General features: G+C 30.2%; 8 protein-coding genes and 1 long non-coding RNA gene across 11 annotated transcripts; 3 read left to right on the top strand and 6 right to left on the bottom strand.

Moving 5' to 3' along the window:
* Positions 1-9,948: 9,948 nt before the first annotated feature.
* Positions 9,949-13,052, bottom strand: LOC103490519 (NADPH-dependent aldo-keto reductase, chloroplastic-like). Its single transcript, XM_008450064.3, has 6 exons — positions 12,788-13,052; positions 12,402-12,452; positions 11,980-12,056; positions 11,111-11,198; positions 10,732-11,007; positions 9,949-10,556 (listed from the first exon to the last, which is right to left on the bottom strand). The coding sequence occupies exons 1-6, from the start codon at positions 12,902-12,904 to the stop codon at positions 10,224-10,226; spliced, it is 942 nt and encodes a 313-aa protein (XP_008448286.1). The 5' UTR covers positions 12,905-13,052; the 3' UTR covers positions 9,949-10,223.
* A 383-nt stretch (positions 13,053-13,435) lies between these two features.
* On the bottom strand, positions 13,436-15,912 carry LOC103490511 (NADPH-dependent aldo-keto reductase, chloroplastic-like). The gene is made up of 7 exons (XM_008450055.3): positions 15,731-15,912; positions 15,440-15,490; positions 15,047-15,123; positions 14,736-14,823; positions 14,308-14,583; positions 13,969-14,220; positions 13,436-13,875 (listed from the first exon to the last, which is right to left on the bottom strand). The coding sequence occupies exons 1-7, from the start codon at positions 15,854-15,856 to the stop codon at positions 13,792-13,794; spliced, it is 954 nt and encodes a 317-aa protein (XP_008448277.1). The 5' UTR covers positions 15,857-15,912; the 3' UTR covers positions 13,436-13,791.
* A 4,602-nt stretch (positions 15,913-20,514) lies between these two features.
* LOC103490503 (NADPH-dependent aldo-keto reductase, chloroplastic-like) lies at positions 20,515-23,190 on the bottom strand. Its single transcript, XM_008450043.3, has 7 exons — positions 23,001-23,190; positions 22,702-22,752; positions 22,357-22,433; positions 21,887-21,974; positions 21,415-21,690; positions 21,079-21,330; positions 20,515-20,948 (listed from the first exon to the last, which is right to left on the bottom strand). The coding sequence occupies exons 1-7, from the start codon at positions 23,118-23,120 to the stop codon at positions 20,865-20,867; spliced, it is 948 nt and encodes a 315-aa protein (XP_008448265.1). The 5' UTR covers positions 23,121-23,190; the 3' UTR covers positions 20,515-20,864.
* Positions 23,191-26,470: 3,280 nt separating this feature from the next.
* On the top strand, positions 26,471-30,027 carry LOC127150739 (uncharacterized). The gene is made up of 3 exons (XR_007823287.1): positions 26,471-26,614; positions 27,584-27,669; positions 29,602-30,027. It is a non-coding gene; the product is annotated as an uncharacterized LOC127150739 (long non-coding RNA).
* A 1,745-nt stretch (positions 30,028-31,772) lies between these two features.
* LOC103490497 (NADPH-dependent aldo-keto reductase, chloroplastic-like) lies at positions 31,773-34,563 on the bottom strand. The gene is made up of 7 exons (XM_008450030.3): positions 34,359-34,563; positions 33,968-34,018; positions 33,574-33,650; positions 33,276-33,363; positions 32,827-33,102; positions 32,490-32,744; positions 31,773-32,378 (listed from the first exon to the last, which is right to left on the bottom strand). Exons 1-7 carry the CDS (start codon positions 34,476-34,478, stop codon positions 32,295-32,297), a joined length of 951 nt encoding a protein of 316 aa, XP_008448252.1. The 5' UTR covers positions 34,479-34,563; the 3' UTR covers positions 31,773-32,294.
* A 4,329-nt stretch (positions 34,564-38,892) lies between these two features.
* Positions 38,893-42,171, top strand: LOC103490490 (CASP-like protein 5B2). The gene is made up of 3 exons (XM_017044920.2): positions 38,893-39,366; positions 41,005-41,137; positions 41,779-42,171. The coding sequence occupies exons 1-3, from the start codon at positions 39,236-39,238 to the stop codon at positions 41,980-41,982; spliced, it is 468 nt and encodes a 155-aa protein (XP_016900409.1). The 5' UTR covers positions 38,893-39,235; the 3' UTR covers positions 41,983-42,171.
* Positions 39,816-45,072, bottom strand: LOC103490481 (wall-associated receptor kinase-like 20). Its single transcript, XM_008450007.3, has 4 exons — positions 44,065-45,072; positions 43,904-43,969; positions 42,755-43,806; positions 39,816-40,170 (listed from the first exon to the last, which is right to left on the bottom strand). Exons 1-4 carry the CDS (start codon positions 44,843-44,845, stop codon positions 40,117-40,119), a joined length of 1,953 nt encoding a protein of 650 aa, XP_008448229.3. The 5' UTR covers positions 44,846-45,072; the 3' UTR covers positions 39,816-40,116.
* A 7,474-nt stretch (positions 45,073-52,546) lies between these two features.
* LOC103490458 (ultraviolet-B receptor UVR8-like) lies at positions 52,547-56,133 on the bottom strand. Of its 3 annotated transcripts, none has more exons than XM_051089282.1 (12): positions 56,039-56,133; positions 55,730-55,938; positions 55,539-55,612; positions 55,353-55,437; positions 55,055-55,186; positions 54,577-54,798; positions 54,174-54,404; positions 53,967-54,082; positions 53,604-53,786; positions 53,169-53,259; positions 52,992-53,035; positions 52,547-52,903 (listed from the first exon to the last, which is right to left on the bottom strand). In XM_051089282.1, exons 1-12 carry the CDS (start codon positions 56,041-56,043, stop codon positions 52,775-52,777), a joined length of 1,521 nt encoding a protein of 506 aa, XP_050945239.1. In that variant the 5' UTR covers positions 56,044-56,133; the 3' UTR covers positions 52,547-52,774. The 3 variants fall into 3 exon arrangements, 2 of the variants coding, with proteins under 2 accessions (XP_050945239.1, XP_008448203.1); XM_008449981.3 differs by having other exon boundaries at positions 53,998-54,041; XR_007823286.1 differs by having other exon boundaries at positions 52,888-52,903; positions 53,609-53,786.
* A 12,154-nt stretch (positions 56,134-68,287) lies between these two features.
* Positions 68,288-69,268, top strand: LOC103490450 (probable transcriptional regulator RABBIT EARS). The gene has a single exon (XM_008449951.3). The coding sequence runs from the start codon at positions 68,314-68,316 to the stop codon at positions 69,037-69,039; it is 726 nt and encodes a 241-aa protein (XP_008448173.1). The 5' UTR covers positions 68,288-68,313; the 3' UTR covers positions 69,040-69,268.
* Positions 69,269-71,033: the final 1,765 nt, after the last annotated feature.

Here is a 71,033-nt window from a genome sequence, read left to right as displayed (position 1 = left end):
AAGCTTTTCTTTTATCTTTGTTGTTTTTAAAAATTTAGATGAATATATAAAATTAAATTTATCTTTATTCACAAAATTTAAATTTTTGAGTCAAATGATTTAAAATAGCATACAAGTGGATGATCTAGAAAGATGAGAATGATAAGTGAGGGGAGTGTTAGTAAGTTTTTTGGTCAATCATTTAAAAGTTTGTTGATAATATATTATAATTAATGTGAAAACATGAGTAAACTGGACATCACTTGAGGTTAAATAGAGAGTATATTATCATGAAGAATCATGAAGGAGCCTTGGTGTAGCCAAATTAAATACTCGTTTCTTCCATTATGCAAATGACTATGGTGTTTTCTCTGTGAGCCCAAGGCTCTTCGGAAGAAAGTCATAGTTTTTTATATATATTAATTATATAAAGACAATAAAGTTAAAGAGGGTTCGAGTCCCCTAGATTTATACTAAATGCGTCGATGTTTATCTCTAGCTCTTTTTGAACATCATCTTGTACTTCCCTATTTTTATTGAATATATATTTCGAAGTGGAGATAATGAGAGTGCTAAGTGTTACAATTGTGACTCTTCAAACTCGATTGTGCGACACTTGTTCTGCTCGATCAACAAGTCAGCCGTTCAAAATTTGAAGTCCGCAAACAAACTCGCGATATGATACAGCCTCCCTTCACGTTCTTGAAAAAATTGTTTTATAAAACGTGAGAGAGAAAGGAAATCATTGAAAACATCATAAATGAAAGCATTAAAAACTGTCAATAGTAAAGAAAAGCTTAGTTTGCAAAAAGTGCAATAAGGCTTAGTCGGGAATTCACAACTACTATACCTCCCCTATAGTACATTTTAGCATTTTCGGCATTGGCAGACTTGCATATGAAAATGACGAAATTTCACACTCTTGCTCGACAACACAAAAATGAAAGCAATAGTCTAAACTACTTACAAGACATAAAGACAAAGCGATTTGGAGGTATTCAAACATACGGCCATAGACAAACAACGCCTTGAACAAGTATGTCCGTGATACTAAGCGGATGTTCCACGTAATAGGGATGTTCTGATGCATCTACTGATCCAACCCGTATCTTTTTTTTAAAAATATATAGTATATTATTATTGCTCTTTCTTTTGTTTTTTTTAGTACTAACCCAAATCAAACCTTCCAACAGGTGCAAATTACTTACAATTGAGCTTAGCGTGCACTATTTTTGACTTATATTAATATTGTTCTTCTTATTTGACATGGCTAAAAAGTTCTCACATTGAGAAAGGCATTGAACAAGGAGGGTGTGGCCTTCAACGTAACATTAAGGGCATGTTTGGGGGAGGGTTTATGGGGAATTAGGATTATCATAATCTCCCACTCCTTGTTTCCAGGGAGGGTTAGCATAATCCCACTAACCCCCTTCATAACACCTCTTTTGTCTTTATTTTAATTTTTTCACAACTCTATTATTTTGGTATTGTTGAGATTTTGTAAAGATTAAAAAATATATATAAATTTATTTTTCCTTCTTAGAAAAGTATTAAGTTTTAGTTGTTTTAACTCGATATTGTATTTTAAAATATTAGTAGAGGGTGGACAATAAAATTTAAAACAAAGAAAAACTTACGAAAATTAATTTATAAAAACTTGCGAAAATTAATTTATAAGATTTTTTTTTTAATAGAAAGTAAAAGATTTAGACCATTTCATACAAATAATCATTTGGTTTTTATTTTTGTTTCTTTTATAAAAATTTGGGTAATTATAATGGATAGCAATTGTTAGAATAATTATTAACTATGTAACAACATTTTAAAAAAATTGCAAATATAGCAAAATCTATCGGTGATAGACTTCTATCGTTGATAGACTCCTATGGTTTATCAGTGATAGACCAACATTTGCTACATGGTTTATCGGTAATAGACTCCTATCATTGATAGATTTTGACAAATTTTGCAATATTTACAATTTTTTTAAAATGTTGCTATATACTTAATTATTTTGAATATAATTGCTACATTTGCAACTATCCCTAAAAATTTAGCTTATAAACATTTTTTTTTATTAACTAGTTACCTACTTTGCAAATATTTTGAAAAATAAATTAAAATTTGAAAAAAATAGAGTTTTTAGAAACTTGTATTACTTTTACTATTGTTTTGCTAAATCAAAATTTGATAAAAAAAAAAAAAAACAAAGTTTTTTTTTTCAGAAATATTATAGAAAAATAAGCATTAAATTTAATAAATAATATAAAAATTATAAAAAAAAATAATTTTAATAAAAAATAGAAAACAGAAAGTTACTAAATGAGACTTGTTTTTTAAGCGCAAAAAAAACTTAAATACTTAAAAGAATTTTTTTTAAATGATTTTTTATGGCCGAAGTTACTTCATAATATGATTTATTAAAATAAATATATAAAATTTGTTCATTGGATATAAATTTTTTTAAAAAAATCATAACACTACTATCATAATCTTCCCCAAACAAATATTATCATAACACTACCTATCATAATCATTTCCTCAAACTCAACCAATAATAAACCTTATTTCAAACACGTATTATCATAACAGTAGTTTTATCATAACTCTAAGATTATCATACCCTTATTATTCATAAATCTACCTCTCCTCCAAACGTCCCTTAAAATAATTTTTCACAGCATGGATTAATATATCTCCCTTTTAATTAAATCTCTAGAATCAGATTGTCAAGAGTAGTGCCCATATATGGTGCACTAAATCTAGTTTATCACTTTGTTTTATTTGAATGAATTTCTTTTGAGTATCTAGTGGGGTATGATATGATGAGGGGGTGTTCTAATAATATGTCAACGAGTTAAAGATAATTTCATCTGATTGACAAGTATTAATACAAAGTGATCGTGACAAAAAAAATCTCCAACCAAAAAATCATTTATAAGTTTGGAGTTAAATAAATAAATTCTTAATTAAATCATCTCTTAAAAACTTGTTATAGTATACTAAAACATGTTTTTCCTTAAATTAGGAAGTGTTATATAAGATGCTCTAAATTAATGTAAGAAAAAAATGTAAGTATGTTACATATTCAACCCAAAAATGTGTTCTTTTGTTACAATCAATGCAATGTAAAAGGGCCAGCCTTACTGAAGTTATTGTATTTCAACTTAAGCCGGGGCATTGTGTATTGAGCACATATTTCTCGTAATTTGATTTCCTTGTCAAAACTTGATACTTCAGGTTATTACTTTAAATTTGGGAATGAGTGTTTTAGTTTATTCAAACATAACATTTTTATTGGTTCTGGTATTCTTTGTGATGGCTTATATAAATTAAAGCTTGATAATGTTTTTGCTGAGAGTTTGTTAACCTTGCATCATAATGTTGGTACTAAACGTGGTCAAACTAATGAATTGTCAGCTTACCTGTGGCATAAACGTTTAGGTCACATATCCAAAGAAAGAATTAAAAGATTGATAAAGAATGAAATTCTTCCAGATTTGGATTTTACTGACTTTGGAATTTGTGTGGATTGTATTAAGGGAAAACAAACAAAACACACAGTTAATAAAGAAGCTACAAGAAGTTCACAGCTTCTTGAAATTATACACACGGATATTTGTGGGCCTTTTGATGTTCCATCTTTTGGTGGAGAAAAGTATTTTATCACCTTTATTGATGATTTCTCACGTTATAGTTATATCTATTTATTGCATGAGAAATCTCAAGCAATAGATGCCTTAAAAGTATTTATAAATGAAGTTGAAAGACAAGTAGATAGAAAGGTGAAAATCTTAAGATCTGATAGAGGTGGTGAGTATTATGGAAAATTTGACGAGAATGGACAATGCCCCGGTCCATTCGCTAAATTCCTAGAAAGCCATGACATATGTGCTCAATACACAATGCCAGGAACACCACAATAAAATGGTGTTGCAGAAAGGCGAAATCGTACATTAATGAATATGGTTAGAAGCATGTTAATTAATTCATCTTTACCTATGTCCTTGTGGATGTATGCATTAGGAACCGCTCAATATTAATTAAACAGGGTTCCTAGTAAGTCAGTTCCAAAGACACCTTTTGAACTTTGGACAGGAAGGAAACCTAATTTAAGACACCTACATGTTTGGGGTTGTCAAGCGGAAGTAAGAATTTATAATCCACATGAAAAGAAACTGAATTGAAGAACAACCAGTGGTTTCTTCATTGGTTATCCAGAAAAATCAAAAGGATATAGATTTTATTGTCTTAACCACAGTACGAGAATAGTTGAAACTGGAAATGTAAGGTTCATTGAGAATACATAATTAGTGGGAGTTTGAAACCGCGAAAATTGGAAATTCAAGAAGTTAGGGTGGCAGTTCCTTCATCTATAACTTCTTCTCAAGTTGTTGTTCCTGTAGTTGTTGACTCTGTTAACAATCCACAAGAACAACAAATTAATGGTCAAACACCACATAATGATATTGTAACAAATGAACCTGTAACTGAAGGACCACAAGAAATAGAATTAAGAAGATCTGTAAGATCAAGAAGATCTGTAAGATCAAGAAGATCAGCTATTTCTGATGACTATTTGGTTTATTTGCATGAGTCAAAATTTGACTTAAGCATTGATAACGATCCGGTTTCATTTTCACAAGCCATTAAAGGAGATAATTCTACCAAATGGTTAGCTTCCATGAAAGAAGAGTTAAAATCTATGAATGATAATGAAGTCTGGGATCTTGTAGAATTGCCTAAAGAAAGTAAAAGAGTTGGGTGTAAATGGGTCTTTAAGACCAAACGTGACTCAAATGGCAATATTGAACGATACAAGGCTAGACTTGTTGCCAAAGGTTATACTCAGAAAGATGGCATTGACTACAAAGAGACATTTTCTCCTGTCTCGAAAAAGGACTCATTAAGAATTATTATGGCTTGGGTAGCTCATTATGATTTAGAGCTTCATCAAATGGATGTGAAAACTGCCTTTCTAAATGGAAATTTAGATGAATAAGTGTTCATGGATCAACTAGAAGGTTTTATGGTTGAAGGAAATGAACATATGGTGTGTAAATTAAAGAGGTCAATATATGGACTTAAACAAGCTTCCAGACAGTGGTATCTTAAGTTTAATGATACTATCACATCTTTTGGTTTTAAAGAAAACATCGTTGATCGATGTATATACCTAAAGGTCAATGGGAGTAAGTTTATAATTCTTGTTCTATATGTTGATGACATCTTGCTTGCTACAAATGACTATGGTTTATTATGTCAAACCAAAGAATTTCTTTCTAAAAACTTTGAAATGAGAGATATGGGTGAGGCATCCTATGTGATTGGAATTGAAATATTTCGTGATCGAACACATGGATTGTTAGGATTGTCTCAAAAGGCCTATATTAATAAAGTTTTAGAGAAATTTAAGATGGACAAATGCTCTTCAAGTATAGTTCCAATTCAGAAGGGAGATAAATTTAGTCTCATGCAATGTCCAAAAAATGAATTGGAACGAAATCAGATGGAAACTATTCCTTATGCATCTATTGTTGGAAGCTTATTGTATGCACAAACTTGCACTAGACCAGACATCAGTTTTGCGGTGGGTATGCTAGGCAGGTATCAAAGTAATCCAGGAATGGATCATTGGAAAGCTGCAAAAAAAGTTTTAAGGTATCTGCAAGGAACAAAAGATTATATGCTTACTTACAAGAGATCTGATCATCTTGAGGTGATTGGATATTCAGATTTTGCCGGATGTGTGGATACAAGAAAATCCACTTTTGGCTATTTGTTCCTGTTAGCTGAAGGAGCAATTTCATGGAAAAATGCAAAGCAATCTATTATCGCTGCATCCACTACGGAAGCTGAATTTGTAGCATGCTTTAAGGCTACCGTTTATGGTTTATGGCTGCGGAACTTTATCTTAGGACTTGGAATTATCGACAGTATTGCCAAGCTGCTGAGAATTTATTGTGATAATTTTGCAGCAGTTTTCTTCTAAAAAACGACAAGTATTCTAAAGGGCTAAACATATGGAATTAAAATACTTTGTCGTTAAAGAAGAAGTTCAGAACCAGAGGGTGTCAATTGAACACATTAGCACTAAACTTATGATTGCGGATCCACTGACTAAAGGATTGCCACCAAAGACGTTTAATGATGACGTTGAACGTATGGGCATCGGTAGATATCATCATTGAGATCAAGATTATGTTATTTGACACTTTGAGCTCATTTATTTATTGTTTCTGATTTTATCTTATGATTCTGTTCTTATGATTAGTATATACATAAAAGAATTACGTAAACCAAACAGGACATCGTCTTTGATAAAGACACTTATTGTTGGACCATTATTGATTATCTTTATTATAGATCATGGAAGGGATATTTCAGTGATACATGGAAGGGAGTATGTTAATGCAATGATGTATGACCGCCATGATCCTTTAGTAGTTTCTTTGACTTTACACGATATGTTATGAAGTTTAATTTTGTGCATTATGTCTATGAACGTATATGGTAAATAATGTCAATGGGCCAAGTGGGAGAATGTTAGATTTATTCTTAAATATAATATTACCATTAATGTGGCCCAATTGCATTATCTATTATTTATCCCTTTTGAGCTTATTATTTTACTAGGCCCATTAGGTTAAAAGATAATGCCCTAATTTAACACCATGATGGGTGGGTGGTGCCTATTAATAGAACCTTAGGATTGGTTCTCTCATTGTCTCATTAACTAGTTTATTCTTTCCATCAAGAAACTTAAATTAAGTCTAAAAGGAAGGCAAGTGAGAGAAACACAATTCCTCAAGAAGATTATTCATGGATCAAGGTATGTTATTCTTTAACTAATTTTAATTTGTAAAGTTATCTAGTTCAAAGATTTTGGCATTTATTGTTATATACAATGTTAGGATTTATTGTATAATCATGAAACTAAGTTTACATTAATTTAGTCCTTGATCTATTGCATGATGACACTCTTAGTTAACGGCCTTAATATAATAAGGTTGTGTGACAACCTCTACATACATATATATATATATATATGTGTGTGTGTGTGTGTTAGATTCTACTTTGAGGATGGTGGTAATCAATTAGTTTTATCTTTTTCTTATCTAGTGGTGTACCTTACTATATATAACCCATACCACCCATGGACTAACTGTTGTATTTTTGTTTTTCAAGGGGCCAAGTTGTAGGAACAAATGTCCAATAAACTGATTGTCCAATTTGTATAATGGAAAATATATAGCATACGTATTTACCTAAAAAAACTAGAAGAAATTTGGTTATATATCTGACAGCCAAAATCATTAAGAAAAGCAGTTTATATATGACCAGGTCTTGAATTATATGTAATTTTTGTAATATATATATATATATATATATATATATATATATATGGACAAATTAGATTTAAATTTTATTTTAAAAGAATTTGGTGCAAGAGAAATATATACATATCAATCTCACAATAAATAATTTAGAGTGCATCATAATTTTCATCTATTCTAATAAAACATATTAATTCTTAATCAAATGCAAAAACAGAACAAATTTTTCTAGCTTCTAAAACTTAGACTAAGTCTTTGAAAATACTCATAGGTAACGAAATAAAGAAATTGATTAGTAGAAATAGTACTAGTAAATTTAATTTTTAAATTTTTTTTTAAAAAATTAAATGTTATCAAATATAGTCTTAAACTTTTATTTTTTTTCTACAAATGGAAAAACAAATCTCCAACCATTGCAAAACTATGTTTATATTTTTAACTAATCTAAATAAAATTTTACTCATATTATTAAATTTCCATCATGTGGTCAATCTTTTTATCATATCTTAACACTTTTATGGATTCAACCGTGAAACATAGAAAATAAGCAATGGAATGTATGAATATATATAAAAACAAAAAAGATTTTAATTTGTTTAAAAGGTAAAAGAAGTTATTTATCAATTTAAATATTATATATATATATATATATATATATATATATATATTCTGCTTTATAATTTTTTCAGGCAATATCTGTTGATATCAATATTTTCATTCTTCTTCCCATAAATTAAGAATTCAATATCATTTTTGTTCACATCAACATTTTATACCTTTATTATAAATATAGTAATCTCAATAATATTATCTTTCAACCATTTTTGTGCAATAAGAGCCAAGAAGACATTAATCATCTCTTCATCCATTGCCCCTATAGTCAGCAGTTATGGAGTAAGGCCAAAGCTCTCCTCAATTGGAACAGCACTCCAACTGATGTGCAGTCCCTGATTCAGAACATTTGCTCCCTTAACACAAGAAATCAAAAAGGGTTGATAACATTCAATACCAATGCTACCATCCTTTGGAAGATTTGGTTGGAAAGAAACAATAGAATCTTCAAGCAGCAGGAAAAAGCTCCTCAAGACCTTTGGGAAGACACTCTCGCTCAAATCGGTTTATGGAGTTGCAAGTCTAAATTATTTTCAAATTATGATTGTTGCTCCATAGCTCTAAACATCTCTGCTTTTGTAACATAGGGCTTTTCTCTAGCCCTTTATCCGCTTCCTGTACTAATCACTCTTTTTATTGAAGTGGAAATGAAGTATCCTTTATCAAAAAAATAATATTATCTTTCAACGCATGCACTTTGGTATGATAAAGATAGGCAGAAAGAAAAGACCCTTTTTACATATATCTATAAAAATAGAGAGTAATTAAGAACCTTCCTGAGTTAATTGAAGTCTTAGTCTTACTTTTATTATTTAAAATAAAGGAGAAGAAAAAAAAAACATATGAGAAAGTGCTCATCTAATTTTGACAACTCATATATAATTGAAGACTTGTTCCCACCACTAATATAAGAAAGTGATCATTGCATACAAAACCCTAACTAACCCTAAACCATTTCTTTGTTCGTCTCTGCTTATTCCCAAACATGAATAATCCATATGGTTGTTACAGCTATGGTTATCCTTATCCTCATCAAGGATATCCTAAGTACCAAGGTCAAGGTGTTCCTCCTAATTACAAATATGGTGCCGGGTACATTAATTATGAGCATGGACATGTTCATCCTTATCCTTGTTATGATTATTCTTATCCTTATCCTCCACCATCAACAACACTTATTCCTCCTCAGTATAATTATCAGCAAAACTATGGCACAAACATCACAGAGGGAATTTTGCCATCCATGCTTTCTTCTGTGTCTGGGAATGGGAGTATTGCTTCCTTCATCTCCTCCCTTTTCTTTAGCTAAATAATTCAAAAGGCCAACAGTTATTTCTGAAATATATGGTGTCTTTCCCCCCCCCCCCCCCCCCCCTTTTTTGGGTCTTCAAGTGTGAAATATGTGTATTTGAAAGCAAATTAAGTAAACATATGTCTTGTTGGATGTGTTATATTGAATTATAAGCTTTTCCTTGGGGTTTTATGTTTGGGTATTTAATTTGATATTGGTTGTATGGAGTATGGGGGTCAGATATTGCGAACTGTGAGCTAGTTTTGTTGGGTAAAATACGAGGAGAATCGAGGCCAGTACCAACGTGGTCGATAGTTTTGATCGATCGTTTAAATAAGTCGATCTACTGGTTTGACTTTTGATATAAAATTGGACATCTTATTAGTCAAAATATATAACAACAATATGAATGTTGTTATATGTTGATATTTCTATTTATATTTGACCAAAGAGATGACATTTTTATGTTTTACAAATGAGTGCAAATAAGAGAATTATAAAAGATAGATACTAGAGGTATTATTTATGATTTTTTTCCAGAAAAACAAACTAATTAAATAATACTTTACAAATTAATTAGGGAACTAAATTGGATCTTTTGAAATTTCAAGAACTAAGTAGAAATCAACTTCAAATTTTGAGTGAACAAAAGTGTACTTTATTCTAAAATTAATATATATAACACGGTTAATAGTAAAAGGCAAATGGTCAAGAATTTGTTTATATCAATTGACAAACAAATATAAGAGGAAAGGAGTAGCCATGCATCTTATAAAGATCACGAAGGTTTCGAGAATTTTCTTATGTGGTTTTCTTAACCAAGAAAACAACTATAAACTTAATCAAAAAGGGTGTAAAAAGAAAAGAAATTATGATTACAAAATTTAACAAACTTTGGGACGATATGAATATGAAATGGGATCCTAATAAAAAGATATGTAATACAAGTTAGAGAAAAGAGTACGCATTTGCTTCAATATTTTTCACATTGACTGATGTATATATCAAATTTCACCATCCCAAAGGTCATTGATGGATTTATAAGGGCTTAGAGTTTGATGGACAGCAAAATCGCCTCGAAGAAGACGTTGCTGATGAATCTGAGAGAATTTAGAGAAGAGCTCAGGTGGAATTGACCAATCAAATAAGGTAAGGTTTTGAATGATTCTTGACTCATTTACACTCTTCGGAAGAACACTGTGGCCACTTTGAATCCCCCATCGAAGGGCTACTTGTGCTGCTGATTTGTTAAGCTTCTCACCTATTTCTATCAGTATTGGTTCCTTCAATATTTCACCCTTCAGCCAGCTCCCTGGAGATCCCAATGGAGAATATGCCTGCATTTCACACCCCCATTAGCCATTACAACACTATGTGTGCACAACATGACATAATTATTAGGTCTCCAGCAACGACTAAACTATAGTCTATAAATTAAAAAGTAACCCATATCTACAATGATATTTTAATCCTTGATTCAAGTGAAAAAAAAATTTAGTAGTAATTTAGTACCGAGAGATGAACACCAGTGGATTTGCACAAGTTGTGAAGGGCAGGCTGCTGCCAAACTGGGTGGCATTCAACTTGGTTAACAGCAGGTGGAACTTTTGCAATTTTAAGCAAATCTTGAAGCTTCTTTGTTGAGAAATTGCTCACACCAATGGCTCTTGCTTGCCCAGATGCATACAACCCCTCCATCGCGTTCCATGTTTCCGCTATACACAACGGCTCCATCACTTCTGGAGCGAACCCTCTGGACCCATGTTTCGTTCTAAATGGCCAATGTATCTACATAATAAATATGGTTATATATATCAACATTTCATTCGTCGTTAAGGAGTCGTCGTAGAAAGAAAATGAGAGTAGGGTAAAAAAAGGTATATATATATACAAGGTAGAGGTCAATGTAATCAAGTTGAAGGTCTTCTAAGCTTTTGCTCAATGCTTTGCACACATCTTCCGGTGCTTGATCGCTGCACCTGTTTGAGTCCATGAATCATTACTTCAGTTCATTTAAAGCCCATTTAAATTAACTAGAGAAAAACTATACTTTTTAATTAGTTTTATTTAAACTTTGTCCATAAAATCTAGGTTAAGATATCATCTTTTTGTCTTATATTTTAAAACTTGTTCAATTTTAGTGTTTATATTTTAAAATGTGAACTTTTAATAAATCTTCAATTTAGTTCTTATTATTAATTTATTATAGTTTAGATTCAGTTTCTATTACTAGTTTATTATAGTTTTGTCATAATCTTTCTTTTAGCATTTTCACTATGAATTTTAAAAACATATTTACATATTGTATTTCTTTGTATGGACATTTGTGATTATTTAATCAATTTCAATAAAAATTAACTTTAAAAGACTAAATTTAACTAAAATTAAACAAATTTCAAAGTATAAAAACCAAAATACTATTTTAACCTAAAGTTTATTAGAACTAACTTTGAGAGTATTTTAAAAGGTTATTTTGAGTGTTGTCAAATCCTTCCATTTTTTAAAATGATTGATTTTTAAAATTAAATACTTGAAAAATTAAACCAAACACAATCTTAACTTAATTTTAATTTATTTTTCTTCTTCTAGACTTTTTTTTCTTCTTTTTTTATAAGGACAGATGAACTACGATTAACTTCTAAGATGATCAAAATTCACTAACAATGGTTGAGTTAAATTCATTTTAGACCATTTGTTGTTTAATTTCTTTTAACTAAAAGAACATTTAATTTCATTTAACTGATTAAGTAAGAAAAATACCAAAGTTTAGAAGTAATGAACATGTCACTTCGCAGGACTACACCAGTTGAAAATAGCTCCTTTAATGCTACTCCTACCTGCAAACACAAAGTTTGTATTCAAACAAAACCTTCTTGAACCACATTTATTACTCATTTCACAATCCAATTTTGTTCACCAAATTTAACTTTTAGTTTTGGTCTATGTTCTTAATGGCTAATAACTTTTTAATGTTTTTAATTCATACGTTTTTTGATCCCTAAATTTCAAAATGATCTACGGTCAGATCTTAGAATTGTTTTTTTCTAGATTTGAATTATTTTTATTCTCAAACCAAATCAAAAAGTATGAACAGAAAAGGTAACTTTTTTCCAAAAACAAAAATAGTAAGAATGAAGAAGTCATTTGAATGTGATGAATTAAAAGGGAAAGGGAGAAAAAACCTCTTTTTCGTTATCATAGACATGAGCGCAATCAATATGCCTATAACCAACCTGCATAGAGAGAAAGGGAGAGTTAGAACATTAATTACTATTTTCTACCCTAAATACACTTTTATAGCTTCATATTTTTCTCAAATTGAATATATTGGAACATACCTTTGTTTTGTTGAACTAAAATAACAAATAAATATATTAAATTGGGAGAGAGCATACCAAGTATTTACCCTTCTTAACTTGTTATACTAATGCAAAATTTAATTTTTGCACAAATTTAAGTTTGAGTAATGCACAGATAAACTATTGAAACTCATAAATTTAGGATGGAAAAATTGTTGATAAATTAGAAATTGATGTAATATAATGAAATATAATTAACGAAAGGAAACCTTGACGGCGGTTTTGACAGCTTCCCCAACGACGCCGGGAGGGGCTTTCCAAGTTCCAAGGCCGACCGCCGGAATTTTTGCTCCAGTATTCAGATCAAAATGCAAAGCGTTCTCCATTTTTTTTTTTCTTTTTTGTTTATTCTCAAAGTTTATGGTTTCATATTACAAATGTGGTGAGGAAAAAAGAGTATATATTGAACGGAGAAAATTAGGTAATTAATTTCTTTTTTCTTTTTTTTTTTTTTTTTTTGGTCTCTCTTTGTCTTCCATTGTCTTAACACTTTTGTTTATGGTTCTCATTTTTCCATTTCAATGAATTACGCCACAAGACAAGGAATCTCTATCTACCTCATGTTATAGGGAGAGTTTTGAACATTTCACTCCCTATTACGAAAGTCAATTATTATTGAGTTAAAGTTCATTTTAAACCATAATAGATTTAATTGTACTTGAATAAAATACTAACCATCACGTGATGGTTTATCTTCTCAACTCTCTTTTAAAAATTAGTGTCAATGAATAATCATATTTTTTAATTTCATAAATAAAGATTTTATTGTATTTAAAATGTCCTCCAAATTTCAAGTTAGTATAGTTAAAAATGAAAGTGGATATAAATTTCAAAAACAGAGAAACCTAAAAACAATATTGATATTAAATGGGATTGCAATTTTCCTCGTCAAATCTGATTAAGATAAGTTATTAATACTTCTACCATATATATAAGTTATACACTTTATGCCTTTGCCTAACACATCATATCAGTTATTGTCCCAGAACAGAGGAAAAGGAAAAGCTTTTGTACTAAAAGGAACTAAAAACATACGGCATTACTTAAAGAACCATTAAGACGCCTCTAAACACACACATACACACACACACTATATTTGAAATGAAACCTACGCCATGAAGTTTCCCAACAATCATTAACAATCAAACTCGAATTATTTTCGTTACAACAAAACACGGCCAAACGTGTTCTCTTTCTACCCTCCACCACAGATTTAAATCTCTCCATCCCACAATTCCTCGACGGTGCGGTACACAGAATTCTCATTTATGAACATTTCTCCTCTAAGAACTCTTGCCTGACCAAGTGAAGAACAGAGTGGATCTTAGTTCATTAACATAATAACAAATATAGGGAGAAACAAACAAGAAATGCAACAATATTTACTGACCTGTTCAATCTCAGAAAACTTAGCAAACAAATCTTCGGGTATGGACCAGTCGAAGATGTCGAAATTTTCTTTGATCCTAGACTCGGAAGTACTTTTTGGAAGAACGCTATGACCCTTTTGTAGTCCCCAGCGAAGGGCAACTTGTGCAGGAGTCTTACCAAGCTCTTCGGCAATCTCTTTAAGAATTGGATTTTCAAGAATATCCCCACCCTTGAGCCAAGTTGACCCACGTGAACCCAATGGAGAGTATCCCTGCATTAAGTTGGGAGCCAAAGTGTAAGCCATTCAAAACAAGACTACTCATTAACGAAAAACATTCAGGTTAATTTCGCTACTCACGCTTAGATGAATTCCTTTTGATTTGCAAAATTCACGTAGTTTGTTCTGCTGCCATCCTGGGTGACACTCCACCTGATTGACAGCTGGAGGAACGCGAGCTACCTCCAGCAAATCTTCGAGCTTCTTGGTGGATAAATTGCTTACACCAATAGCTCGGGCTTTTCCAGAATCAAAGAGTTCTTCCATGGCTTTCCATGTGCTCGGTATGTCTGGGGCAAGAAAGTTTTCAGGGGCCAAGCCAGTAGATCCATGTTTCAACCGTATTGGCCAATGGATCTACAACCAAGAAGTATCCGTTCGTAAATATACAAAATTGTTTAACAAACAAAATATTTTTAAACCAGCACATTAGTTGCTAAATAAACTGATAGCTAGAGCAAGTAGAAGCTTTTAAGAACAATTATTTAGTAAAGCCGTGCAATACATACAAGGTATAGATCAAGATAATCAAGCTGCAAATCTTCCAAGGTTCTGTCAAGTGCTGCTGGAACATCTTCTGGAGCATGATCAGTACACCTGCAGGTCATTTTTATCCCATTAAACTCACTAACAGTCCTCTTGTTCATCCTTTTATCATTAGGATCAAAAACTAATGAAACAAATTGTAAGGTCCAAATAAGGTTAAGGAATCAAAAAGGAAATCCACTAAAGCAGGGAAAGTGAAAATTGTTGCTAGTTCCCTAATATTTGGAAAAAAAAAATAGTATTTCACCAGCAGAACTAGAAATGCAGAACAAACCAGAGTTTGGAAGTGATAAACAAATCCTCACGCTTAACTACACCTTCTTCAAAAAGCTGTTTGAGAACTGAACCAATCTGCCACAAACAATAATACATTATCAAATACCTTTTCCATTACCCAAATCCTAAAAGCTTAAGTTAAAACCAAAATGTAGAGAGTGAAATGAACAATATCTCAATCTTATAGCATCAGAGACTGAACAGAGTCTGGTGCTTGCAGTCTAGTTTATAACTTATATCATGAAAACATCAAGCAAAGAAATGAAGAAAGACACAAAAGAAATCTTCCAGAAATCAACATTTAGTAAGTTAGTCCCTAATTTCAAGAACAGATAATGTAAATGAAAGCCATGCAAATTGGTTAAGCTGAATTAGAAAGAGATACAATTACCTCTTTCTCGTTGCCATAGTCTCGAGCACAATCAATATGTCGATATCCGATCTGCATCAACAATGCACACTAAATTTAGATATATAATCTGACTAGAAAAAAAAATCATAATCCGCAACAAAATTTCAACATTAGAAGTAAACCTGTACTCTGTTTTAACAAAGTAAACAAAATATGAGTTGAATTCGTTTTGCTATGACCTGCAGTTTTACTTCAAGAATCCTACTACTTAGTACCGGTGATTAAAAGTAGGAGGGAAAGAGAAAGAAGGAGAAGGAATTAGGAAAGAACCTTGATGGCGGCAGCAACGGCGTTACCGACGAGACCTTCAGTTGCCTGCCAAGTTCCGAGTCCGATGGAGGGGATGTTAGCTCCGGTGTTCAAAGAGAAAAAGGAGATTTGAGATTCGGAAGCCATTTTGGGAGGGGAAGAAAAGGAAGTTTTGGAGTAATGAAAATGAAATCACATTTACGAAATGGATTTTTTGTTCGAAATTTATAGAGCTTCGTCTGGGAATCGGTTGCATTCAACGCTCACTTTTTCTAAAAGAAAATAATATTATTATTTTCCAAAAATTCTTTTTTCTTTTTTTTTAATTATTTTCGTTTTCAAAGCATTTTAGCTTTCCTGAACATTTTTGCCTTTTCTAAAATATAAAAAGTACAAGTTTCTTTTTTCAGTTTAAAGTTCTCATCAAGAATAAAAGAAAAAAATATTGGGGGTTTTTTCAGACGACAGTGCTAAAATATTTAGCTGCATAAAACAATTTTGAAAAAAAAAAAAGAATATTTGTAAAAGTATCAAAAAATAATTATGATAATATGACTCATGTATCTGTATCATATATCTAATTACTTATCATATTTTTCATATTTGCAAGGACTTATTTATTCTAAATTTTTTTATCATCTAATGCAATTTTTTCAAAAAAAACACACAACATGAAATAACAAAAATACCCCACGATTAATGGTCCTCGCGTGAAAAAAAAATAATATTGTACCCTTGTACCTAATCTAAAATCACCTTATACTAACTCCAAATGATCTTGGTATCAAATGTAAACAATCTTGGTACCAAATGTAAACAATCTTGTACCCTTATATTAGGGGTGTTCAAAAAGTAGTTGAAAATCAAACCGATCAACAAACGAAACCGTAACCGAATTGAAATCAAATCGAAATCAAATGCATGTGGTTCGATTCGGTTTGTGTTAAATTGAAACCAATTTTTATGCGGTTCAGTTCGATTTAAGACATTAAACTGATTCTAAAACCAAACTGAATCACTTTATTAAAAAAATATATAATAATAATTAAATATATAAGTATAACTTAGGGGTATGGTATAAGTGTAACTTTGTAGGAATTATTTTGATGGACTTTCAAATTTTAATGTTTAAAACTTTTATGTCTTGTAATTAATTATTGTACAGAATAATTTAATCTATATTTATTTGTAGGACTTTTATTTATGTATAATGTTCATAAATGATTTCGATTCTAATATTTATTCATAATTGGTTCAGTTTTATTCATGCATAAGCAGTTCGATTTCAATTCGGTTTGACATAAATGAGCGATTCGGTTCGGCTTCGATTTTTTTTTTTTTTTGCATTTTTCTGTTCGAAGTGGTTTTAGCTTCGAACCGAACCGAATCGTGAACACCCCTACCTTGTATACCTAGTTTGAACGATCTTATACCTAGTTTGAACGATCTTGTACCTAGTTTAAACGATCTTATACTTAGTCTAAATGATCTTGTACCAAATCTAAACGATTTTATACCAAAGTTAAATGATCTATTAGTGATAGTGGTCTATCTTTGTTTATCTAGAATAGACAATTGATCGTTTAGATATTAGTACACGATCGTTTAAATCATGTATCAATATCGTTTAGATCGTGTGCCAAGAAGAAAAAAGAAGAGATGAAGAAGAAGGAAGAAATTATGGAAAAGGAAATGAAGATATTGCAAACAAGAAGTAGAAATGTGAAGAAAGAGAAACAATAATACGAAGAAGTAATACGAATAAGAGAAGAATAAATTGTAAAGGACTAAAGAATCATCTTGTAACAATTAAAATCCAATAAAGATAAATATAGAATTTATGAAAAAATAATTGGCTTTACGTGCTTTTCTTAAATTGCTATAAGAGCCATGAATATATAGCACTTTTGCTACATTTATGTAGATTTACCAAATATTCTATTTTTACTTTTAGTGTATTTCAAAAAAAATTGCTCAAATTTTATTTCTTTTTTAATGTTTTAAGTCTTTTGTCATCTCATCGATAAAAAGGAGATACATAGAAATGATCGAAACTTGAAATGTATCAAAGTTATTGATTACCTTAGCTAAAATAAGGATAGTAAAGCCTAATGAGAATGTGTTCTTGCTGGTTCCTTGGGAGTGTCTAAGAAGATCAAACTAGACCAAGTTGATTTACACTCAGTAGTATAAAATGGAACATACTGATTTGTGGTTGTAGTAAAATTTTAAAAATATTGGTTTAATTTGGTCATTTTCTCTTTATTAAAACTAATGATATATATATAACTCATGGATATTTAATTATTTGAAAATGTAGTTTCTTTTTGCTAGGTTGGATGAATATGATAGATTGTATTGATGTCAATTACTTTTAATATTTTAATTTTTATGATGTATGTATGTTTATTATTAAGAGAAAATTGTTAAATTTTATCCAAAAGAAACTTAATTTTAACAGAGGAGATTTTAAATATAGCCAAAAAGTATTTTTTTTATTTATAATCAACCAATAGACATTTATCACGACTTAGTACTTTCGTTACAGTTTATCACTTATAGAAAAATTTTCAATATTTATAAATATTTTACTAATAAATTACTTTTAAAAATCATCGTTGTTTATATTTTTTAAATTTAATTGAAGAACCATTTACAAATATAGTTAGTCTCTATCATTCAAAGATTGCGAAAAGTTTATAAATATTTTTAATAATTTTATTATTTAGAATAATTACCGTTTTATATTACAACAAGAATGGATATATATTTCTAAGGTTCCATATTTAGAATATTATAAAAGTCACCGATATTAAATTTAATAAGTACTTTATTAAATAAGGAAAGAGAGGCATTTAAGAAAGATTTGAGAATTTAGGTGATGCATAAAGTTTGGTTCTTCTGAATTTAGTAAGTAAAAGAGAGATGGAAGAGAAAAATGGGAATGCTCTAGAACTTGCAGTACAAAAATTCCAATTGTGTTGAAACAAATGCAATTTAACAAGATAGAGACCTTTTGACTTAAGATTTTATAGATGTATGAGAATAAAGGACGTTAACAAATGAGATACTTCAAAATATAATTTTAAAGAATCAAAATATTCGACTGTGTTTTGTTTTGTTCTGCATCTTAATTAATGCTATTAGGAATTTATCATAAATGATTATGTTTGTATTTAGCAAAACTTAATTACCATTTGACCTTAGTAATTATATTTGATTTCAAATTAAAGGGTTTAATCTTAATTAATATTTTATGATCAATTTAAAAATAATAATAAATTAATTAATATCAATTAATTGATTATTTAACAATAAAGTAATCAATCACTACAAGAAATCAATAATTTCTCGACGCACAAAAAACATCGGGGGACAGGACGTCGGGACAGAGGCCTTTTCCCAACGCCGTTTTGTCCACATCGGGGAAAGGCAAATACAATATTTAATTATTCACCTTTCCTGTCGTCACCTGCATGGCGTTGGGAAATAAGTTGACAATCCCGACGTGCAGACTTAATGTGTGTCAGAAAAGGTGAACAGTTAAATAATATATAACTTCTCTCACGACATGGCTTGCATGGCATCGGGAATGGGCATCCACTTTCCCAACGCCATTAGTAATGTGTCGATAATGGGAGAAGTTATTCCCAACGCACCGCTAAAGACATCGAAAATTGTTAACAACTAAATATTTCATATTGTTTTTCACAACGTGCCATGCATGGCATCGGGAATGGGTGTCGTTATTATCAACGCCATTAGCAATGTGTCTATAATGTGTTGTTATTCCCGATGTATTACTAATAGCATCAGGAATAGTGGGGTTCTCCTGACGCTTTCATGGTCCGTCGGGAGTTCCCCTATAAAAAAGAACTTTAAGTTCTGTAAATCACAAAACCGAAACAATGAGGTGAGAAATGAAAGAACAAAGGAGGAGAAGAGGAAGAGAAGCTCGCCGCCATTGTCATCGCTCGCTGTGGTTAGTAATTTATCTTGCAACTCAAATGACTCCTTAAGATTTATATATATTTTGTTAATTTTGACCAATTCGTGATTTGAGTTTCTAATAACATGACTAGTGACATATGACTTCGTCTTGAAGCCTAATTATACTTAGATTGACCAAATTATTTATTAATGTATAATACGATATAGGATTTATGTACTAATCATTCACCGTGACAAAATAAAAGTTGTCTTAGACTTAGATGAAAACGTGTCACTAAATGGAAAAAGAACAATTGAAAAGATTAAAAAATATAAATATTATACATTATATAGATTGAAACAATAGTTTTTATATCTTAAATTTAATAATAACTTCTATTATTTAATCAAATAAAACTGTCAAACATAACGTAACGGTTAAAATAATTTATTGTCACGAATGAAATGGGACATTTCCATACATGGACAAGTCTTGCTCCTAATAGGCTTTGAGAGAGTGAAGAAATAACAAAAGTGTGGAAATATATTGTAAAGTATAAAGGGAAAAGTTAAAAACACGAATAAAATAAAGAGAACATTTTCCTATAATATACCATACCTAATTTGATTCCCCTAAATTCTTTATCCTCAAGAAGTTTCTAAAGAGGTTCACTAGAGGGAGATGATGGATGGAGACATATTAGACCTATATCTAAATTTGCTATATTTACAAATTCTTTTTTATTGTTTGTTATATTTTATTAATTATACTTTGGATTTGATTATTATAATTGCAAATTATCCTAAAACCAAATGTTTCATGCCCCCAAAGAAATGTATGACCATTTTACGCACAACTTAAAAAATTATAAATATTAAAGATTAAATAATTATATATATATATATATATATATATATATATATATATATATTATATTATATAAAGACGACAAAGGGACTCAATCTTATACTAAATCCACCGGTGTTCCAATTATCACATATCAAAATAACCCAACCAAACTTTTAAAGCCCCTCTAAAACATATACTCTTAAAGACTAGAGCACATCTACAAGGAGAAGAACCCAAATAAAATAACATATAATAGAACTTAAGTTACCACAATTCATTACTTAAGAACTTGAATTATTTTCATACCAACTGTTGTACCGAAATGCCGCGAAGGAGATTCTCTTTGTAATCTCCAAATGATATTAGCAAACACCTTTAAATCTCTCCATCCCACAATTCCTCAACCGTCCGGTACACATAATTTTCATTAGCAAAAAAGGTTCCTACAATAAGCCTTGCCTGTCCAAGTGAAGAAACAGAGTGAAATCTCAGTTCACACACCAACATAATAACTAAAAACTTCATCATAATATTATAGAGACATATTCCTTTTCTAGAAACAAACAGTGATATAAGCCTGGTTACTTACCTGATGGAACTCAGAAAACTTAGCAAACAAATCTTCAGGTATCGACCAATCGAAAACGTCCAAATTCTCTTTGATCCTTGACTCGGAAGTACTTTTTGGAAGCACACTATGACCCTTTTGTAGTCCCCAACGAAGGGCAACTTGTGCAGGAGTCTTACCAAGTTTTTCTGCAATCTCTTTAAGAATTGGGTTTTCAAGAATATCACCACCCTTGAGCCAAGTTGTCCCACGTGAACCCAATGGGGAGTATCCCTGAAATTGGAGTCATGTCACAGGTGTCATCTATAACAGTATAGCTCGAAACTATTGAAAAACATCCAGGTTTTTTCAACTCACACTTAGATGAACTCCTTTTGATTTGCAAAATTCACGTAATTTGTCCTGCTGCCAACATGGGTGACACTCCACCTGATTGACAGCTGGGGGAACGCGAGCTACCTCGAGCAAATCTCCAAGTTTTTTGGAGGAGAAATTGCTTACACCGATAGCTCGGGCTTTTCCAGAATCAAAGAGTGCTTCCATGGCTTTCCATGTGCTTGGTATGTCTGGCGCAAGAAAGTTTTCAGGGGCAAAGCCAGTAGATCCATGTTTCATCCGAACTGGCCAATGGATCTATAACAAAGAAGTTATACTGTGTTAGACATCAGAGTGAACCATCAATAAAGTATCCGTTCATAAATATACAAAATTGTTTTGCCTTAACATGCAAAATATCATTAGACCAACACGTTCCTAGATGAACTGGTAACTAAAGCAAGTAGAAGGCTTTAATCACGAATTTTTAGTAAAGGCGTGCAATACTACTTACCAGGTAGAGATCAAGGTAATCAAGCTGCAGATCTTTCAAGGTTCTGTCAAGTGCTGCAGGAACCTCTTCTGGAGCATGATCAGTACACCTGCAGGTAGAATGTTTTTCATTTGTTGTTTGACATTCCAAATAACCAAGTTGTATTAGTATTTATGCTATTCACGATTTTGGCTCACGGTTCTAGTCTATATAAAATTTTTAACTCTATTGGTACCTCCAATTCTGTAGTCTGATATACTCTCTCTAATAATAAATTGCTCTCTTCCTCTGTTCGTAGTAGATGTAGCTAATACAGTATTAGTTAACCACATAAATCTCCATGTCAGTTTTTTACTTTTCTATTTTTGATTGTCAATTTCTTAATGATAAAGAACAACTACATAAGCATTAAAGTGAAATTTGTTGCAAGTTCCCTAATATTACACAAGAACATTATGTCACCAGCTGAACCGTAGAAATGCAGAACAAACCAGAGTTTGGACGTGATCCACATATCCTCACGTTTAACTACACCATCTTCAAAAAGCTTTTTGAGAACTGAACCAATCTGCCACAAACAATAATATAATATCAAATACCACTTCAATTACCAAAACCCTAAAAGCTTAAGCTACAACGAAAACATAAAATGAACAGAATGAACAAATGGTAACAGTCTAGATTCTATTACGCATCATCAAAACAGCTAAAAAATAAGTTAGTCTAGAAACTAACTTCAGAAATGGATATATTTGTTAAATAAAGATATATAATACAAAACGTAAACGAAAGCTATGCAAATTGCTTCTACTGAATTAGAAACCAATGTAATTTACCTCTTTCTCGTTACCATAGATTTGAGCACAATCAATATGTCGATATCCGAACTGCAGAAACAATAAGCACTCAATATTCATAATCCGAAACAAAATTTCAACATTAGTAAACAAAATATCAGTTGTAATTCTACTGAAGTCCCATTCCGTCAGAATTAAGAAAGATCAACTTCTGGAATCTGGAAGCATATTTTAGATTACAATTAAAGATCAAGAATCCTAGTATACTACCAGTAAAACAAATGGGAGAAATCAAAATTACTGGAGATCAAAATTGGGAAGAAATAATCAGAAAGAACCTTGACGGCGGCGGCAACGGCATTACCGACGAGACCTTCAGCTGCCTGCCAAGTTCCGAGGCCGACGGAGGGGATCTTAGCACCAGTATTCAACTGGAAAAAGGAGATCGGAGAATCCATTTCGGAGGTATAGAAAAGGAAATTGAAGTGGAGGAAGCCAAATGCAAAATGAAATGGTACGAAATCACAGTACCAAATGGATATTTCCTTTTTATATTTTTGTTAAATTAGAAAAAATGCCAAAAAAAAAATAAAAAAATTACTCTTAGTGTTGGATAGAAACTTCTATTTCAAAAATATCCCTAAACGGTTGAAATTTAAATTTAAAAATAATTTCAATGAGACAAATTTTAGGGGCTCTTAAAAATTTAGTAAAATTAGTTTGATAAATTAGGTCAATAGCACACCACTTTTAAATTTGTAAAAATGACAAAATTCAAGCCCAACCCACATTTGGAAAATGAAAAATTACAAATCTACCAACTAGAATTATCAACATTTTCACGCATCACTTGATGTGTTGTTGATACACTTGCTATGCTTGCTGATACACTCGATGAATTGAATAACACTTGATACACATCATTGGTTTGATACACTTGATATGTTGTTAATACATTTGTTAAACTTTGAAAATACACCTAATCAATTAAGGACACTTGATGCACTAAGCATGATACATTACATTATCGATACACTTGATTAGGTTTAATACACTTAATAAGTTTGATACACTTAATACACTACTGATAAACATTTTATACTTTCATTGATACACTCGGCAGATTTAATACACTTGATGCAGTTTATATGTTTGATACCCTTGATGTATTGTTGGTATATTTTCTATATCTACCGATATGCTCGATTGATTAAAATACACTTGAGATTCTGATGATACACTTAATATACTTCACTAATACATTTTGATATATATTATATGTTTGCTACCCTAAGTTACATCATTCATATACTTAATAATACTACATTGAATTGCATAAAATTTGAAAAAAGTGGAAATCATGTAGTAAGTATATCAACCAACTAATACATATAATATAAGTACATCACAATACTAATATACAAAACTGATACAAAGTGAGAGAAAAAATAATGATTGGGGCCTTAAAAAGTGGGAGAAGAAATATGGGATGATTAGGACATAAGAAATATGGGGGCAGTTTGGAAATAATAAAAAATTTAAAGTAGAAAATATCTCCAAAATATTCTAGAGATTAAAATTTGACATATTTGTAAAATTTAAAAAGTATGTGTCATAATTGCTAAAACATATTCTCATAGTGCTAGCCAATACAATTTCCCCAAATTTTAAACCAATCTTCTCAACAATCGTAATAAAAATCACAATTCCTCCACTTTCATGTCTCTACATGAACGATTTAGGATCACTTTGTTTGTACTAACTATAAAGCGGGTCGCATCCATAGCGTTTCCAGAATAAGACGCCCAACCTTATTCATTCACCATAGACCATTTGGGTTATATACTCGAACTTGATCCAAGTTTATTTCTCTACATAAAGTTCAAGTCTACACTAGATAGCCTCTTTGACCTTAGTTTATTAGATTCAAGATTATAGTATTTAATTTTCACTAATAAATCCTCAATGAACAATTTATTGAATAGAATATAATTTAAACTACAAACTATGAGTTTTAGGATATAAATTCCAACATTAATACACATGTCTATTATTTATATTATATTTATATTGTCTATTATTTATATTATATTTATATTAGCGTCTTTTTTGTGTATTTCGTGTAATTCTTAGATTTTTTTAAGATGTAATGAAAATATCAATTCACCTCCTTTATCAACATTGAACCTATGGAAATGTGATAATATCGACACAAATATCAATATATCGATGGAAATTTAAAACTTTGACTTCAACTTAAATTTTTTTCTTTTTATTATGGGTGCTAAGAAATCTGATGTATGTAAATTTTGGATTGGTGAGAGTACTTTTGAACTTTTTTTAAATCTAAAGGTATTTATGAAACTTTTTGATGGTTCATGTGTAGTTATAAAACAAAATTTTAACAGTTACTATCCAAAATTAATGGTAATAGTATTTTTTTTTTAACCTTTTTTGAAAGTTTAGGAGCATATTTTTACGCAAGCTACGAAGTTTCAGAGCATTTTATATATATATATATAATTTAAGCATTTTTCCCTTTTATTTTTCACTTTTATTGGTTAATCCATCTAATTTGTGTTGCTTTTTTCTTAATTTAAATGGATTTTGAGTTCCAATATTTTGTTCGTTCATTTCACTTATTAACTTCCCTTTTGTGAAACAATGATTTAAAAGTAATTTTCTTTAGAAGGAAAGAAATAATGCTTACCATTAAGTTAAGTTATTTTTGTGGGTTTTCTCATTGGAATTTACCTTTGAGTCTCCTTTGTCATTGAACATTTTATTTATTTCATGTTTTAATAAAACATATATAAATGTCATTTTTGGGATGACTGTAATGAGTGGTTCACATTTGAAGTAAAGGAGGGAATATCTATAGGGAAAAAAACTTGGTTGAATCCTAATGGAAGTATATGCATATTATATGCTATGTCGGCAGAGTGTAATAAACCAAATCTTTTTTTAAAAAAGATAAATAATAGTCTAACTTAATTTGGGAAATTGGAGTTGGTGACAATTTTTGAGTTTAGAGATTTATAAGTTTGTCGGATACTTGGAATGTACTTGTTTTTTTGTCATATATGTAAAATGGAAAATGTGTCCGACGAGCTTGCAAATATTTAATATTTTGTCATTTTCAACATGTATACATATAAATATGTGTATTAGCTCATCAGGCACTTTTTCCAATTCAAGTGATACATACCTGATATACACTTGATATACACATTTGATACACCTGGCATATCCTTGATACACATATTTATATACTTCCATTGTTGAAAATGGTATTGGGATAAATAAATTAATGTGACATTTGTAAACCCTGAATCTCAAAGAACTTTCCAAGTCTTTAAAGGTACTTAAGAGATGATTTTGGGTTAAGAGATTAAAAGGGAAAGATTGATAAATTATCATTAAGGTTGTTGGTGGCTATACCCGGAGTTTAGAACACTTACAAACCCTCTTAAGACAAGTGTGGTAAATTTTGTTAAAAGAAAATTTTATTTCATAAGTTAGTTAAGAAAGGCAATTCGGTAATATGATTCTAATGTCATAGAAGGTACGTTATTATAGGAATGTCATGTTTGAGTATCATGGAAACTTTGAAATAAGTAACGAAGGAAATTGTCAAATAAAGGTGCTTGGCGGCAAAGAGCTAAGGATAGGCATGTCAAGACAAGAAAAATTTGTTGCCATTAAGTAGGAGGTGTGTGGCATGCAAGGACTTTGGTTCATGCAAGAATGAGGTGTAAAGAGATTAGTAGGTGATGTCAAGACTAATTGAGTCTACTTGTGAGGGTGGGGCTATTACACTGAAAAGAGCTTAGGAGAAAGGTCAAAATTGGAGTTGGAGCACCAAATGTCATTTCCCAGGCAGTTTTGAGCAGTATTTCCTTTTCGGAAGCTACAAGATGCACCTCTTGAAGTTTGGAGCTGAAATTTGGAGGTACGATACTTAAGACAATTCTAAGCATCTTTGTAGAAGAAAGTTTTGTTATTTGAGTTCTAGATTTTAAGTTACTAAGCTCCAAAATTAAGTTATAGTCCTAGACAAGAAACCCAGCTTCTGGGCATTACACTGGGTGGCCGAGCGTCAGGGTGGAGCTGTGCCTGAAAAGCATGATGGTGCCTTAGGGTGTGGTGCACGCGGCCATGCGCACACACCAGGCTTGTTGCCCATGCATATGCGCCAACCAGCCATTCTAGGCCTTTTTGTGCAATTTTTGGTGTTTTTGCCAATTTCGTTTGAAGTTTTGGTATTTTTTGGTTATTAGGGATTAATTGGAGTATAAATACCCTATTTTCAGGAAAAGTGAAATTTGATGAAATTTTTCGAGTTAAGGAAAGAATCATCAAGTGAGTGAGTAACATTGATTTTAAAATGTTATTTGATACCATGATTTAAAGCTTATCGACATTAGCTTGTGAGTACTTTAACTCTGAATGATTTCTAAGAAAATTTACAAGTTTGGTTGCATTTAAAAGCTTTGGTAAATGTTTATGGTTTTCAAGCTAAGGTACGAGCTTATTAATTAAATGTTTTCACTAAATTATGTCAGTACTATACAATTACTTCTTAATGTGCACATATGGTTTCCAATCTGATTACTAATGTGAAGACTTTATAGAGGGGCCTGTTGCGATTACATCAACGAAGGCTTTGTTGCCTGTGGGAAAAAGATTTAGTAATATCTGACCTATGTTACAAATGTATAGTAGGAGACTAGTATAATATGATAAAATGTAATGGATGTTTGAATAATCTTATAAAAAGTTTTATAGTATACTATGTTTTCAATTATTTATATGTTTAAAGCTAAAGCATTTAGCATAACTATTTGGAAATTATGCTTCGAAAATATCATTCACTAGGCATTTTAAACTCATTCTTTCAAAATGTTTTCTCTCTTTTCAGGTAAGGATCTTGTTGCCCTGAATTGAGCTTATTGCTGTCATCCCAACCAGTCTCTTAAGAAGAAATTACATGTTATTGTAGATAATGTTGGGGTTGATGCCCTAAATCTCGTGGTCTTGTAGTTTGTAATTGTATATATAATACAAACTTTTTATTTATCTAATAAAATAAAGTGTTTTATTTTATTTGATATTTAGTTGCATTAACTCACAAAACCAATAAACTAACATCCAAGGTTATCTTCTGTAACCTAAACATGTATGACATACAAGTGGATCATGTTTAAGTGATAACCTAAATGGTCTGTAGTAAATGGATAAGGCTGGATACCTTATCCTGGTGACACTACGAATACGGTCTGCTTTGTAGTTGTTACAATTGTTCTAAAGTGCTACAAATGATTTGATCCTAATCATTTATGTCGAGACATTAGAGCGGGGGTATTCTATACAAAGAGTTTGTATAAGACCGGACCATGAAATGAATAGTCTCTCTTATTAACACCGTTACTAGTTGAGACTACATTTCACCAGGATGACTATAGGTGACTTGACCTGAATCTTGAGTGAGTTGTGAACTCCTGCCTATGTAGGCGATCCTTTGATTTGTATGGGTGAGAGTGGCCTATGTAGCCGACTCAATATGCCTACCATTTTGGGGATTCGTCTGATTGGGGAGCTGGGAACGCAGCTACACAAGAAGGAATTCACTCCTTCTCTATAGATGGAGTAAGTAGAGAATTTGCTCTCTTAAGGGTTGATTTCAGGGCTTGAACAATGTGGCGCCACACCCTCTCTTGGCCTGAGAGGAGTTCAGTTATAGTAGGACTATAATTATTGTTCATTAGAGGAATCAATGGTACTTAAGGAGTTAGATGTAACTACAGGGGCAAAACGGTAATTTTTGGCCTAGCTGTACTTACGAGCAATTTGTGAAGGGTCATTGCACTGTTGATTGGTTATATCTAATGGACACAAAAATATATCTACAGTTAGAAGAGTGCAACTATTAGTCTTTAGTGGAATGACTAATAGTTAATGAATAGAGATTAAATTTAATTAAAGAGTTTAATTAATTAATCTCATTTCATTAGAGCTTCAATATGTAGGTCCATAAGGTCCCCTTGTTAGCTCAATAAGGATAAACGAGAATCAAATTTATTTTGGTTTAATTTGAATTGTTCAAATTGATTAAAGGGAATAAATTGTATATGATACAATTAATATAATGTATTTGATACATTATAATGTAAAGTTTTTTATGAGAGAAGTTAATATTTGAATATGATTCAAATAATAATAATAATATGAATGAGATTCATAAATAAACTATAGGTTAAAATTGAATTCGATTCATATTAGAACTATAGATTATATGAGAGATCTAAATCATTGGTTATATTATATATGATATAATATAAAGTTTATATTATATGAGATATAATATATTTGTAATTAAATTTATATTAATTTTATGTTATATGAGATATAATATATATTAATTAAATTTATATTGATTTTATTTAATTTAATTAATATATATATATATATATATATATATATATATATTAATATATTTAAATAGAATAGAATAACTCCCTTGGGAGTTATTCTACGTGGGAAGGATGGGGAAGTTATTTGATAACTTCCCCCTCCATTGTTGAGATTTGTTTTAAAAGAAAATAAAAAGAAAGGTTTCTTTTTTCAACAGCAGAACACAATCTTACGATCTCTCTGTATCCCAACAAAACAAAATTCTCTCAAAAGCTTCTTCCCTCACCAAAATTACAGAAGCCCACAACTCTCTGTGATTCTTTACTTGGAGAATAACGAGGAAGATTTTGTGGTGCCACGAAGCTTGGAAGAAGAATTGGTTCTACAAAGGTCAGTTTATTTTCACCTTTTCCATGAAAAGCATGTTTATTATTTTTCTTTGAATTTATTGGTTTCATAAATTGAATTTCACTCGCACGGGCGTTCATAAGCTTTCGCTTTAGGAATTCCATTCCTTCATATAAGTAGTATTGAGATGGGTGGAGGTTGTATAGAATTGTATAGAAATCTAGATAGTCAAAACCCCTATAAGTAAAATTATGTTTAATTTAATATTGAAATGAGTTGGGCTGCACTTGAATATCATTAAGATTTATAATAAGGTTTATGTTTCTGCTGTATTTTTAAAAGATTAAAGAAGTAGGGTCGGCATGTATCATCGGGGTAAGAGATGGTATCTGTTGACCTCACGCTGTCTCTCGAGTCATATAGTAGGTAATACGGGAGGGGGGGAGTGACAACATTTTTATAAATAAGTTGATCTTTATAAGCTTTAGGGTCAAAAAAACATGCAAAGAAACAATTTTTTACTTAGTGTAAATTATTTTAGCTTGAGTTGTAATAGTGTATGTTTGTGGTTTATTTTTTAACAATAAATACATATTTTTCTTTTCTTAGTTCTTTAACAACAATTCAAAATCTTTTTATCATAAATCCAAATATTTTGTGTTTCAAGTGTGTCTCAAGTATATCAAATTAGTATCAAGTATGTCGCATGTATTAAATTTATATCAAGTATATTAATATAAAGTGCCTATTAGAAGAGTATCAAGTGACAGGAGTAGTCAAGATCGATCAAGGTGTATCGTGTCTATTAGGTGTATCAAATGCGTATATGATGTGTATAATGTGGATTGTGTTTCTTTGCAAAAGTAAATAAGTTTGTGTTATAAACCTAATTTTTAAACTTATTTTGTCATACATTCAAGAAGTCCCTAAACGATTTTAAATATCTTGCTCAAAGTTTTAAAGTTGGATTTCACACCCTAAAAGAAAAAAAGTTTAACCTAACCAAATTAGTTTATTGGTACGGTTTAGTTATTTAACATAAAATTGAACATATTAGTTTCTATTGTAAAAAACCAACAAGTAGGTTTGATTGGGTTCTTTTAAACATCTATCTATCTACCTATCAGGGCTTCTATTTCATTTTGGATGAGTAAAAATTTGTAGTATTATTATTATTTTTGTAAATTATTATGGTGCATGTACATATGCTGTTATTTTTTAAAAAAAAAATCTTATTTTTTGCATAAATAAATAGGTCAAATTTTAATTTCTGAAAAAAAAAACCAAATTAAAACAAAAAGGGAAATAAAATTAAAATACACAACAAAAAAGAAAATTAAAAATGAGAAAAAGATCCACATAGTTCCAAAAACGTACGAAAGGAAAATATAGAAAACAAACCATAACCAAACTAAAAATTTCAAATCATTGATTTTATCCTTAATTGAACTTTGGTCCCCTATTTTACAAAATCATTGGTTTTAAAATGAAAAAAAAAAAAGGAAAGAAAAAGTGTGTCATTTTGTTGTATCGATTTACATTATAAAATTTTAATTTGTAAATATATTTGTGGATACATCTCTACATGAAAAATATCAACAAAACACCGAGAATGTACACTTCATGTTAATAATAATAAATTTTTAAAATAATTTTGACAATATTTTATGCTTATTTGCTAGTTTAAATATTTTTTATAATTACAAATTCTTCCTCTAAGTAATCTAGATAGGCACCAAGAACTAATGAGATATCAAATCACTAGATACAATAACATCAATCTATTGAGGGTAATCTTTAAGTCAAACACCACATATCCATTGTTTCTCATATCAAAAATTTTTGCAGATGAAGAGATGATAAATGATAGTCTATCAAGAATATACAAGGAAAACACTTCAAATATACATGCCTGAATATAAATAATGGTATTAGAATTTAATGGATAAACATTCGAGGATGTTCGATAGAATTGAAAAATTTGTTTCAACCTTATAAATGGATAAAACTCTACTTTCAATTATAATAATTCCATCCAAAAATATCAGCCATATCAAGCTCAGCAGAGTAGAGCCTCTACTAGAAATCTTTATGGCATTAACATTTTTGTCTATCCACACAACCAAATACATAGGTTCACATGTGACATTTTTGTGTACTGGTAAATGATGTAAAAGGCAAAGCAAATCTTTTACTATACAAATCCAAATTAGAACTACATGCACACACGAATGACAAATCCAAATTAGAACTACATGCACACACAAATGACAAATCCTGTTTTCTAAATTTATTGTGTTTGAATTGAAAATCTAAAAAGCAGGATTCCAATTAGCATATAAACATAATTAAAATGGTTAATATGAACCTTTGCCATTTGATATCACAACAAAATATATAAAATACAATTGTGCGATTTGACTTCTTCAGGTGGAAATCTATGTTTTTCAATAATCCTTCTATTACTTCCTACCATTCGATGCGGAGGCTATAATCGTCGAAACCGATGATTTTTTCAACATCCCGACGATTTTTCCAACATACTCAAACTTCCTTCAATTCGATGCAAGAGGTTTAATCTCATAATCTCTACTTCGAAAAAAAAAATCTAACGAGTAAAAATAATATTCTCCTCTGCACCACAGTAATGGTTGTATTCCCAACAAACTCAAAACTTTTAAGGCATGTCCTAACATATACTCTAAAGACTACAAGGAGAAACCCAATAAAATAAGAGATGCTAAAACTTTAGTTCCCACAATTATTACTTGAAAACTTGAATAATTATTTCATACATAACCATTGTACCCAAACACCACAACGGAGATTCTCTTTCAAATCTCCAAATGATATTATATTGGCAAACACCTTTAGTTCTCTCCATCCCACAATTCCTCAACCGTCCGGTACACATAATTCTCATTTATAAACATATCTCCTTTGATAACCCTTTCCTGTCCAAGTGAAGAACAGAGTGGATCTTAGTATATTAACATAATAACGAACTCAACACAAATATATTCCACTCCGAGGAAACAAATAAGAATAGAACTATGTTTACTTACTTGATGGAACTCAGAAAACTTGGCAAGCAAATCTTCAGGTATCGACCAATCGAAAATGTTGAAATTTTCTTTGATCCTCGATTCAGAAGTACTTTTCGGAAGCACACTATGACCCTTTTGTAGTCCCCAACGAAGGGCAACTTGTGCAGGAGTCTTGCCAAGTTTATCGGCAATCTCTTTAAGAATTGGATTTTGAAGAACATCATTACCCTTGAACAGCGAAGCTGTTCCAAATGAACCCAATGGAGAGTATCCCTAAAATTGGATCAAGTTTCAGCTATACTTGTATATTCCGAAGTCATTGAAGAAAAAAAACATCCAAGTTTTTTCAACTCACACTTAGATGAATTCCTTTTGATTTGCAATATTCACGTAATTTGTCCTGCTGCCATAATGGGTGACATTCCACCTGATTGACAGATGGAGGAACGCGAGCTACCTCGAGCAGATCTCCAAGTTTCTTGATGGTGAAATTGCTTACACCAATAGCTCGGGCTTTTCCAGAATCAAAGAGTGCTTCCATGGCTCTCCATGTGCTTGGTATGTCTGGCGTAATGAGGTTTTCAGGAGCAAAGTCAGTAGATCCATGTTTCATCCGAACTGGCCAATGGATCTATTATAAAGAAGTTTAGATTAGAGTGCACCATCAGTAAAGTATCCATTCAAAAACATATAAAATTGTTGTAAAATATCGTTAGACCGACACATTGCTAAATAAACCGCTGACTTCAGCAAGTAGAAGCTCTTAATGACAATTCTCGAGTAAAGTCGTGCAATAATACATACAAGGTAGAGATCAAGATAATCAAGCTGCAAATCTTTCAAGGTTCTGTCCAGTGCTTTAGGAACATCTTCTGGAGCATGATCACTACACCTGCAGGCAGGTCAATGAAGTCACTTAGAGTCCTCTTGTTTGTACTGTATCATTGGGAATAATTTTCTTTTACAAAATTTAGGGTCCAAATAAGGTTAAGGAATTAAAAAGGAAATTCACTTAAGCAGGGAAAGTTAAAATTGATGCCAGTTCCATAATGTTTGGAAAAGAATAAGATGTCACCAACAGAACTAGAAATGCAGAACAAACCAGAGTTTGGAAGTGATAAACAAATCCTCACGCTTAACTACACCTTCTTCAAAAAGCTGTTTGAGAACTGAACCAATCTGCCACAAACAATAATACATTATCAAATGCCTCTCCCATTTACTTAAATCCCCAAAGCTTAAGCTCAATCAAAACATACTATGAACAGAATCTAATGGCAACAGTCTAGATTATATATTATGTATCCTCAAAAAAGCAAACAAATTAATAAGAAAAACACACACACACACACACACACAAGAATAACTGCCATTGATCAACATTTAATAAGTGATAATTTCAATAACAGATTTGTTTCTAAACTAAAGGTATAATACAAAATGTAAACGAAAGACGAGAAAACTGCTTCCAGTGAATTAGGAACAGATGTAATTACCTCTTTCTCATTGCCATAAAATTGAGCACAATCAATATGGCGATAACCGATCTGCAGCAACAATAAACACTCAGTTTACATAAACTAACTAAAAAAAATCACAATCCAAAACAAAAGTTCAACATTATAACTAAAAGCGTCCTCTGTTTTAACAGAGAAAACAAAGTATCGAGTTCGTTTTGCTATGACTTGTAAATGTAATTCTACTTTAATTAATCTCATTACGTCAACATTAACGAAGAGGACCTTCTCGAAGTATGATTTTGGTTGCAATTAAGAATCAAGAATCAAGAATCCTAGTAGTAGTAAAACAAAAACAGAAATGGGCATTACTGATGATAAAAAAGTAAGAAGAAAAGAAAAAGAAGTAGAAGAATATAAAGGAAAGAACCTTGAGGGCGGTGGCAATGGCGTTAATGAGGAGAGCGTCAGTTGCCTGCCAAGTTCCGAGTCCGAGGGAGGGGATGTTAGCTCCAGTATTCAAGGGGAAAAAGGAGATGTGAGAAGCCATTGAGGAGCAATAGAGAAGGAAATCGGAAAGGAAAGGAAAGGAAAGGAAAGGAAGCGAGAATTCCAATGAAAGGAAAGGAAATGCCGACTCCGAAATGTAATTATTGTTTTTGTTTTTAATTTGTTCATATTTAAAGACAACCACGCGGTGCAACTTGCAAACTATAACTCAAATTGTTCTCTGCAATCTTATTTTCCACTTTTTCTTTTCCTTGTAAAAATAGATTAAAAACAATTACAAAATGACTTGAAATCTTGAAGTAATGTTGAAAGGGGAGGGAGGGAGGGAGGGGGTGGCTGAAGAAAATTGAAAAGTCATGGTTGAAAATTATATACACCTAATTTTTTCACGATTTAGAATCCGGCAATATCCATTGAACAATAAAAAATTCATTGAACGGCGGCCATCACTAAGACAACAGCCGCATATTAAAAGGATTGTTGAAATTAAAAGTTGATGATCCTAACTATTCTCATGGTCGACGGATGTTTATGTCATTATTATGTTTGTATGCTTCAAACTTCAAACCAAAAGCCCGGATTTCTATAAGAAGCTTAGTTAAATTTGAATCAAATATATAACAATATTTTTTTAAAAAAATCGTAAATATAGCAAAAACTTTTAAAGTTTACCAACGATAGAAATATATTATTAATCGATTTTGCTATATTTATAATTCTTTTTAAAATGTTGTTAAATACTTAATTATTATTCTTAAAATTGTTATCACTAACTTTAAAGAACAATGTTTTATTTTGAAACTGTGAGAGGTGGTTTGGTCAATTGATTTTGAAGTTATTAGGTTTCGACGATGAAATTGCTATTTAATCATTTGACTTTTTTTTTTCAATATGCATCTCATGAAAAATATATTGAGAATCACAAATGACTTATCTCAAATCTTACAAAGAATTTAGTCAACATTTGTAAGGGTAGAAATGAGAGAATCTGGTAGGGATTCATTATTGGAAAGAGTTTCTAATTTCTGCAATAGTCATGACATTGAAGTTCTTAAAATGAATGCTATGTTTTTAGTTCGAGGACGAAAAAGTCGAAAATCTCAACCAATTTCAAATTTGCATCATTATCGTGTTGAAGTCTTCTATGTTGTCATTGATATGGAACTTCAAGAGTTAAATAATCGTTTTACTAAATCAAGTACTGTTTGAATTCGTAATTCATTTGCTACTTTTGATAGACAAAAACTTAGTCGACTTGCTCAGTTTTATCCAAGAGACTTTTCAGCTATTGAACTCTCTATGTTTGATGATCAACTTCAAAATTACATTATTGATATGCGTTCAGAGTTTGTTGAACTAAAAAGCATTGGTGATCTTGCAGTGAAAATGGTTGTTACAAAAAGAGATAAGGTCTATCCATTAGTTTAATTATCGCTTGCTCACATTAGTATTGATTTTACCGGTTGCAATAACTACTGTACAGAGAACATTTTCTGCTATGGATATTATGAAGACTCGACTGCGCAATCGAATGAGAGATTCATGGATGAATGATTGTCTTATAGCTTATATTGAGAAAGATTTATTGGATAAGTTAAATAATAAACTTATCATAGATCGATTTTAAAATATGAAAACTCGTGGAGGACAATTGTAATATGTATTAAATTAATTAATCTTTGAAGTTATTAATATTTCTTTTACATCTTTTTATTGTTTTTATTATATAGTGTCTTCCTATACAAAAATTTTGGATCCACCATTGTTTAGATAACTCATCAAAATTGAATCAGAATCAACGATGCATATGTAACTATTTGGTTAAGAGAATATGAATGATTGCAAATATAACAATTACATTCAAAATAATCAAATATATAACAACATTTTTTAAAAAATCGTAAGTATAGCAAAATCTGTCAAAGTTTATCAGCGATAGAAATCGAGATAGACTTTGCTATATTTGTAATTTTTTTTAAATATTATTAAATAATTAATTATTATTCTTAAAATCGTTATCATTAACCCTAAAGAATAATATTTTATTTTGAAACTGTTAGAGGTAGTTTGGTTTATTGATTTTGAAGTTATTAAGTTTGCGTTTTGGAAGATGAAATTGCTATTTAATTATTTACTATTAAAAATGTTTATAATCGATTAATTATTTGTGATTAATTCAATTAGTTTATTGATTATCAAAATATAAAACCTTTTAGTATTCTTTATTAATATATAATATTTTTATTTTTTTTCACTTTTAATACAAAAAATTGTTTCCAAAATATATTTGTCTTTTATTAATTAATTGAAATTGAAATTACTCACGTTGGACTTAATTTATTATAAACCTCATTAAATTAATATTGCATTCAATAGATGGATTAATTCCAGTTACTCATTCTTTAAAGAAAATTATAATTAAAACTATTTTTTATTTTTAATTAATTAATGTTTAATCCATATATAGAATAGATTGCATAATGAGTTAATCTATTAAAATTATATAAGATTTTAGTACTTAATTTCATAAATTAAATCCAAACATACTTGTTTTCTACTAAGTTTTAATCAACATTTTTCATGCAAGACCAAATATAGTAATATTTTATTTCCAGACATTCTATTCTTTATTTTCAGACATCTTTAAATCCTTAAACCAAACAAATCTTAAATGTGAAAGGTAGATTAACAAAAAAAAAAAAAAGATTGAATCAATGAAAAGCATAAAGAGAAAAGTAAAGATAGAGTTGCTCAATCAACATAAAAAAAAACAATAAAAATGTGAAAATATGAAATTACTCGATAAATATACAAGTTTTGGTAATGTATATATATAAATATATAAATATACTATAAAAACCATGATCTTTTATTATCAAGAATATTTGAAGCCATGACAAATATTTTATATTAAAAAATAATATTGAATGTTCTATCACGACATATTTTTATCGTCACAAAATCTCATATTTTTACTTTTTATTGTCAATATATTACACATCTCTTAATAATTTCTTTGATTATTGTCATTACACGAGATCTCCGTCGTTAACTAATTCTATTTTAACAAAAAACTAAAGTACAAATAAAAATAAGAAGAGTTTAATATATAGCAATCATAATGTAGATAATTTTGTTACAAATAAATTCACTAAGTACAAGAAAAAACTACCAAATGACCCCAAACAGACAAATATATAAGCAAAATATTTAGTAACTAATTCTAGGTAATATTTTTACAAAGAAACTAAATAAGAAAAGGTATTGCTACGAGTAACTACATTACGATAAGTTGTCACCAACTAAACGCCAATCAGTACTTGCTTGATAGCTTCACCACATAAGATAGTTTCGTGCAAGACCTAGTAAAAACACAACATTCATTTTAGAATTCAACTCAATATATCAATGACAATGATATAGTTATAAGAAATCTATTATTTGTCTTGATAAAGCAATTACTTAATTCATTACCTTAAAGTTAGTTTTAATTACGATCAGTTTCATTTTTAAATTTCATAATTTGTATCGATCCTTTCCTTTCCTTTTTTTTTTTCTTTTCTCATCAAACAGTACCATTTATTTTTGAAAATTTCTTATATAATGAAACAAATAATAATAATAAAATTGAAACTATTTAGAAAATATAACAAAAAAATTAAACGAGTCGTGGAAAATTGGATAGATTTTGCTATATTTGTAAATAATCTCGACTTTCTTACGATATTTGAAATACCTCTTTATTTTTTAACAATCAATTGGAAGTATCATTTCATAAACTAAATTTACAATTTTTTTAATGACATTTATGACAACGACAATTTATTTTAAAATTTATCATGGTGACATTTTTAAATATAGTATAACAAATCAAAGTAGTTACAAAATATAGTCAAATTTTTAGATTGTATCGATCAATGCATGCATAGATATTACTAAATTTGAAATTTTGCTTATTTTCGATAGTTGTGTCATTTACATATTTTTCCTTCATTGTAATTATGTTTAAATATATATTTAAAAATGATTTATATATATCTATTCCTTTTATATATATTAGTCCTTAGACTAAGGCTCACTTTAGCATATAAAAAATGATAAATAGAATAGTAATGTAAAGGTATAATTCAATTAGAGAAAAAAAAGAAAGGAAAAAAGCAAAATTCATATTTTGATTTTGATTTAAGGTTAGGCATAGAAGAAGAAGAAGAAGAAGAAGAAGAAGAAGAAGAAGAAGAAGAAAAAGGGAAAAGAAGAAGAAGTGTTTTGTGGCAATAGAAAAAAAGGGAAAGAAAAAGGTAAGAAAATGAAATTCCAAGTAGGAGTGTCATTGAGTGAGTCTGTACTAAAGCTAAAGAAAACTAACTAAAGCTGGGCCCACTTCACAATAACTAAAGTGATTAACGAAGTAATTAACAAAGTAATTGTTTCTTTAAGCTCATAATGAAAGGAAAAAAAGAAGAACGGGTAAATCAAATCCCAATCTTTTTATTTCTTCAACTCAACCATTTGGTGGGGTTTGATTCTTCTTCTTGCAATCCTCGTTCAGACCATATTAGCTTCCTTTTCTCTTCTTCAACTCCGAATTCTTTTTATAACATTATTGGAAATTAGAAGATTCTTGGGTTTTGTGTCTGTTCTTCTTTTTGATTTTCATCAGTTTGGCACTTGGAATTGACCGGATTCCGATTGGGTTTGGGTTTCCTATTGGCTCCTCGTTTGGGAAGAAGACCCACCGATCAATCCCCCGGCCTGGGGGCTGGCCTGGAGGTGGAGGATTGAAAAGGGGAAAAAAAAATGAAGGATTTAATTGGAAGACCGGGGACGATGAGTGGACTAGCATTGAGAATAGGTCAATCTGCATTTGCAGCTGCTTCAATCGGAGTTATGGTTTCTGCTTTGGGTTTCTCTAGCTTCACTGCTTTTTGGTATTTCCATTTCTTTCCCTGCTCTAGCTTCCGAATAACTAACTTAACACAATCATTTCTCGATTTTGTTTATTGTATTGAGTCTATGATTATGTTAGAAGAAAAAGCGCTTGCTTCCCCTTGAAAGAAGCCCCCTACTACTTGAGATATGACCTCTTTCTTTAACTTGATAAGCGATAAAGTTCATTCCTCTTTTGGGTGATTTTGGTAACTGGGAATTTTCTTACCCAAGATGGAAAGTGGGAGACGATTATGAAATAATAATATGCATTCCTGATCTGTGTTCTTTATAGAGTGTGTAGAGTTTGACATGTATGATATAATTGTGCAATGTCAAAAGCGTTTTTTCAAATCCAACTTGTCAAAGTTATCTGGTTATTGGTGAAAGCAAAGTCAGGGCTGCAAAATTCGAAACGTAGCATTTGCAAAAATATGTAATGTATGATAATCAACCTGCACCATTATCGAATTTAACCCGAGGTCTTATTTGGTTCCTGTTTAAGGTGACATTTTAAAGACTAATTTCTTATAGTGGTTGGTTTAGTTTTATCCCATACCGAAGTCTGGCTGGTGTGTAATACAGCATACAGTTTTAAATCCTCAAACTTTGACATTGTTTGCCTGCATTTAGTCTGCTGTCAAATAGGACATAGTTCTATGATTGAAGAGGCTGGAGTGTTAATATGGTACATGGTGAATTTTGATAACTTTTCTTCTTGTCCTCTCGGATTCTACGGTTGACAATTTGAATCAGCCCCAATTACTAAGGTCTATACTTGGAGAAATAGGAAAGAGAAAAGGGATCTGCAAAATAATGTTAATTAGTAAGGAATGAAAGTTATTGCCAACATGAGCTCAACTGAATTGGTACCTGTGTGTACCCGAGGTCTAGAGGCCTCGGGTTCAAATCCCCCCACCACTAAGTTGTATTACAATACATTATCAAAAAAAAAAAAAAAAAAAAAGAAAGGAAGAAAGTTATTCGTGAATGTGGGTGTGTGTGGTTGTTTTGGCCCATAGGGATTCTGTTAGTGTGGAAAAAAAGTCCTCTTAAGGGCACTGAGAAAGGGGAGTCGTTTTACATCTTTCGACAGTTTTCTTTCTGTAGCTCTTGTTGAGCCTTAAGGAAAAGGGGGAGATCTCAAACTCCCCAGGGTTCATCTATTTAGTAAATCATTCGGGACCTATCACATTTCTCCATCATTTTAGACCCATATCTATATTGGTGGGAATTTCCGTGATATGTTCTTTTATAGCAAAATTTACTTGAGGTTAGCATGAGATATGCATTTTGTATATTTTACCTTTGTCAGGACTTAGAAGATGAGAAGTGCTGTGTTTAGGAGTGTTTCAGTTGGCCACTGAATAGAATGACAGTCTTGCTCATAATCTGACTGAAACAAGCTCTTTTTCCTAAGAGCTAGTCCTAATCATTGTGAAAGAAACACCTTAGAAATGCCTCTTGCCTTAATCTTGAATTGATAGACCTGATTGAGCTGGGAAATGTGTGGCTAGTCCTAATTATTGCTATTTACAATTTTCTCATATATATATATATATATAAAATCATTGCCACTTACAATTATTATGTTTATATTTCTTCATAATTTTGACTGGTATGTTTTATTTTCGATTCAGCTATTTGATTGCATCAATGGGACTACAAGTGCTTTGGAGCTTCGGACTTGCATGCCTTGATATGTATGCTTTGAGGAGAAAAAGAGACCTTCAAAACCCAATATTAGTCAGTTTGTTTGTTGTTGGTGATTGGGTATTTATCTTATCCCCTGAATTTGTTAATGTTTCTTATTTCTTCAATTAGAAACATAAACGTCCTCATTGGCCTGACTTTACTCAAATTATCACTTGTTTGTTTAACTCTGTGTTTGATTGTTCATGGATGTCTTTAATCATTCTCGTGCCTTTATTCAACTTAACTTAGTTTAAGTTTGCATTTGATAATGTATGGTTATTGTTTTTTATGAGACCTGCTAAATGGAATTTAACTTGGAACACTCTAGTTGGTTTTTTGTTTTTTAATGCTTCTTTTCTTTTTGGTGAAGCTTAAATTGGTTTAATTAGGGTGCTTTTTTGTGCAAAATGGGCCAAAATTAGTCAATGTTTGAGTTGCTGTTCATATGAACCATTGAACACATATCGTCTTTTTTTATGGAAAATGGGCAAATATTATGTCCTCTTGAGATAGATCAACTCGGTATATTGCCTATTCTGAGGAGCTACTTTGACGTCTCGTCCAGACAATTTGGGTTCTATTACATCTTTCTTTCTATCTCATGTAGCAACTCAAAAATCTTTGTTGTCTTATTGTTTCCTCAAGTCTTTGAAAAGTTAACACTGGTTTGGTTTGGTTTGGTTTGAAATGAAATGTAAAGTAATGTATAAAATATGCAGGTGACAGCCACTTTAACCCTTGCTGCTGCGAGTTCGTCGGCTGGGATTATTTTTCTTTATGCCAAAGATTTGGACGTGTGCAAGTTTCATAAAGAACTTCCTTGTAGCATGTTTCAGATCTCCATAGCTCTTGCTTTTATCACCTGGGCTCTTATTGCTATGTCATCGCATGTCATGTTCTGGATTCTATTAGCCTCAGTTTAGAAAACTCAGGCTTGCAAAAGCAAGCCTTTTACAGTATTCCCAACCCCCCCCCCCCCCCCCCCCCCCCCCCGAATATGATCTGTAAATAGTCTCCTTTTTATAACATTCATTTTTTGACATTTTGTTTCTTGTACGAACTCTTCGTTTTTAAAACAAAAGAGATGTTCCCAATCTGGTCCAGTTTTTCTATGATTAGTTCATTCCCTACCTGAAAAGCTTACACGGATGATTTGTAATTTTATGTGCTTCTGAGGAAGATCTGTTATATTGATTCTTTACTATGAGAATCTTTCATGTTTATTAAATAATACAGTTTCTTTGTCATAAAGGACCATATATTTCTCCAATTTGCACACATACTTAGGACCTTAGAACATGTTTTCCTAGGATTCTTTGTACAGTTGTCCACCTCTTAATGGCAGTTATAAGATGTGCAGCAAGGTCAACATTCACAATGTTCTATGCTAAGGTTTGATCTGATTAGATTTGAATCTAGCGTTAGAATTGAAGAAGATCTTGTTCACTTTAATATCTATTTATTAAGAAAAAACAAAAATTAGAAAAAGGGTCGAAATAAGAAGATTGTGAATTTGTGACAGTTCAAGGTATACTGAATGACCTTAATAATTAAACCTGGAATTGAAGCTAAGTAATACATGTCTATGGAGTAATTGCTTGCATCTTTTTTCATTTTTCTCTTCTTTTATATAGGAAACTCAGACAAAATAAAATCGTCAAAAAGGTAGCTTTACAGTTATTCAATATTTCTAACCTCGTTATTAAGAATGGAAATAATGTTGGCTAGCTCATCAGCAACTTCTTTCATGGTAGGTCTATTCTGCCTCTTTTCATCCAAGCAAGCTGCTGCTAAAGACCCCAATGCTTTGATTATCTCCACTTCAACTCTGCTTGCTCTATGTTTAATCACAGGATCAACAACCTCCATCAATCTGTCTTCTTGGATGATCTTCTTGATATAAACTACTAAATTTACATCTTCCTCTTCTCTATTAAAATCAATGGCTTTCTCAGAAGTCAATAGCTCCAACATGACAACTCCAAAACTGTAAACATCACTCTTGTCTGTCAATTGAAAGTTTAGGTAATATTCTGGGTCTAGATAACCTAATGTTCCCTGAGCCCCAGTTGTAATATGGCTTGATTCAGTTATAGCCAATCTAGACAGCCCAAAATCAGCTACTTTGGCATTCAACTTCTCATCTAGTAGAATGTTGCTTGACTTTATGTCTCGGTGATAGATTCGAGGCATGGCTGAAGTGTGGAGATAAGCAAGGCCATCGGCTGTTTGCCGAGCAATGTAGAGTCGACGACTCAATGTCAATGGTGGCCACTTGCTTGAACTAGTATTCCCATGAAGGTGATCAAATAGGTTCCCATTTGAGATGTACTCATATATTAAGAGTGGTTGCTCGAGTTCGAGACAACATCCGAGTAGACGAACAAGGTATCGATGGTTCACCTGACAAAGAATCCGAACCTCGTTTAGGATTTGATCAATTCCCTTCATGCTACCCAACTTGGCACGTTTAACAGCTATTAAAGTTCCATCTTCTAGATTGCCTTTGAAGACTTCCCCATAGCCACCAGAACCAAGCAAGTTCTCTTTGGAGAAGTTGTTTGTGGCCTTCGCTATCTCTTTGGTTGTGAACATCCTCGCCGATTTTCCACTGCTGTTCGCAGTTAGAATCACTTCACGAACTTGTTTTGAACTCAGCTCGTTCCCTTTTGGAAGCTGTCCACGTCTTTTGGAAATTACAAACATGATTGAGCCTCCAATCACCATTAAAAATACTCCCGCCATTGCTGAGAATGAAGAAGTTTACACAGCACTGTTAAGTTAGTTCATTCTAGTTTTATACTCAAATGAATACACCATAATTTTTGCCTTTGACTTACAGACCTCCTCCAAGAATAACAGGCATCTTCTTGTGCTTCTTATGAATTGTCTTGTTCTGTATTTTCAAATCTACGTCAAATCAAAGATTTCATGTCATCAAAGATTACAGACAAAACATTCAAATAATGAATTTATATTGTGTAAATGTTACTAAAATTACTCACTATTGCCATTACACAATCCATTTACAGGATCCCACTTGAAAGGCACCTTACATAAGCATCTCATCTGCTTGGCGTTTGTATGGTCCAGCAAACAAGCAGAATTCTCCCAATTCCGGCAGTCCATAGCCACACGACACGGCGGTTCTCGCGGTGGCGCCCATTGAATCTCCACCCCAGGTTCCGGCCACTTCTTCGCCGGACCAGAACCACCCAAATTCACGAAACATTCATAAGCCGAACACCGCTCCTTCCGCACCCTGATTCTATACGCAGTCAAGGAACCGCCACTCGTGTACCAACAGCACGTCGGCGCCGCCTTACACGCTGCCATTGCCACCGGATTCTGCTTGATAAAGTCATGACAGACGCTATCGGGTGAACAGTTCCAATTATTTTCCAGAACTTCCATCGAACAGTTATAGAGCAAAACCGTGTTTCTTTCGGAAATGGTGAAAGGAAGGCGCGTGTCGAGCCAAAAACCATGGGTTCCAAAATCCGATGACACGCAGGAGTTTTTGGCCAACCCCGGCGGCCGGATGATCAGCTTCCGAGCTACCGGATTAACGGAAGTGATCAAATACGAAGACCCATTAACAGACTCAAACCAGAGCTTGTCGGCGGCGCACCGGACTCTGTAAAGAGGGTCACCGCAATCCGGACTCGTGCTGAGTGGGTACGGCACCGGCGTGCGGCCGCAGTCCGGGCAGCGCTTGGCCGGGCAGCAGAGGAGAAATGAGAGGAAAATGAGAAGAAAAAACAGGGAGGGAAGATGGGTTTCCATTAATTAGAAGTGGAGAAGAGAGAAATGATTGAATGATGAGAGGAAGAAGAGATTTGTGTGCATGGTCGTAAGTTCGTAACTGATAAAACTACAAAAAGTTTTGAACTTTACTAGTGGGGACTGATTTGGGTTCCCAATGCATAAAGAAGGAGAAGATTGCGAGCATCACTATGACTACAATACGAATTACATAACATTTCAATTATAAATGGAGTTCATTAAGCATAAGCATAATCATAATCATTCATTATGGTTAATGTTATTATAATGACATATTGAGAAAAATAAAAGTTGGTTTTATCCCATTGTAATTCAACAAAAATATGTTAATTTTGTTCTCTTTTTTTTTTTTTTGTTACGAGAGAGTAAGATGTATAAAATGGATGTATCCAAGTATTATTCATAATTTAATAACTATGCATCTTATAGACATATCATGATGCACGTTTTTGAAAATTGTAGGATGATTTTTTTTTTATCAAATTTATTTTGTTTGATGGGGTGGATTAGTGTCTTATTAGTTTGACTAATGTGATCAAATAATAGAATTTAAGTTTACAACTTTCCAAGATATTAGAATTGTGTTTAAATATTTGAGCCATTAATTTTACTTTTGTAGAAAAGAATTGTGTTGTTTTCGATTAAAGCAAAGTACTTTTTCGAAACTCGAATAACTTTAAGTTTAAATTAAATTAATATAGGTAATAAGATGAAGGAGTTAGTGAGTACAAAGTCTTTTATAAAATAATATCCAATTGAATTTGTAAGTCAGTAAGTATACATTAATTAGGATTATAATAAGGAAAGTTTTGTTTTCATTTTCTATTTTTTCACAATATGTGAAGGATGAATTCTTCAACCATATTGAGCTTTGTATGACAGTAAAGTAAACTATGTTTTGGTTTGAAAATTAATGTCATGAGTACTATAATACCTTTTACTACAGTCACAGGTTCTTTTATTAATAATAATAATAATAACAAAAATAAACTATTTAAACTTTAGACAAAAAAAAAAAAAAAAAAAACTAAAGAACAAAACTCCAATATACTTGATTTTGTACATTTTGACTTGAATAGACGTAGGTTTATCATCGAAGAAAATAAAGTATTTATTATTGTTATAAATATTTTTAATAGTTTTTCCATTTAAAACAAATATGCTTTTTTAACGGATGAAATTTCAATTATTTAGTGTACATTTTATTTATTAAAAATTTTAAAATAATATATTTAGATTCAATACAATTCTAGATTGTTATGGACGTATAACACTAGAATTAGAGTTGAGTTGACTAATTTTCTAGAGACCGATGATGGAACAATTTAATAACTTAATATGAAATTTTATCTTATTTCTTTTAAATATTTTAAGAATTCTTAATGAAAAGTTAATTAACTAAATAAGAATTCACGAAAAAATTAATCATTTAAGCGAGATTTCACTATCTAGAGAACGTAGCTATTTAAATTGAAAACTTTTCTTTAAAATGTCATTTCATTGGTTTTTAAAAATTAAAAAAAAAAGTTTAGGAAAAAAAATTTAATAAAAAATAATTTCGTGCAGAAAATCTTACCCTACTAATTTCTCGAAAAACCTATGCCCAAATTCAATTATAAAATTAAACGAAAAACTACTTGAAAATGAAGAATGAAATGGGAGGTGGGGAAGAAGATAACTAGCCTCTCTCCGTCCACTGACATTTAGGGTTTCAATTGGATTGACTTAGGAAAAAAAATATTTTTCAAGAAGCTTATTTTTGTTTAAACTCATTATTGTAAAAATTGTTTAAAATATACTTAAAAAAAATAGTTTTGAGTAGCTTCCAAACAGTCTATTTCTTTTTTTTTCACAATAACTTAATTTTTAAATTAAATACTTGAAAATGTAATCTAAACATATAATTAGACTGGTTCATTATGAACACATAAATGTATGTATAACATTCAGACATATATGTTTTATTTTCTTTTTATTGGGGTGATATAGGATGGAATTTAAATAAAGAATTGGTAGAATGAAGTGAGGTAGATTGTTAGAAGGAAAAAAGAAGTTAGAGAATTTGTAATAAAAAAGATCATTAAAAACAAATATTTAGAATTAAATAATTAAAAGGGATATTTTAAAAAATATAAGAAAGTAGCAAAATATTTACGTGTTAGAGAACAATTTTGAAAACAGAAAAAATTGACATGCCCATGATGAAAAATACCAATAATGACACAGTCAACACGCGACCACGCATAATATATTTGGTTCATGACAAGATCATTTAGATTTGAGTAACCAAATCTAAATGATTTTTTTTAAGATTCTTTGTTATAGGATCGTTGTAGTTTAGATTTGTCTTTTATGTTTGATATACGATTTTGAACCAAATAACACTTGGAAACAAATCAATTGAATAAAAGATCATTATTTAAAAAGAAAAAAATTTAAGAAAGATGACAAAATAAGAGAAGAAACATGATGAAAAGGAAGAACAGACCTAGAATATTTTTAAAAAAATGGTCAACTCCATAGACTATTTAATTTTGTTATATGGACTGTAATATTTGGTCGATTTGTTATATTTATGAAAATTAACCTAATTAAAATATATTTTGAATTGACGAATTAAACTATCATTATCGAGAACATTTGAAATTAAGGATTAAAATATTGATGGTAATAGTACGGAAATTTTAATATTACAAATATATCAATATATTGATACTAATACAAGAGAGGTTGATGAAAAGAAAAAAACAAAAACAAAAAAGTTAGATTATGTGAGGTAACCACAATTTTTTTTAGAAAAAAATATATCTATAAGCACTACTCGCTCATTTTTTATGTACACTTGACCAATAGTCTAAAAAATGAACTTAAAATTTGAAAATTTAAAAAAAAAAAAAAAAAAAGTACATTTTTTAAAAAGTTGTTTTTGAAGTTGGAATATAAATTTAATCATTGTATTTATGAAAGATGCTTGTATGACATGAGAGAAAATTAAGTCTAGATTTCGAAAACAAAAACAAAACAACCAAAATAGTTATCGAAAATGTTAATAGGTTAAATTAAAAGTTTATAGGATACCTACACTATGTGTTTTAAAGAATTTTTCCAACATATTAATTGATTGATTGATTAATTAATTAATTAATTATATTGGAATGAAGTGTATATTTAAGGTGTTATCCTTCCTCTGTCTTGCCCCTCCTTTTTTTAAACCTCTCTTATCTCATTGGACGAGGTGTACACATCTTAACATAACAAATATCATCTTACAAATAGTTAAGTAAGACAAAGTATGGTTAAAATTTAGAGATTAAATTGAAATCTCAAAAGTAAAATTGTAATATTTTGAAACCTAAAACCTAAGCTAATACAATCAAAAAAGTAAATAAGACTCAAAATCGGACGAGGAAAAGGATAGATTTTGTATCAAATTTTATTATCTTTCCCCATAAGATATATACAGAAATATATCCAACGTAGAAATAACACATTAACATCTTTAATTACAACAACAGTAGTAGTTGGATTAGTGTGGCGAAACATGAAGACAAGAAATTAGGGGGAAATTAATTAAAAGAAACGATGAAGAAGGAAATGATTTGGAATAATGGTTGTGTGGTGTTTAAAAAATGGAAAGAGAGACATAATGATAAAGATGAATTGGATGAAACCAAGTTTGAAGTTAGAAACGAAAATGAGAGAGAGAGATAGAGAGAGATGAGCAACAAACAACAACACATTATTCCTTGAAGTAAACAAAAAAGAACAAACTTCAGTACTTTTGTCTCGCCGTGGTCCGATTTCTTATGAATGGATTCTTCCAATTTTTCTTTCCAAATTCCCAGGAGCCAACCCCTTCTATCTTTCTATTTTATTCTAATTTCATAACATTTCTAACTATTATTTTTCATCTAATACATAACATAACATAACCCAAACGTCAATTATTAATATAAAGCTCGTAACAATCGGTATTCAAATCAAAAGTTTGGTATATAGGTTATGCTAATGTGCTTTTAGCCTAATAATAATAATAATGGTAAGGGAGATTAAGTAAAGAATGTATTTATTATTATATTTATAAGTTATAACTATCTTTATATAAAGGGTTTATGGAAATAAATTATAGATGAATGGTTTAAAAGAGGATATTGAACACACAAAATTGGCAATGTTTTACAAGTAAGCATATGGGCAGCCCAAATTTGCTTCATATTCTCTATTCTTTGAGCTTCTATGGGGTGGGCCTCTTGTGTAGTCCAAGTTAAAATGAAAAGGATTAGGATCTTCTTTTTTTTTTTTTTTTATTCTTTATCATAAATAATAATTAATTATATATAGCAATATTTTATATAATAAAGTCTATTAGTAATAGACTTTTATGGTTGATAGATTCATATAGTATTGAAAAACCAATATTTGTAATGTGGTCTATTAGTTATAGATTTCTCTTATTGATAGTCTTTGACAAATCATTCTGATAGTCTTTGCAATTTTTTAAAACGTCGTTGTATATGTTAATATTTTATTTTAAATTTAATTGCTACGTGCCTCTTTTTTCTCAATTATTTTCTTGATAAAATGGGTCTTTTCTCCTCCAATTATACGATATTAAAAATGAACGAAAAGAAATGGGTATATATAATACAAACGATCAAATAAAAATAACGAATCTTTAATACTAACTAATACCAAGTGAATGTATATTTCAATTGATATATAATATGTGTTAACTAGTGATTAAAAGATATAGGATACGTATTCCATTAAACTTAAATTAATTTTGAGTGTAATTAACAAAATAAAAATACTCACTTAAAAATTATATTTTTAATTTTTGGTTTGAGCAACAAAACCAATACACATGACCCTTTTTGGGCTTTACAACTTATGAAGAGATACAAATAATCAAACCTCCATTAACAATTAAGGGTACACACACACACACACACAGTTCTCCCTTTGGAGATTTCTTTCTTCACACACATACTCACAAACTCGCAACCCTTTGACATCCAAAGCACTAATACACATCATTTAAAACCAACAACATATAACTCAAAAAAAAAAATAATAATTACAACTTTAATATTACTCCTTTCAAGCAACCACTCTATTGGAAAGCAAATGACACAAAGGAGATTGAATCCCTGAATTAGATGATATTATGACACTTTTAGTGTCATTAAAAGTGGAAGAAGAAGAAGAAGAAGAAGAAGGAAAGGGAAGATTATTCTTATTCTTAGCATTAGTATTACTATTAATGTAATCTTGATCATCACCTGCAAGTCTTACATATAAAGCTTCTGAAGAAGAAGAAGAAGAAGAAGACTGATGATCAGCATCACACCACCAATATGAAGAAGGTTGATTCATATTATCATTGTTGGTTTCATTATTGCCATTTTTGTATTGTAAAATGGCTTTGTAAAGGAATGGAATAAGACCCTCCATCTAATTTCTCTTTTGATTTCTTTGAAGAGAAGAGAGAATGAAAGATGGGGTTTGGTTTTTATATAATTCAAGTTTAATTATAAGAGCCAATCTTCTTGAACACTAAATATTAATTAAAGGGTCCTTTTGATAGATACAGAAAGGTATATCCAAACTAAACTTCCATTTGCATTGTAATCTCCCACCAAAGTATCATTTTATATATATATATATATATATTTTCCTTTTCTTTAGGTTTTGATTTGCTTCTTTTTCTGGGAATTTTCTTGGTATTAACTTGTGATACAAGGTTGGTCCTTTCGTTTGTTTATTTTCATTTGTTTGTATTCTTCACCAACGTTCATATCAACCTTAAGTCTCTAATTTGGATTGAACAAATTAAAAAAAAAAAAAAGTGTTTGATTGACTCTAAAATATGATGATGGTTAAAATTACAATTCCAAAATGGAACCCGTTTACAATATCTGTACAAATAAACTGTTCGGTGTAAAATTTAATCTCTCAACTGATACGTCGAACCCTCAAATTTACGATGGTTATAATAGAAATTAGATCCCAAAATATTAAATATTGTTAACTCTCAAGCTTATATAATTATTACGATTTCTATTATTACGTAAGTTGAGATTGTAAAAATTTGCAAGTAAGTACATAAATGATTATACATCATCTAATTCAAAATTTGAGAAGTGGTTTTTATTTTAATTTATTTCTTTTGATAAGAAAATATTTAAAATAAATATATTTAAATTTTTTTAAAAAAAAGTAAGTAGCATTCAATTCAATTTGGTTCAAATAGGATTCAAGGAGTTTTCATTCAAAAATATCGATAAAAATATATAAAAGTTAAAGGATATTTTCGAACTTAATATCACATAGTATAAAGTTTAGGAGTATTTTGTATAATTTTAACATCAACTTGATGTGATCCTTAGTTTTTACAAAGAAACATGAATAGAGCAAAATTTGGAGTTTATCTTTCATCTAAACCGAAAAGACAGTAAATAGAATATACCTAACAAGCAAACAAATAATTAATTTTATTCAAATTTCAAATATTAGAAAGAACATTAAAATAAAATAGGAAGATATTGTAAATGATAAGCCAATGGAGTAATAAGGCCTGCACAAGTACACAATAATACACAATAAAAATCAAAATACTTCAGATTCCAGACTGTCACACCCACACACACACTATCACACACAACACAAGAAAATTAAAATAGAATGCGAAACCCATTTTGAATTTGGAAGTAACCCTTAACCATACTTTATCTAAACTGAAAATTACAAGGACCCATGATGAAATAAGAGCCGTAGATGAAGTCATTTTTCAAATCATGAGGCAACATCATGCGGTTTGAATATAATAAGTTCAAAGTGGAGAATGATGATCTTAAGCAAAGACAATTAGGATGTGGAAGGGATTAGGTGAACATCAGATATGGAGGAAAAAAGAATAATATATGAAGCAATCTCCATATATTTCACTCACTCGTCTTAGGCTTCTTCTACTATTGTTAGTTTTGTTATTTGAAATCATTTATATTTAATATATAACTTTTGGTTTTGGAGATAGTGTATATATATACACATGAGTATTGTTTAGGACTAATTTGGGATTTAGAATAATATAAAAAGTGTTTATATAAGTAGGCATTGAACATGTGTTGGTGTGTTTCAAATGTATAAGTTGAGGTTTTCTTGTAACTAATGTTCATGAAGTAATACATATACATATAAAAAAAGAAGATATTATTGGAAGTTCAATTAATGGGATATCATTTCAAGGTGATTTTCCTTCGTAAGGAAAGCTTCAGTAAGGAAGCTTGTGCTAATCAAATGCAAGAAATTTGAAAGGCTAACCCCAAGAGGGAAGATGTCCAAATAATTGATCACAGTAAGTAATTCGAAAAGAAGACACATATGCCATTAGTGATAGAGTCTATTATTTGTGTAAGTCTTGTCAATAGTCTACCAAAGAATTAAATCTAGCAATAATTATCTGATTCAAAAACAATTTTTTAAAAAAGAACTAAGCCATACATATACTACTACGATGGTTAAAAAACCCAGTCATATTTTTTTAAAAAAATGTAGTTTATGAACACTTGTATTTATTTTTTAAATTTGACTAATAATTCAGTTATGGTATTTAAAAAAAATGAACAGAAAATAGACTTTAACTTGGGAGGGTCGGTTGGTTTAGCTTTGCCATAGCAAGAGACTAAAGCCACTCAGATATTAATTGCAAAGATTGGATATTCATTTTCTTACCATTTTAAAATAGTAAGAGGAATATCTGACTACATCTTCTAATGAACCATCCAAAACGGAGGATTCAAGTTTGATATCTACTCCTACTCAACTAATGAATCTAAACAAACAAATGATGTTCAGGCAGCACTAAAACATTAACCACATGATATATGACAAAAGAGTTATTCCCTTCATATTGACATCTTTCCACAATTACTTTGATGGTTCAACTTCGGCCAACATTAGCGTGTGCCACCAACCACAAACAATATTTCGTGGTAAACATCCTTCGATAGATACCTTGGATGGTATGTTGCGATCAATTGAATCTCCAAGACCAAGCTGTGGAAAAAAAGTGAAAGATATAGGTACAAATGCAGCAAGACATCATAACATCACAACTGACTTTTTAAGTTGAAAGAACTAATACCTGGCCATATTTGTTCCAACCCCACGAAAATAACTGGCCATCATCTTTGAGAACAATCAGTAAAAGACAAGATTAGAACAAGAAATAACACATGTGAGGTGAACAAAAATGTCTTAGGATCGTTCAACCCACGTTTATTTTAATAGACTGAATAGTAAGACCATACACGTACTATACCTGTTAGTATGACATTGTGTCGAGCACCACAAGAAACTCTATTTGCACGTTTACCCTCCAATATTGGAGCATCCAAAAGCCTTGGTATGGTCTAATATAGAAAAAGAAATTCTATCAAGACTAAGGACTACTCGAATGCTCTTTGACAATAAAATCTCTCAAATACTGGGAAGGAAACAGATATCAAAGACCAAAGATGTTTACTGATCCTATTATAAGCTATGTATTGAGTACGAAAAAACGAAGATGCTTTATCTCTTAAATTTCCTTGATTTGAAAGAGAATCAGCTAGCTAGATTGAAGCAATAAAGAATGCTATATTGTTCATTTTCTTTCTAAACAACTCTGAACAGGCTAACTAATAACAAACTAACCAACAACTTTACTTGATCTTTTATCGAGCATCAAACGAGATTTGAGGAACAGAAAAAGTACCTCACCCTGGTCAGTACCAGTTCCCAACTGTCCAAACTGGTTGCCCCCAAAGGCATAGACAAGGCCTTCAGCAGTAATACAAACAGTGTGCCACAACCCAGCAGAAATGCTTTCCACTTGGGTACTAGATAAAGAAGACACACACGTCGGTCTCAGTAGATCATTGGTGTTCCCTTGCCCACACTGGATTGAAAAAAGCGGTTATATGAAAATAATTGAACAATATCTTGTATTTGAAGCAATAAAGATCCAAGGTACCAACAGTATAATTCTTGAGTTACTTGATTGCTTGAATCTAGGAAAACTTTGTGTTGAAAGAGATAATAAATGACTTAATAATTTGATCTTCATGAAGACCCTCACCATAGAAAGACGATAGGGAAAGAAAGCAGACCTGTCCGTAAAGGCCCCATCCAAAGGTAAGCAGTGCCCCCGTATCTGATATGGTACGTATAAGCATATAAGCAGAGTGAAGCAAACTAGCAAAGAAAAGAATTGATAGTACTATGAAAGTTTTTTAATCAACCTTGCAACTTTTAGACAAAACCAAAATGGTTATCATAACCCCACCTGTTACTACGACGCTATGGCGACCTCCACAAGCAATCCCCTTCACGTAATTTCCTAGCACTTTACCAGCAGCAGCTTTGGATCCTTGATAAATTACTGAAGACCTATCTTTAGCAGAAGCAGGCAATTCAATGCAAGGTATGATATGAGGGGAAGATACCATCTTCACCCGAGTACCCAAACCTAATTGTCCTTCACCACCATGGCCCCAACCCCACACCTGTCCCATATCTGAAACTTCGGTTAATATAATGATGCATCAGGGTGTCTTTTTTCTTTACATCAAAAATCTTCCATATCTTCGTACTTCATATAACCTACAAAACTATGTAGTGTAACCACAAAAGGTAAAATTACATCTGCAAATCATGACACGTGGGTGGTTCCTGCATCAGAGATTTACCTGATAGAGCTAATGTGTGGCGTCCACCAGCAGCAACTGCAGTAATCTTCACTCCAGGCCCAAAATTTACAAGACAAGGTAACGTGGTAAATAACTCATCCCCTGGACTTGAGATTTCAGTATCTTCCTTGACAGAATTGATTTTTCTTCGTTTCGCAGTTTCCTCTCCAACCCTTTTATTGTCGTCCATTCTATCAACTCCGTTTGAGTCTTGAGGTCCAGCTATTCAAATATATATATATATATATATGTTATATATCAAATTTACCAAAATTTAGAAACAGATCATTTATTGGGTTTTCATGAACCAAATTAGAAAGTATATAAGGTCAAGATACTCAATCGTATTAAGCATATGAACAATTAAATGGACCTAATCCATAGAGATTGCTCACTCTTTACGTACCTTCAGATCACATATGAAACCAAAAATTGAAAAAAGACTCAATCGTTTCTTCCACATAAACTTAAACATTACCTTGCTCAGTTGTAGTTAAACTTTGTTTCCCAGTAGAATCCTTCAACAAACCCCCTCCAATGGCCAAATCTCGCAAAGTTTTCATGGAGGGTATGCACTCGCTCCAGCCCCATGTGTACACTTCGCCAGCCTCTGTACATTTATCATAACTTCTTAAGCAGAGAAATGTCCTTTAAATTGGAAGAACAGGAATAGAACAATCCATCATATCATCAACATAACATCTTCTAGAAAACAAGAAACCATCTGAAATTCCTTCCCTTACAAATTTAGATTGCAACATAGAATGAAACAGCACCTGTAACTGAGACACAATGAGCCCAACCGGCAACAGCCTTGACGACCAAATCCTCAGTTGGAAAAGGAAACGCCTCGGGAATCTCCTTAACAATGTTGCAGCTCGAAGAAGATTCCAAATCAATTCCAAGACTAAGCATATCAAAACAAAATCAAAGAGGGTTTTTCATTCAAACATCCACATTACCCCATGTTTTCCGGAAGTCAGATAAATTTGACCTTCCTCATCCGCCGCACCCCACGTAATTAATTTTCCCGAATCTAAAAAAAAAAAAAAAAAAAAAAAAACCCAAATCCACAAACGAAATTCATCCACCAAAAATTCAAGAAAACAATAAAAGAAACAAGAAGAATCCAAAGATCGAGAGGTTTAAAAACCTGAAATGGCCATAGCAAATCCACAACCACCACCGCAGACTTCCTTCCAGGAATCCCCACCATCGGTTGAACCTGGAAGACGCACGGGCTCCGGCGAGAGCAAAAGGGATTTATCCGGCAAGGCTCCAGGAAGATAACCCCACATATAAACGAGGGCATCGATTTTGTTGGCCATTTTTGCACCGTTCTGATCTGCTGCATTCTCCTCCCTAATCCATAAGAAGATGGTAAATAACAAGGCAAAGAAAATCTTAATTAAATCGGAAAAAAAAAAGAGAAAAAAAGAAACATAAAAATGGAAGCTTTTACTTCATCTTTCTCTCCCTGTTTCCGATGCCTCCGCATAAGGAAATTCAACCCAAAAAGAAAAAAGAAAAGAAAACAGAATTAAAAATGAATGGGGCGTATCATTTACAGAGATGTAACACGAGCCACGTCGGATATCGACGTGGTAAGGGAACACGTGGAGAAATCGTGGCCGCTTTTAGGATTAATCTTTTGGAGCCACTAGTTTTAGGTAAGAAGTTTCTGGAAGCCCCAAAGACTTTCGAATCAGAATCCTTTTCAAATGCTTGCCACGTGGGTCAGACAATGTTTTAAGTCTCATGGAGATTCCCATTTCTCAACTCACCCACTGGATGAAGCCACGTATTTCACTCTTAATTATCATTATTTTCTTTAATCATTTTAATTATTCCATTTCTTCCTATCCCATTTTTAATTCATTATGCCTCTTCTACTACTCATCATTCACTCTAAATAAATAAAACAAACTCAATAATACCTTTTCTTTCATATGTTCCCAAAGCAAATTTCAAAATCCATCCTATAACTCGTTTTAGTTTTAGGAGCTAGAGAAATGTCAATGTCTTGGATTTGGGTCAACCAACCAAACTAATTAATATATACAAATTGAGAAATAATCAATTGAGTCTAGATTGATACTCTACACTCTCAAACTTAGAAACACCTCTGACACCATTGTTGTTAAAAAGAACTATAGTTGTGTATTAGATAATACTTCATCACAAATAGTCATGTTCTACCATTCCAGATCCAACCTTTTTCTTTTCTTTCTTGTACTTGGTCGGACTATTCATTCCTTATATTTAAACATCAAAGTGTAGACTCAACACTACATCAATATGAGAATCTTTTATGTGGGTCAATTCGAACAACATTGAGATTAACTAAATTGAAGAGAAGGTAATAGAAAAAGGAGAACAAAGTCCAACATAAACGAGATTCAAGTACTAACAACCTTATTTTATAAATATAATACAAAATTGGAAGCTAAAAAGAATAGAGTTAAACCAGTGTAAAACTCATACGTCAAAAACTTATTCACTTTAAATTAATTATATTATCAAGAAAAGGAAAATGAAACTGGAAGCTAAATAGTCGATCGTATTTTGAAACAAGTATGTTTTGGTGAATAATGGAAGGTTGGTGATGCATGGAGCAAGGTTGGGTTGTATGGGAAATGAATTGATGATAAAGATGAAAGATTGATATTGGCATGTGAAGAAAAGGTTAGAGATTATGGACCATTGTATTGCCCATATTGTTGGGTAGAAAGAGAGGTGATAAGGTGTATAGGTTGGATTGAGTGGGCACATTCCCAAATGACCTAACTCTGCAATGGGCCTTTCAGAAGTTTTAACCCAAAACCCCCCCTTTTCAAAGTTTGAGATTAGAGGGATAAATTTATTATTTAATATTTAAATACCCTTTACTACGATCATTGATAGAGACAGAAAATCACTTTGATTTCTACCCTTTTAACTTCATATATATCATGTCATGCATTCAACTCCATTTTAAACATTCTAATTTATCCATTTAAAAAACTATACTTCTACGTAGGGATAAATGAAAATTTACTTGTAAATACGATTAAATTACCATGTATATTTACAAAATATAACAAAATTTTAGATTATATTACATAATCACGAGGATTATATAAGTGTTTTTATCAATTTGATAGATATTAATAAAAGTCTATCATTATTCATTAGTATTTATCATTAATAAAATTTGAAAATGTGTTATATCTTGTAAATATTTTGATTTATTTTACTATATTTGAAGATACTCTAAAACTACAAAAAATCGGAGGTTTGCCAACGCCTTCAGAAAAAGCGACGTCGTAAGAAGAACATTTTGCCAACGCCGTCCCATTCGTGCGTCGAGAGTCTTTTTCATGACGCTTTTCTCACGATGTTTTTGCCGACATTTGTTTGTGCGTCGACGTAGCTTCTTCTGATGCATTCTTGCCGACGTATCTATGTGTTGACATATTCCCTTATTCTTGTAGTGTAAGTTAAAATGTATTTGACTCTCGAATCTCGAAAAAAAAATCAAAATCATGTTAAATTAACTTCAATAAAACGAAGAAAACTAAATAATTTTTATATTGAGAAGTAGTAATTTTGAAAATAACTTTTAAAGTAAAAATTGCAACACAAAATTTAAGATTTGATTTTGAGGAAAGGGAAAGTTGATAGGATAAAAAAAGTTGAGCAAACATTCAACTAATATGAATAACTTTGTACAAGTGAAGGATGGCTATAACAATTTATATTATACATTTAATTATGCAAAAACTTCTCTTCAAAAGGATTAACATCATTTATTATATTTGGTTGTTTAGTCTCGTAAAAGAAAAATGGATGCATTTAACAACCATAATGAGTATGTATATATATATATATATATATATATATATATATATATATATATATATATATATATATATATATATATATATATATATTTTAAACAAATTTTCTTATTAAAGAATTTAAACAAAAAAGTGTTTTATATATATATATATATATATTAAGAAAATTACATATTTCTGTAGTTGATCACAAGGGGTTTGAAGTAGAAGTCAGAACATCCCATGAAACATGCAAAGAACAAACCTCCTTTACTTTGGCTAAAATCTTTGAACCATATCTTGTCAATTAATGAACATACACACATGCACATAACAACACATTTTTTCCAGCCTAGCTATATACCTCATTACATTATTATTATTATTATTATTTATCTTCCCTTTATTTTCTTTAAATTAAACTACTTTACCTTAAAACAAAACCACAAATCTAACTAACCATTCAATTACTATATATCATAGACATCTCTTTCCTAAAATTCAAATATTAATTAGGATATAGCATTCTTATCCTTTTTTTATTAAAATAATATTATCCAATTTTAGTTTTCGTATGTTTAAGTGTCTAAACCATAAAAAAAATAGTCCCTATATTAATCTTCGATTAAATATTAATCTTTATTGTTAGCTTGGAACGATATATATTTTTATTCATTTAGGTAAAAATAATAATGATAATTTTCATTCAAAATAATTTTTTTCTCTTCTCGAAAATAATTATAGAGAAAGGTTAAAGAATTTTTTTTTCTTTCCAATTTTTTTTAAAAGATGAAAATTAACGAATAAAAGTATAGTCTTTTTCTATCGTATTTCTTCCTTTCTTCTTTTTTTTTTCCGCTTCCATTTCTTTCCATCGTCTTCCTTCTTTTCAATTTTTTATTACGTCGTTTAGATTTGGGTTACCAAATCCGATTTCTTTCCATCGTTTTTTTCTTTTCCTCTTTTTTTTTGAGTTGTTTAGATTACGGTAACCCAATCTAAAACATCGTGTATAAAGAATCTTTAAAAAAATCATTTACATTGAAGTAGTCAAATCTAAATGATTGTGTAAAAAATAAATAAATGATCATCTAGCAAAAAAATAAAAATAAAAAACGTTTAGCCAAATCTAAATGTTTTTGTACCAAATTTTGAAAGAAAACCGTTTAGCCAAATTTAAGCGATTGTGTAGTAAAATATAAACCATAATGTACTAAACAATAGTTAAATTTGAAAGCTCGTCTACCAAATATGTTATATGCACGTTGTTGACGGCGTATTTGACGATATTTTTTTTATATTTTCTATTATGAACTTATGAACTTTTTCTTTTTTGGAATTGTTATATTTTTTAAAAGACTCTTTTGTTTATGGAAACATTTATATTAAAATATATATGAAACCTATTTAGAAAAGTTTTATGTCACTTACAAAAACTAAATTCTGATTTTTAGAACCACAAGACTCAAAATTTAACTTTTAATAACGAAATTAAATCAATTTTTTTAATACAATTTAATGTAAAATAAATTTCTGCCTAATATTTTAAATAAATAGTTAATGTGAAGTCTATAAACTCCTGCACCTAAAGTTAAGGAGATAGTCTCCAAATTAGGAAAAAAAGCCAAAGAAGGTTTGGTTCTTCACTTCTTGAATTATGGATCGAGTTTTGACTTATTATCAATCTCTCATACCTTCTAAATTTTACTCTTAATCACTCAAACAAATTAATATTATTATTATTATTTTTTAAAGACAAACATAAAACCAAAATACTTAAATATATATATAAATAAACTAAAAGGTCAGTTATAATATTATTGTTTTTTTTTTTTTCCATCAGTCTCTGTCAAAGTAATGCATGAGAATGAAAAACTTTGTATTAGAAAAATAATAACCAATCTCACCCAATATCTTGTCCTTATTTTCCTTTTAATAATCAATCCCCAACACAACAATTTTCGTGCCGACACTAAAATAATTAAACTCAATAACATAGGATTAAAATAAAATCTAAGACAAAGCTCCCTTCATCATCTCGAATTTTCTGAGAAATTCTTTAACTATTGTTGTTTAATTAAAATAAAAATTAAGGATATGTATTTGTATTATAAACCTTTCCCACATTTTGAAATTAATAGATAAATAAATTACATGTTCATGTTCCCACTTGATTTAGGGAAGCAAGTTGCAAATGAAAAATATTGATCAGTTTCTTTTTCAAATGGGAATCTTATTTGAAGGATTAGGACAGTCGATTAGAAAAAGAGCAATTTTATTATATGTGTCTTAATTAATTAGTTTGTGTTTTATTTTTGGAATTAAAAGATATGACTGATCTGGTGATATATATATATATATATATTCAATCATATTGAAAGTTTTTGTCATATTATATATATATATATATATATATATATATATATATATATTTTAGTTTTTTTTAATAATATTTTGCACACATCTTTTGTAATATATACTGTTATTTTGTTAGGTTTAGGCTATACTTTTAGTGTTAATCGTTTCATGTTTGTATTCATTTTCCAATTTTGTCCTTCATATTATTTTTAATGTATATATCTTTGTAAATTTAATTAATTAATTAATTAGAGTGGACATATAGATTTTTTGTTCCATTAGCCTAATAAACTTATTACCACATTTAGTCAACAATGTTTAACAACATATATTATGTTATATGTGTATAACCAAACCTAAAACTTCAGTTTTTTTTAGAACAAAGGAACTAAGGGCAAGAAAACCCCACCAAAAACTATAAAAGAAAAATTACTACATATAAGCCCCTCGAACTAAAACGATAAAGAATATTCGATTCTTTAACGTTTTGTATGCAACATAATACGTAAAAAATACTCTAACTATGACAAACATGAGAATAAACGACAACGCTGTCAACTTATTATCCCAATCTCATGCATCACACACAAAATAAACAAAACTCAATTATGTTTTCAATATCTTCGCCACACATATTCTTTAATAAAAAGAAAGGAAAAAAATGTGTTTTTATTTTATTTTCAAAATCTCATTTCAAAGCTCCTTAAACCTAACGCACCTTTTTTTTTTTTTATTTCTTCCTAAAATCACATATCTTTGACTATTGACTTCACCTCTTTAAATTGCATAGTACAAAAATGGATAATTGACAAAAATAATACTATTCGTCAAACATATTACCAAAATACGGCTATTTTAAAACTTATTACAGATTTGTTGTTGTTTTTGGGAGAAAGAGGAGGTCGAATATTCAACGCTCGACCTCCATTAAAACAAAAACAAAGAGGGCGAGTCTAATTTTATCAAATAATAATAAAAAAAATACCTCCAATTTTATCAAATTAAAAAAAGTAAAGAGGGTGAGTGAAAAACTCGCCCTTTAGTCTAGGGCATGAGAGAGTAGGGAGCAGAGGGCATGCATGATGTTAAAGAAAAGGTCATTAACCCATGCATGAAGAGGGCAAAACACCAATTCTTCTCAATTAAAGAAGGCATAACACCAATAATTCTTCTCCATTTTAGACACCTCTTCATTCTTATCCTCGGCTGCAACTTCTTCTCCAATTCATTCTCTTGATGCTCTTTTCTTTCTCACACAAAAACTCTCATCCATCAAATTACCTCTTCATTCTCCATCATTTTCATCATTATTTATATTTTTGGGATTTCATTCTTCTCCTCCCAACAAATCGAAGGTATGAAATTTATTTGTTAACTAAAATTCTTTTTTTTTTTTTTTTAATTTGTTTATATAAATTTTGACTATATTATTGTATTAAGATTTTATGGTTGTTGGAAAAGATTTTGTTGTTGTTGGAAAAAAAAAACTAATAGGTATATTTTCTTATAACCAAATTCATTTAATATACATATAAGAAATAATATATCATATTCTCATATTATTATGATGTTTTTGTGAAGTACCGTTGTCTTGGATTAGCTAGCAACAATAAAAAATTGATTGGAAGAAAATAGCAGAACCGTCCTTCAAATTTGTAAGTTTTTTTTAATTAACTTAAACAATTGTATTATGCTATGTAAATTATGTTTAGATTTAATTTATATTATTAGCATTAAGTATGATTGATATATTATGATATGTATATTATGCTTGTTATGTATCGTATCATAGTCACCTTATAGAGATTTAAATATTATATTCGATATTTTTTTTAATTTTCTTTTCTTTTTTTATATATTTTGATTTTGTTTTGATTTAGGTCATTAAACATTTACAAAATGTTAATTTTTTGTTTACAAGATTTTGTATATTTAAGATTTTGGGATTGTTTTTAAAATATAATTTAGTTAGAAAATTACAGGTTTTTTTTAAAATAAAATTTGTTATTCAAATATTTTGCTAATTTTTCAAATATTTGACAAATTTCAAATTATAACTGTTTTTAACGTATCGTTTTTAATTTTTATACTGTTTTTATCCTAATTTCATATCTTTATTTTTAAGTACTAAATAATAATATTTACCTTTTGTCTTATGTTTGTGTTTTCAAAATACAAATAACATACCTTTAATTAAAACTCCTTCCACACATTTTAACTAAATCGCAATTTAATTAAATTAAAAAAATTAAAACTACAAAGAACAAAATTAAATCACATCCTAATTAAATTAAAGAATTAAACAAAATTTAAGAAAACTATATCACATTAAAAAAAATTTAGAAGAATTGTTAGATAAATCAACACTATAAAATTTAATTAAGATAAATCAAAAGTTAAAATAATTAAAAAAAAATAAAGAAAATATTTATAGATTTAAATTACCAAATTTAATTAAATAAAATTAAACTCCAAAGAAGAAAAATTAAATAACATTCTAATTAAATTAAAAAATTAAACTAGATTTAAGAAAACTATAATACATTTTAATTTAATTAAAAAAATTAAATTAAAAACTAGATTAAAATAAATCGACGCTATTTAATTTAATTAAGATAAATCAAAAGTTGAAAAAAATAAAATGGGATATTTATAGATTTAAGTTAAATAACTTAATTAAGAAAGTAAAAATAAAATAAAACAAAAGAAGGGAAGACTTGATCTATGTGAGGGAGAGAGAAAAAAGGAAATATATATGTGAGAGAAACAGCAAAAATATCAAATCAACTGTAAATAGTTTGGAAATGAACCTTTTTTGATAAATAACTTTGTAATCAACATTATTTATATAATTTTCTCTATAGAAGTTTTGATAATTGTTTTCTTAAAAGCTAATGATTTTTGTTTTAATTATATATTTAAAGATAAAAATACATCAAGTGTCGTTCTACTTCTAAATTTTGCAAATGACTACATAATTTAATGTCGTTGAAAAGATCCCCAAAGCAAAGCATGTGTACTTTACGACATGACGTTTATTCCCATTCCCACTATGAATCTATCGAATCCCAAATGCAATAAATAAATTAAACATACTTTTTTTTTACAATAATTTAAATTTCTTTTTATTATAAATAGTATAAACTAGGTGTAAATCCTATTTTAGTTCTATATTGTTCTATTTAGCACTCAATTTTTGTTGGTTTTCTAATATGATTTATTTATTTTGATGATTAAGTTTTATATTGTATACTAATTAAATTGATAAATAATAAAAAAATTGTTAATTTATTTCATTAATCTTTTATGTCAATGTAAGAAACATAATTCAACGCATTTGAATAAAACTAATTTTGTTCTTTTTTTCAATAGAATAGAGCGTTAACATCCATAACAAGGTAAAATAAACTACAAAAGTAAAATAAGTACAACATGTATATGAAATAAACTTTACGAAATTGCAGATAAATATTCTCACAATAAATCACAAATTCGAAAAAAAAAAAAGGAGGAAGAAAAATGAATTGGAGGAAGAGAAAAAAAAAAAGGAGCTTACAAAATATCTCACACTTAAAGGCACTAGAAGATTTGTGTGTGGGATTAAGAAAGTGAAGTAGAATGTCAATGTGTCAAATTTGTGACAATTAACATTTTGAAGCCAAATTTATCAAAGATAAAAAGAAAAAGAAATTTTGGAAGCAAAGTGATTTTTTTAGTTCTTAAATAAAACATCAATTTATCATTTAAGTTTTGATTAAAAATTAATACCTACTTTTTTTTTTTAATGTTTAGGCACTAAATAGGATTTAAAATTATAAAAAATTTACAAATTTACAACTGTTGGAAAAAAAAAAATAGTTCTCAAATATAGGACAAACATCTTATTTTCCTATAATTTTAATGTATCAATTATTTGAATGTAGTCTAAGTTATACTTTTAACTCCATGTGACAACTTATAATCGAGAAATTATAAAAATTAGAAAAAACCAAAATATAAAATTTATATTTTAAATAATAATAATAATAATATATTTAATAACAACTTATCATTTAATTACTTAGTTAAACTATATAAAAATAAGTACAACATGAGATGCATGGTAGTATATATATATATATATATATATGTGTGTGATAAGTTGTATTAGATTTAAAATATATTATTGATTTATAATTCTATATAAACATATTTTTGATTATAATAGAAACTTTTTAAAATATGTATGTTTCATAAAAGAAAAACAAAACAAAATTTATACCCGTTAACTTCAAATGCAAGCAATGGTGAATAAACATTGAACAATTATGACGACACTAAATTCTATTTGAACTTAGATTGATTATTAAAATTTAACCACAAAGAATAAATAAATGATAAACACCAACCCTAGCTGCTAAGAGAGGTTGGAATAAAAATTGAATTGTTGACTGCGGATTAAACGAGACAAAAAGTTGCTTATAAAACAAGCTAACTCAATTATATTCCCAAATTAAATAGGAATTAATAATAGATTAAGTTAAATAACAATGGAGAGATTAAACCAAAAGATTAATCAAATTGTAGCTTACAAGAAATCCAATTTTTTTTTTCTCTTTTTCAATTAAAAAAATTTATATTTATAAATTCTTTTCCAACTATAAAATAAATAAATAATTAATTAAGAATGAATGACTCTCCATTTAATTATGTCCCCAATAGATAGGCTAAATGGTTACGCAAGGAACGCAAATCTTTTTTTTTTTTTTTTTTTTTTTTTTCTTTTTGGATAAAATGAATCTATATAATATTTAATTAGGATTAAATAATATTTCGTAGTAACTAAACATTGACCACTTGATTTATATATATATGTATGGAATAATTGTTTCATGATGCAATATTTAACGTAACAAATTGACACTTATTATTAATACCTTAGTTAAGTAGATAATTAATTGCAAATATATTTCAGATATATAGTTCCAATTTGGAATGTCAAATTAATACTCCTCTTTATGTATTCTTGAAAATGGATTGCTAGTAATATATATTATCCAGCTTCTTTAAAAAAAGAACTAATAATTTTATCATTTCATTTTTCATTTTCTTTCTAGTACTTACAATTAATATTGATGTTGATTCAAGAATACTGTTTTTTTTTATAATAAATTTCAAAAGCTATAATGTTATATTTTTTTTATAAATTTCCATCCATAATAATTTAGAAATGACTTTGACTAGAAGCATAGAAAATATTTTCATGATGTCTAGGTACATACCCAAAAAAAAAAAAAAAACACTTAGAAAATTAATTAAAAAAGACAATTTGCCTGTTTCAAAACACTTACGAATTATTTGTCAGTTTGCTTTTCACTTTTTTGGAATGTTTCCAACACAATTGTATAAGTTAAAGAAATTATTTGAGAACTATTTTGTCCTTTTTTTTTCTATAATTTGGAAAAGAATAGAATTTAGTTTTTATAATTGGATAAAAATTTCATAAATAATAGATATAGTTTTATACAGAGTTCCTATCAAATAAATTATTTACTAAAACCAAATTAGTAGGCTAAATTCTAATTAATAAATCATATAGATTAATTCTAACTTTTCCGAACTTACAAGGATGAATAAATGAGTTTTTTAGAATTATTATTAATCAAATTCTAAAGATAAAAAAAAAATTAAAATTTGACTTGGTTTTTGAAAAATTGAAAGGTCACCTTGTACTCTTTGATGATTTACTTTCTCATTATTCAATTGTTTTGAAATGAAGTTATATTTGTTTATATTATATAGTATGAAGATGGATGAGTTATCTCCTTCCATTATATTATTAGTTCGTTGTGAAATAAAACCCATCATTCTCAAATATAGTATCAAGATAGATAAGATATTTTTCTTGCCTATTATTGAGAATCGTATTGATGATCTACTTCAATGAGGCTATATTTAGCTTGGTAAAGAGAGGATGTCTTTAAATTGAGATGTTTTAATTTGGGTTTTTCTGTTCATTGGTACATGATATGTTTGTGTTAATCTTTTATGTGTTCCTTCTATTTCTCCCCCGATCTAGAAATAGAGTTACATTGCTTAATTGTTAGTGAAAATTGGCTATGCCCCTTCTTTGGAGATTGGCCTCTGGTTTCACTGGTTACTTTAGTTTCATAAAAGCAAATATAGGTGATAATTGTAGTTCTATTTTTCATAATTACTCCTCTAATGAAAAATTTATATCTATATGTTTGTATATATATTTTTGTCAGCATATATCTTACATTCACAAATATAGAATGCAAATCTATAAGGAAAAAGATACTAACAAATATTTGATCAAAAGAAAAAAAGTTTTGAGATCGTACCTCCAAGAATGGTAAACTCCAAGAGATTAGACACATAAACTTGTGGGAATCGATAGAAAATCTCACATAATTGGTAGACTTCCAAGGCTTGATCATATAATGTAATATGTCTTAGTTTTGTGAAGCCAATGGGATTCGAAGGCTATATATGATACTTCTTGTATTTTCTAAATTTAAAGACTTAGCTCTAACTCTCAAAAGATAATAGCAAATAGTCCAATCTAGAAAAAAAAATTATATAGTACAAGAACAAATATTTGTAAAAAAAAGTAAATGTTGACCAATCAATTAGTAATTTTTTTTAAAGTTAAGTTTGTCCTTTCAATTTGATAGAAGCACTCAATAATTGATAGCAAGTGATAGCACATTATTTTTCAAATAAGTAGAAAGCTATTATCAATGATTGTTATTATTGATAGCTTTTAATACTAAAAATGTGAGAGAAACCTTCGAAATAGTAGAAAGGTGTGAGTTTTGTAGTCTTTTAATATTTTATCACCTCCTTCAGAAGGTTTCTATCCTTTGCTAATTACACTCCTCATTTTAGTACACTTAATTAGACTCACTTGCTTCCACATAAAGTAGAGTACTATATAATAAATAATTGGAAACACCCTCCTCTATCTGTTTATAAGGATGTGAATTATATAGGTACCACATATCATAGAGATCCATATTGAATGAAAATTTTGTTCATAATTGAAGAAGACACACATACACACACTTGTCAATTAATTATTAGTTTATGAGTTGTTTTAGTGATATCCTTTTGAGCAGATTTCAGTCAGATAATTTCAGTTAGGCCAACACCCTCTTTGATCGATCGATCCCCAAAAAACATGACTTTCAAAGGTCCCACAGACAAAATGAAATTTTTAAATCCTTTTAGTTTTGTTAACCTCCCCAAAAAAATTCCCCAAACAATTCCAAAAAAACTTAAAAAGACATATATGGAGGAACTCAGTGGAATCCATCTAGGCAGGCCTAGCTACTTGAAAAAAACCAAAAGAGTAGAGTTTATAGATCATTAAAACAGTAAACCCTACCCACCACTTCCATTTCTTCAATCAACTTGACCTTAAATATCCCTTTTATTTTTTAAATTCAAACACACCCATGTAATGCAGTTTTCTCATGTCAATTCAATTCCTTTTCATTTGAATTGAATTTCATTTTTGTTAATACCATTTTTCTTTCTCTCAATCTCTATAGATTTCATGGAGCCTAAAAGATGTTGGATGATGTGGGAAAAGAAGAAGAAGAAGAAGAATTTGATTACTACTTCTTCTGATCATCATTTTCTTCAAGCAACAACGACCACAATCAAATCTTCTTCTTCTTCTTTTGATGATTCATGGGAAGAACAAGCTTTCGCCGATGACGCTGCCGGTCGTCTCGGTGGTTGCGTTTGGCCACCGAGATCCTACTCTTGCAGCTTTTGCAAAAGGGAATTTCGGTCCGCGCAAGCCCTAGGTGGTCACATGAATGTTCACCGACGGGACCGTGCTAGGTTAAAGCATGAATCTTTCAAACCTCAGATTGAAACCCATCTTCAAATTCCTCCAACTCTTCAACAGCAAGTTTGTGATGATAATTTGGTGTTTAACCCTAACCCTAAATCTTCATCATCTTTTTGCCTCTCAACTTTTCCTTCTCAAAACTTGGTGGAATCTGATCTTACCCCTTTAACAACAACAACAGCAACCCTTCATAAGTGGCATCAAAGTTCGGACCTTTCTCAAAAAACAAGTGATGATAATGATCTTCTCAAGGATGAAGAAGCAGCTGTTTTTTGCAATAAAAGAAAGAGAACATCTGATCATTCGCCGTCGTCTACAGTGGCGTTCTTTTTCCGATCAGAGGTAATTGGACTTAGCCATAGCTCTGTCGAGGATTTGGATCTCGAGCTCCGCCTCGGCGGTGGCCGGCCAAAGCTAAAATAAAATTGCACCGCCGTGAGTGACTTTATGATCTATAGTTTGTTTTTCTCTTTGTTGTTTCCAATTCCCTTTTGGAATTTTTTTTTCTGATCATGTCAGTTCTTGACTACTACTCCTTTTCTCTATCAGCAAGATTGTAGAAAAATTTAACAATATTGCTCACACAAGGCGATTGAAGAAAGGCAAAAAAAAAAAAAAAAAATTGAAACTTTAATTTCTTGCTTTGAATAAAATACGCAATAGAGATATATACAACATTTGTAAAGAAGGTGAATATCGATCAAAGTGAGAATATTTACTATGGAATATTTAAGAGTTTGTGTTTCGATCATTTCTCCTGTTCCCATTTTATCGTTTTCTTCACAAAAATTTTTGAACCTTTTTTCTTTCGTTCTTGTTAATTCCTCAATTCTACTTGAAATTTCCCTTCCCAAGATGTAATTGATTTGTTTTTCACTCTAATGATAATTAGTCATTTGCATGCTTAATTAAGCTTTAATCACTTTAATTATATGCAAATTTAAATCTTTTGGACCATTTGGATATATGATATGTAGACTAGTTATTTAGTGAGATCTGTTGTTATATATCCTATACAATCTGAGATTTGAAGAAGCTTATGAATAAGAAGATGCTTTTATTAGTACATTCATATAATTTTAAAATTCAAAATTAGTGAGAAAGAAAGACAGAGTTCATTCCAAGTTTTATTTTAAATAAATATTTTCAATGCGACTGCTCGATAATAACCCATCCATTTTTTATTTACGAGCATAGGAACCAATTTACACACAACTCAACTAATCTTCCGGAAACAATCCGGTCAAACCCTAGCAAGATTACTCATTTATGTGAGTAGGGTTTGGAGGGAGAAATAGAATAGGTGTAACAAATGTGCATGAAAATATGTGAATAATAATATGATATATGATACAGACTTTTAGCAATCAATAGATGGGAATAAACCCACATATAAAGTCGGATACTTGACAACATTGATTCCCTTTTTCTCTTGCTTTTATTATTAAACCCCACACATCATCAGAGATCTATTTATTTCTCTCTTTATATCCGTCCAAAATTTTCCCAACAACTCCAGGGAATCAACAATTAAGTATTCCAAATACTACCATAAAAAAAAACCCCAATTTTTTAATTTTTGAAAAAGATTAGGAAAAAAAAATAAAACAATCCCATGAGTATGGTCTACTAGTCACTTTCTTGTTTCTTGTTGTGTATGTATTAGTGCAATAAAATCTCCAATTTGCAAATTCTGAAAAACCCTAAAAAGCTTTATGAAAATGGATAAATTCCGATTCCTCTATGGAAACCCTAATAATAGGCCACTGCTTAAATTGGCACAATAAACAAGATGAATATATTACCTGCACACTTCTTAAATTGGTCAATTCTTTCCCCCTTCTTTAAATAGGAGAATTTAAGCAAATTCTGTCTTTTTTTTCTCCCTCTTTCTATAGATTGCTTTGAAACAAAAGGAAACAAATAGCTTATTCAATTGTGATTCAACAAATAAATTTCTATGTAGGGAAATGGAAAATGAACTATATTATTCATGAATATACCTTTCACACAAGATATATATGTATACATGACAGCATTAAAGTGGTCAGAAAGCATTTTATTTTCATTCAATTTTAGTAGGAAAGAAAGTTAATGACTTGTTGATAGTTTTGTAAGTATTCTTCATTATTATTATATTTACTTTAATTTTATATTTTTTAATATATATATATATATATATATATATATATATATTATAAGTTCGATAATATAATATTAAATTTATCTTTACTTATTAGTTTCAACTTTTATGTCGGTAAGTGATTTAAATAGATGAATCAAAAGAGAAGTTTAAGTTTTTCTAACTTCTCTAATGTTATTTTTTTGTTAAATAACTTTGGTTTCTATTTGTTGTGAGTCTTTTCATCATATTTTAAGTTTAGATGTGAGCATTTTAACTTAAGATTTTGGATTAG

The sequence above is a fragment of the Cucumis melo genome, chromosome 8 (genome assembly GCF_025177605.1).
Source record: "Cucumis melo cultivar AY chromosome 8, USDA_Cmelo_AY_1.0, whole genome shotgun sequence".
NCBI lineage: Eukaryota > Viridiplantae > Streptophyta > Magnoliopsida > Cucurbitales > Cucurbitaceae > Cucumis > Cucumis melo.
The sequence above is the reverse complement of the archived record's forward strand: the minus strand, read 5'-3'. Positions and strand labels throughout refer to the sequence as shown.

Excerpts from the sequence above, each read along its gene's own strand:
- LOC103490458 (XM_051089282.1), bottom strand. Across the intron at positions 55,613-55,729 it reads ATTTGCTATGGCCATTTCAG|ATTCGGGAAAATTAATTACG; the intron begins GTTTTTAAACCT and ends TTTTTTTTTTAG. Across the intron at positions 55,438-55,538 it reads TGACTTCCGGAAAACATGGG|GAGATTCCCGAGGCGTTTCC; the intron begins GTAATGTGGATG and ends AACATTGTTAAG.
- LOC103490497 (XM_008450030.3), bottom strand. The coding sequence starts at position 34,478 with ATGGCTTCTCACATCTCCTTTTTCCCCTTGAATACTGGAGCTAACATC. Across the intron at positions 33,103-33,275 it reads ATTATCTTGATCTCTACCTT|ATCCATTGGCCAGTTCGGAT; the intron begins GTATGTATTATT and ends TCTTTATAATAG. Across the intron at positions 32,745-32,826 it reads CAAAAGGAATTCATCTAAGT|GGATACTCTCCATTGGGTTC; the intron begins GTGAGTTGAAAA and ends ATCCAATTTTAG.
- LOC103490481 (XM_008450007.3), bottom strand. The coding sequence starts at position 44,845 with ATGGAAACCCATCTTCCCTCCCTGTTTTTTCTTCTCATTTTCCTCTCA. Across the intron at positions 43,970-44,064 it reads TGGATTGTGTAATGGCAATA|ATTTGAAAATACAGAACAAG; the intron begins GTGAGTAATTTT and ends GATTTGACGTAG. Across the intron at positions 43,807-43,903 it reads GCCTGTTATTCTTGGAGGAG|CAATGGCGGGAGTATTTTTA; the intron begins GTCTGTAAGTCA and ends CTTCATTCTCAG.
- LOC103490503 (XM_008450043.3), bottom strand. The coding sequence starts at position 23,120 with ATGGATTCTCCGATCTCCTTTTTCCAGTTGAATACTGGTGCTAAGATC. Across the intron at positions 22,434-22,701 it reads TCTATGGTAACGAGAAAGAG|ATTGGTTCAGTTCTCAAAAA; the intron begins GTAAATTACATT and ends TGTTTGTGGCAG. Across the intron at positions 21,975-22,356 it reads TGGATCACGTCCAAACTCTG|GTGTACTGATCATGCTCCAG; the intron begins GTTTGTTCTGCA and ends TTCTACCTGCAG.
- LOC103490511 (XM_008450055.3), bottom strand. The coding sequence starts at position 15,856 with ATGGCTTCCGAATCTCAAATCTCCTTTTTCTCTTTGAACACCGGAGCT. Across the intron at positions 15,124-15,439 it reads ACTATGGCAACGAGAAAGAG|ATTGGTTCAGTTCTCAAACA; the intron begins GTAATTGTATCT and ends TGTTTGTGGCAG. Across the intron at positions 14,221-14,307 it reads CAAAAGGAATTCATCTAAGC|GGATACTCTCCATTGGGTTC; the intron begins GTGAGTAGCGAA and ends AACTTAATGCAG.
- LOC103490490 (XM_017044920.2), top strand. The coding sequence starts at position 39,236 with ATGAAGGATTTAATTGGAAGACCGGGGACGATGAGTGGACTAGCATTG. Across the intron at positions 39,367-41,004 it reads TCTAGCTTCACTGCTTTTTG|CTATTTGATTGCATCAATGG; the intron begins GTATTTCCATTT and ends TTTTCGATTCAG. Across the intron at positions 41,138-41,778 it reads TGTTTGTTGTTGGTGATTGG|GTGACAGCCACTTTAACCCT; the intron begins GTATTTATCTTA and ends TAAAATATGCAG.
- LOC103490450 (XM_008449951.3), top strand. The coding sequence starts at position 68,314 with ATGGAGCCTAAAAGATGTTGGATGATGTGGGAAAAGAAGAAGAAGAAG.
- LOC103490519 (XM_008450064.3), bottom strand. The coding sequence starts at position 12,904 with ATGGAGAACGCTTTGCATTTTGATCTGAATACTGGAGCAAAAATTCCG. Across the intron at positions 11,199-11,979 it reads TTCATTACTTCTAAACTTTG|GTGCAGCGATCAAGCACCGG; the intron begins GTATTTTTCTTA and ends GGACTCAAACAG. Across the intron at positions 11,008-11,110 it reads ATTACATTGACCTCTACCTT|ATACATTGGCCATTTAGAAC; the intron begins GTATATATATAT and ends TTTATTATGTAG.